General features: G+C 40.1%; 2 pseudogenes; one reads left to right on the plus strand and one right to left on the minus strand.

Moving 5' to 3' along the window:
• Positions 1-29,859: 29,859 nt before the first annotated feature.
• On the minus strand, positions 29,860-39,896 carry LOC115287080 (annotated as a pseudogene).
• Positions 39,897-40,261: 365 nt separating this feature from the next.
• On the plus strand, positions 40,262-46,227 carry LOC115287081 (annotated as a pseudogene).
• The last annotated feature ends 25,862 nt before the right edge of the window (positions 46,228-72,089 follow it).

Consider the following 72,089-nt stretch of genomic DNA (forward strand, 5'->3'; position numbering starts at 1 on the left):
AATTAACACCACATAGAGCAAAAGAATTACCCAAATAAGCCTTACCCAAATTCCTAGCACACAAATTTGAGGAATAATAAAATAATTGTTGTCTTAGGCTACCACAGTTTGGGGGTGTTTATTATGCAGCAAGAGATAAGCAGAACATGATGTGAAATAGAGGGTCAAGTTTTTCTTTTCAGTTGTATACTTAATGCATCCAGCACCATTCATGTAAAAGATCATCATTTTTTCATATCACTGTAGTACTACTCTTCCTAAATCAGATGACTGCATGAGAGTCTGTTTCTAGATCCTATATTCTATTCTATGTCTATTTATCTATTACTTAGTTACTATAGATTTATTAATAAGTCTTGATACCTAGCAGCTAACGTCCCCCAATTTTGGTCTTTATTAAGATTGGCTTAGCTCTTCTTGGCATTTTTGCATTTCCATGAGTTTTAGAATCAGGTTGTTAAAATTTATTTAAACTCTTACTAGGGGAGCCTGGGTGGCTCAGTTGGTTGAGCGTCCGACTTCGGCTCAGGTCATGATCTCGCAGTTCTTGAGTTTGAGCCCCACATTGGGCTCTGTGCTGACAGCTCGGAGCCTGGAGCCTGCTTTAGATTCTGTGTCTCCCTCTCTCTCTGCCCCTCCCCTCTTTGTGCTCTGTCCCTCTCTCTCTAAAAAATAAATAAACATTAATAAATAAATAACAAAATAAAATATAAAAAATTTGTTTCAATTGCATTGAATCTGTAAATCAATCTGGGAAGAACTGCTATTTTAACAATATTAAGTCCTCTAGTTCATGGCCATGGTATATTTTTTCACTTATTGCCTTACTTTAATTTCAATTATAAATGTTATTTCTAGGTATTTGTTATTGTTGCTTTTGTTCTTTGATGTCACTACAAATAGTATTTTTAAAGTTTTATGTGCTAATTTTTTGTTACCAGCATTCAAAATTTTAATTTACTTTTGTATACATAAAGTTTGCTAAATTTGTACATTTTTAATATATGAGTGGCAAGTTTTCCATAGGTTCTTTTGAGACAATGCAATTATATTTTCTGAGAAGAAGTTTCATTTCTTCCTTTCTAATCCTTATGCCTTTTAATATCCTTTTGTTACATTACTGAATTGCTAGGACCTCCAACCTCTCAAGGCTGCTCAAGCAAACCCCAGTGTAAAGAGAGGCTGTGGAGTAGTTAATATTACCTCTGAAATCACACTGTAGAGGGTTCCTACACAGCCTCCATCACATTCTAGCTGTGTGACTTTGGATAAGTTACTTAATTTTCCTGTTCCCCAGCTTTCTCAGTTTTTAAACAAAAATGACAATGGTGGGGTGCCTGGGTGGCTTAGTCAACTAAGTGTCTGACTCTTGATTTCAGCTCAGGTCATGGCCTCATTGTTGTGAGATCAAGCCCCACACCAGGCTCTACATTGAGCATGGAGCTTTCTTGGGGTTCCCTCTCTCTCCTATTTTTGTAAACAAACAAACAAACAAACAAACAAATATTTAAGAACATGACACTGATTCCTCCCTCATAAAAGTTGTCATGAGGGGCACCTGGGTGGCTCAGTCAAGTGCCTGACTCTTGATCTCAGCTCAGGTCTTGATCTCAGGGTCATGAGTGCAAGCCTGGAGTTGGGCTCTGCAGTGGGCATGAAGCCTACTTTTAAAAAGGAAAAAAAAGGGAGGGGGGCCTAGGTGGCTCAGTCAGTTAAGCGTCCAACTTCAGCTCAGGTCATGCTCTCTCATCTCATGAGTTCAAGCCCTACATCATGCTCTGTGCTGACAGTGCAGAGCCCAGAGCCCACTTCAGATTCTATGTCTCCCCCTCTCTCTGCCCCTCCATAGCTCAAGCTCTGTCTTTCTCTTCTTCAAAAATAAATAAACATTTAAAAAAATTTTAAGGATAGAAAAGTCCCAAAACTTAAATGAGTACACATAAATCACAGGGAACAATGTCTGCTTCACAGTAAACACGCATTAACTATTTTCATTGCTTTAAATCCTACACATAAATACTTTTTAAAGGTTTTTAAAATTTATTTATTTTGACACAGAAAGAGAGAAAGCATGACAGGGGAGGGGCAGAGAGAGAGAGAGGGAGAGAGAGAGAATACCAATCAGATGCCACACTGGCAACATGGAGCCCAACACAGGGCTTGAACTCACAAACTGTGAAATCACGACCTGAGCTGAAACCAAGAGTCAGATGCTTAACCAAATGAGCACCCAGGTGCCCCAATCTTACACATGAATACCTTTTTTTAATTTATATTTTAAATATAATTTTATTGTCAAGTTGGCTAACTTACAGTGTATACAGTGTGCTTTTGATTTGGGAGGTAGATTCCTGTGACTTATTGCTTACATACAACACCCAGTGCTCATCCCAACAAGTGCCCTCCTCAATGCCCATCACACATTTTCCCCTCTCCCTGCCCCCCATCAACCCTCAGTTTGTTCTCTGTACTTAAGAGTCTCTTATGGTTTGCCTCCCTCTCTGTTTGAAACTATTTTTTCCCTTCCCATACCCCATGGTGTTAAGTTTCTCAAGTTCCACATATGAGTGAAAACATATGATATCTATCTTTCTCTGACTGACTTATTTCACTTAGCATAACATCCTCCAGTTCCATCCATGTTGCTGCAAATGGCAGGATTTCATTCTTTCTCATTGCCAAGTAGTATTCCATTGTATATATAAGCCACATCTTCCTAATCCATTCATCAATTGATGGACATTTAGTCTCTTTCTATAATTTAGCTATTGTTGAAAGTGCTGCTATAAACATTGGGGTACATGTGCCCCTATGCCTTAGAACTCCTGTATCCTTTGGATAAATTCCTAATAGTGCCATTGCTGGGTTGCAGGGTACTTCTATATTTAATTTTTGAGGAACCTCCACACTGTTTTCCACAGTGGCTGTACCAGTTTGCATTCCCACCAATAGAGCAAGAGGGTTATCTTTTCTCCACATCCTCACCAGCATGTTTCCTGAGTTGTTCATTGTAGGCACTCTGACCAGTGTGAGGTGGTATCTCAGCATAGTTTTGATTTGTATTTCCCTGATGATGAGCGATGTTGAGCATCTTTTCATGTGCCTGTTGGCCATCTGGGTGTCTTCTTTGGAAAAGTGTCTATTCATGTCTTCTGCTTGGGATTCTTTCTCTTCTCTCTGCCTCTCCCCTGCTCTCTCACTTTATAAATAAATAAATATATAAATATATAAATAAATATATAAATAAATAGTTTTTAAAATGACAATGATGCCTCCCTCATAAATGTTGTCATGAGGGGCACCTGGGTGGCTCAGTTGGTTAAGTGCCCGACTCTTGATCTCAGCTCAGGTTTTGATCTCAGGGTCATGAGTTCAAGCCTGGAGTTGGGCTTTGCACTGGGCATGAAAGTCAAAAGAGTAAAAATTTTAAAAGAAAAAAGAGAATATTTTGAGGACTTTGTAGTCCTGAGGGCTTTTTAAAAAAATGTGAAAAGCAAATTTCAAAAAGAAGTAGACAAACTTGACTACATTCAGATTAAAAGTTACCAAAACAAAAAAAATTACAGACCAAAGATCCAGAGTATATAAGAACCATAATATATTAAGGAAAAGACAAATATACCAAGTGAAAAATGAGTCCAGGATATGAATAGGCAATTCATAGAAGAAGAAATACAAACAGTAAACAGGTAAAGATATTCAATTTTCACTGATAGCCAAAAATTGTAAGTAGACTAATTGAAACAACAATATGATTACTATGTCATCTACCAGATTAGCTACAATTGATAGGTTTGATACTCTTAAGTATTATCAGCGGTAAGAAGAAGTGAGTCATATACACGACTGGCTACTTTGGAGAGTGATTTGGCACTATGAATGTGCTTAAATGTACATTATGTGATCTAGTAAGACCCCTTCCAAGGATGTATCTATAGAAACCACTCTACCTGTGCCAAAGAGGGCTGTACATGAAGGCCCCTCGGAGTGTTTTAAAATAACAAGCCTTGGAAACAACTAACCTCTACAAACAGGAAAATGACAAAATAAATCACAATATAGCTGGTAAGTAGTTTAAAAGGATGAGGTAGTGTCTAAGTACTGGCATGGAAAAGTGTCTGAGGAAAATCATGGAGAAAAAGAGTAAGTGACTGTATGATACAGTATAGTGTATCTAAGCATAGCTTTTTGTTCAAAAGTGATTTTGTTTTATTTTTACAGTTGATTTACTGTGAGAGAGAGGGGGAGAGAATGAGTGGCGGAGGAGCAGAGAGAGAGGGAAGGAGAATCCCAAGCAGGCTCCATGCTGTCAGCAAAGAGCCCAGAGCTGGGCTCAATCTCACAAACTGCGAGATCCTCATGATGTGAGCTGAAACCAAGAGTCGGACACTTAACTGAGCCACCCAGGGGCTGAGCACAAGCAATTTTTTTAATGAAGGATCACAAATCACTGGGAAAGAAAAGGCTTACTCCAATACATGGTAGTTGGAGAATTGGTTGGCTATTTGTTAAATACATACATTTCAATTTTCAAGTCAGAAAAGTAAACCATATTACAGTGGTTTGAACAGTCATTCTAAAATGACTTAGTATCAACCACTAAGATTAGAAGTATAAATATGAGGTTGATTACTCATTTTAAAGCAATGGAAAGCCCTTCCTCTTCTTCTTCCCTTTCCTTTCCTCCCTGAACAATTCAGTCCTAAAGCCATTAGATCACTGTAGGCAGAGCAAAGTAGGCATTCTCAGGTTCAGAGAAGGAGGAGAGAATAGAAGATTCACAGATGGGGCACCTGGCTCAGTTGGTTGAGCATCTCACTCTTGATTTCAGCTCAGGTCATGATCCCAGGGTTGTGGGATCAAGCCCCCTCATCAGGCTCCACACTGAGCCTAGAGCCTCCTTAAGATTCTCTCTCTCTCTCTCTCTCTCTCTCTCTCTCTCTCTCCCCCTCACTTTCTCCCTCTTCCCCTGCTCTCTCTGAAAATAATAATAATAATAATAATAAATTAAAATGAAGGAAAAAGAAAATTCACTAACAAAATATATTTTTCACATTTCAGCCTCATCAGTATCTAAAAATATGTATATTAAATACTGAGATATATTTTGACATATCAAAAAGATTTAATGGGAATACCAATTCTGGGAAGCATAGGGAAACAAGAATATGTATACATAGCTTTTAAAATCTTTCAGAAACCAACTTGGCTATATGAACAAAGAGACTTAAAATATTTTGTGCCTTAAGTATCAAATATTAATATTTGTTAAATAGGTTTTATGCTCTTTGGCTTAGTATTTGCATATGTGGAAAACTATTTTTGAGGAAAGACTATGAAATACCAAAAAAATGCCTTAGATGTAAAGATGTTCACCATAACATTTTTTGTAGTATGAAAGTATTGGAAAACAACACAAGTGTCTTATTCCAGGTAAACAATTATATAAAGTATAGGCTATTTACTAAAAAAAACTATTATGCATCCTAAAATTATGCTTAAAAACTACAAAAAAGTGCTTATGCTTTAACAGTTTTAAAAAGCAGAGTGAAAATAGAGTATGATATGATCATAACAATGTTCAACATACAAAAACAATAGAAAAATGTTACAAGGTTAAATATAATTGTCTATTAGAGTAAACCTTTGGGAGTTTTCCCCCTTTCATATGACAAGTGAAAAATTTCACAGCTGTAGCAAATTTGATGTAATTTGAACAACTTGCTTAGTTCAACAAACAAATATTGGGACCAGTGTCAAGCAGAGCCCTAGGACCTATTATCTGGAAAGCAGCATTCTGTGTTTTCTAAAGGAAAGCATGTGTTTTCACAATGAGACATTTGTCTTGACAGAGAAAAGAAAGAAAGGGGTAGAGAGAGAGAGAAGGAGAGAGAAAGGAAGGAAAGAAAGAAAGAAGGAAAGGAGGGAAGGAAGGAAGGAAAGAAAGAGAGAGAAGAGAAAGAAAGAAAGAAAGAAAGAAAGAAAGAAAGAAAGAAAGAAAGAAAGAAAGAAAGAAAGGAAAGAGAGAGGGGGGAGAGAGGGTGGGAGGGGGAAAGGAGAAAGCAAGCAAGTTGGAACACTTTGCTGAACCATCCCAGGCTTACAAATTAGTTCTGTACTTCCTCAAAAATGCTGTCACCATGTATAATCCAAAAAGCTTCCCCAAAACGAGTGTAACCAGTGTTGCACACATTCTTTTCATCATCCTTGTAATGACATTTATTTCATATCTACAGATTAGCCTCTGTCCATTGGACTTGTTTAGGATATAGAAGAATAAGGGGCGCCTGGGTGGCTCAGTCGGCTAAGCCTCTGACTTCGGCTCAGGTCATGATCTCATGTTCGTGGGTTCGAGCCCTGCATCGGGCTATGTGCTGACAGCTCAGAGCCTGGAGCCTGCTTCAGATTCTGTGTCTCCCTCTCTCTCTGATCGTCCCCTGTTCGTGCTGTCTCTCTCTGTCTCTCAAAAATAAATAAAAAACATTTTTAAAAAATTTAAGAAGAATAAGACTAACATTTCCTAAAATTAAACTAGCAAAATAAAAATACAAAAGTAAATAAACCAAATTTGGAGAAAATTATGGAACCCCTGTAACACCAACCCACCTTGTTGATCAAGAATGTTTATAACTCTTCAAAACAAATGCAGCAATACCTAAAACTAATTATCAATTATAATATTAATTAATTATTAGTACTGATGTTAATTGTTCTTTCACATGATTTTCATTTTGTATCACATGATGCTAATATGTGATGTTTAATCAATGATTAACAATATCAATTGCATACTATTATATAATGTATACAATGTTATTAAAAATTATCAACATTAAATGCTAATCTAATACAAATTAAGCTTTAACACAATTTTTTTCATTTAGTCGTCACGAAAGTTGATATCAGTAATCAAAATACAAGAGTCGATATTATTACTTCATTTTACAAATGAGGAGGCTGAGGCTCAAAGAGGCTACCTAATTTACATAAGGTTAAACATCTAGAACAGGCCAAGGCATTTTCACACACATAGAAAAGGCAGATGGTGACAGACCTCTGAGCCTCACTCTGTGCCTCAGCCCAGTGCCTCCCTATAAAAGTCAAGCTCCTGGAAAAATGGCGGAGCTAAGTAAACCCCGACCGATCCTAATGATCACCGATTACAACATGCTTCCAACGTGGTGAGTTTAAAGTCTGGTACCTAAGCATAGTCTTGTATTTCAGAAGTGACGAATTGAACTAAAATCTTAAGTGTAGGTATACTTTTACCCCTATCTAGCAAATTCTAGCTCTTTCCTTTCACACCCCACTTTAAAAAGACTACACTTTCTCTTTTCAAAACACAGATGGCAAAATAATTAATAGAGTCTCAGAAACGGTTTGCCTTTCAGATGCTTATTTTAGCACTTCTAGTTTTCCGATCTAGTCTCAATAACTATAAGTGCAAACTTCTGTTCTGAAGGGCAGTATTGTGTTTTGGGTTTCCTGGAAACCACCACTGCCAAGGCTTCACACACATTGTAATCACGATGACGCATCTTCAAGAGGAAGTGAACAAGCTTTACTAGGACCTCACCTCTCCTCTTAAAAGGTTTGGAAGTTTTGGAAATCCTAGCTGTCAAAAATAAAACTAGCCACTTATGAAAGGAAATATAGCCGTCTTCCCTTTCAAAAGGGCAAATTGAAAGGTCATCAAATAAAATTAAGAAGCAGGTTCTGAAAACAGCAAAGTGGTTAATGGTATCCCTTTGTCAAAACTCATCATTTAATAAAAATTTTTGTGCTTAAGCTCAAAATTTACATCTCTTCCAGGATGGGGTCAATTTACTCTCTCCTTTAGCCACTCATTCTTACTAGTCTTTCGTATTTCCCTTGGAGATATACAAAAGAAAAACCTGTAAGCTTGAAGTCAGAAGATGTGAGTTCTATTTCTTTTCCTGCCACCAGGCAAGCTGTGTAAAATAGATAAAAGAAGCCTTCTGGGCGGCTCAGTCAGTTGAATGTCCAACGTCAGCCCAGTTCATGATCTCCAGGTTCATGAGTTTAAGCCCCGCATCGGGCTCTGTGCTGACAGCTCAGAGCCTGGAGCCTGCTTCAGATTCTGTGTCTCCCTCTCTCTCTGCCCCTCCCCAGCTTGTGCTGTCTCTCTCAAAAATAAATTGGAAAAAAAAAATTAAAAGATAGACAAAAGAACAAGCTCCTTCCTGATTCACAATGTGATGACACAGGTGAATCTTCTTTGTGAAAAAACAAAGCCCAAGATCAGTGATTCTCAAATGTTTTTGCTCCCCAGGGTACATTTATCTGGAGACATTTTTGATTGTCACAACCAAGGGTACAGGTGCTACCTGGCATCTAGCCGGTCAAGGCCAGAGATACTGCTAAACATCCTACAATATACAGGATTGCCCCTCACACCAAAGAATTATCTATCTGGCCCCAAAGCCAAGAGTGCTGAGATTGAGAAGCCCTGCTCCAGACAAATGCAAGCTCCCCTCAGCTTCCCCAGCCACTGCCTTGGATGCAGGCAAATCCCCTACATGTGCCAGAATGACTGGGACCTCAGTGGTGTCTCACATCCAGCTCTGCTCACCCAGCAAGAGTGAAGAAGCAAAGCTGCTCATGCCTTCCTGCTCTAGAGCACAGCCCCAGGCTGAGGACCTGCGCAGGGCCGAGCGAAGGGCAGAGATTCCCTTGTCAGTCTCAAGCTTACTAACAGTCCCTTCCCCAGCTGCTTTCCTAGGATCCAAGGAGTCTGAAAACATGTTCTCTACCTGGATTGAATGTCTCACTAAACAGTATTTACTGAGTGCCCACCTGTGTGCTTTTAAGAAAGATACAGAAGTTAGAATCCTGTTTAATAAATAAATCCTTTCCATAATAATGTAGAAGTTTAGAACCAAGTAGATGAAATGACTAAAATAACAAGTGAAGAATCCCAGACACTTTTGATCCTTTAAAATTACATGTGATAGGGGTGCCTGGGTAATTCAGTCGGTTAAACACCTGCTTTCAGCACAGGTCATGATCTCATGGTCTGTGAATTCGAGCCCTGCGTTGGGCTCTGTGCTGACAACTCAGAACCTGGAGCCTGGTTTGGATTCTGTGTTTCCCTCTCTCTCTCTTCCCCTTCCCTGCTCATGCTCTGTCTCTCAAAACTAAATAAACATTAAAAGAAAAATATTTTTTAATTATATGTGACATCATGGAGGATGATCAGAAGGAATGGAAAGGTCTTCAGGGCATAAAGGGTAACAGGATAAGGGGCAGCGATAGGTGTGATGGTTAATTTTATGTGTAGCCTGACTGGGCCACAGGTTGTCCACACAGTTAGTCATACATTCTTCTGGGTGTGTCTGTGAGGGTGTCTTGGATGAGATTAACATTTGAATTGGCAGACTAAGTAAAGCAAATTGTCCTCCCCTATGTGGGTGGGCTCCATTCAATCAGTTGAAGGCCTAAATAGAAGAAGGCTGATCTCCCCATAAGTAGTAGAGAATTCCTCTTCAAATTCCTGCCTTTAAGCTGAGACATGGGTCTTTTCTTGGCCTCAGACTTGAATGGAAACAGGGACTCTTCCTGGGTCTTGGGCTTGCTGGATTTGGGACTGGAACTATTCTGTTCATTCCCTGGCTCTCTGACTTACTGACAGTAATCATGGGAGCCAGTCCTTATAATAAATACGTATGTCCTATTGGTTTCATTTCTCCGCAGTACCCTGCCCTATGGAACAGAGTGCAGGAAGCAGCTCTAAGAGTTGCCTACTTGCGATGCTGAGCATGATCCTTCATAAGAAGGTTAAACAATTAAGTTGGGGAGGAATCTTGTTTTCAGAAGCCTATAAGCCCTCAGCAGATCCAGGAAAGGTCATTTCATAAGGGACACAGGGGAGATTGGGGTAGGGCTCAAGAAAACCATATTCTTAATTTAACAAATAAAGACACAGACACAGGAGAATGCTTTTGTTTCTCTGGAGGCCTTCCTCCCCAGCCATAGTCTGAGAGAGGGCATTTGAGTGAAAAGGGAGAAAAAAATAGATAAGTAGACTTTCCTTTTCTCCCCACTCACACTTCCTTCTGCCCCCCAGCTTTGCTGGCAGAGAGACACCAAGTGTGTTGGTGCTGCACAGCCTGGAAAACAGGAGAAAGACCATTCCTTTTTAGCTGGCATAAGGTGAAAGAGGGACCACAGTGGTGGGGAAAATCAACCATGGGCCAATCAACCATGGGCCATTGCTCTGTGAAAGAAGGCAGAAGGAGACACAGACTGATGTGTAGAATCCAGAAACTTCACAAAAGGCAGTAAATAGAGCTTTGTATTGATTCAGCAGCAGATATTTGACAAATGTGCATAGCACAGGCTCCTTGCCAGAATATGACTAAATTCTTGTCACAGCTCAACTGCCACAATCTCCTGCCCAAGTGGAAGAGATCTCAGTAAGGGCTCTGGATGTGGAGTCATGAGACTAATTTCTCCAATTTAAAAGTGGCCTCACAGTTCCCTGCCCCCTAATTCCTTAAGTCCTAGGTCCTATCAATCTTCCCTCACCCCTCCTGGAAGTCTCAGTACCCTAGGATTACCCCTGAAATTCTTGCTCCTCCCCTGACCTGATTTCTTATAATTCCTATTCCTCTTGTCTAAAATCTGATCATAGTACATTCGTGGGCATTCTGCTAAATCCAAGTTTCTGGTCTGAAAAATAAATCTCACTGTTGAAGTTTAGGGCAGTGTGATAAAGGTGGGAGCCAGGGCATTTGGTCTCCAGCAGCCTCTTCTACCACCAGAGGGAAGGGATCTACAAGTGTGGATGTCCCCCAGGAGGGCTTGCCTGGTCACTGGTAGGGCTCCCACAAGGAACCCTTGGTTAATCTCAACCTCAGTGTTAATCTCACCAGGATTAGGAAATAGCCTGCTTTCCAGAAGACCCAGGGTTCTTATCCTCTCCCCCATATATCTGCTGGATATCTGATCCTTTGATACTAATTATTGGCCTTCCTTGTAGGGTTTTACTACCTACAGTGGTTCCTATTGTTTGAGGACAACAGGATCCCCACAGACAAATCACAATACATTATTACTTCTTGCTTGTTAGTTTCCTAACAACAAGAATTTGTGTTCCTTCTTTCTTCTTAAGGAAACCACAACACTAATGATTTATTATGCAAAAAATCCACATCAAAATATTTCCCAACACTTTATTCTACTCAAGATCCCTGTTTTCTGTCATCAGCCACATTTCCCAATCCAATGGGTGGCGACTCTCCACTCTGTCTCCACCTTCTCTCACCAGATGGTCTATCCTCCTACACACCAAAGAAACAGAAGCCACTAATCAAAAACTTTAGCATTCCTTTCCTCCACCTCCTAATGCATATACTAGGGCAATGAACAGTAACCAGGAAATCCATAGCTCTATGGAAGAATCCCACATATTGGTCAAAGGGAAGTGACCCTTGGGTGGTGGTGAAAGCTCAAAATAACATTTTCTGGGAGAGAGAGGGAAAGTTAGCCATTACCATTAACCAAAATAAAATGTTTCCTTCCTTTAAGCAAAGTCAGTGCTCCTCAAGAGTCTAAAGAAGAAGATACCACACCACTGAACCCTCGACTCTAGCAGTTCAATCAGGGATCTCAGAATGAATTAGGCCAAATTAGAGTTTTGGCCTTTTCTTACAATTTCTTACAGCCTTGCTTTTATATTTCCTATTTTTCAGCCTTCTGTTTATTTATTTAATCCATATTTATTTATTAAGACTTTTCACTTAAAATCAATTCTACCTTCACTTCCAGCACTCATGGAGGTAGTGAAGACAGAATTGATTTTTAAAAGACTCAAGGGACCCTTAAGTGGCTCAGTGGATTAAGTGTCCAACTCTTGATTTTGGCTCCCACATCGGGCTCTGAGTCTGCTTGGGATTCTCTCTCTCTCTCTCTCTCTCTCTCTCTCTCTCTCACTCTCACTCTTGCTCTGGCTCTCTGTCCCTCCTCCTCTCAAAATAAATAAATAAACATTTTTAAAAAATAAAAGATTCAAATCAATTGTTTTCATAAAGCTTGTGTTCTTTCAGGAGTAAATGAAATAAATAATTGCATGAAATGATCAAAGGTGCTATTTTCTAGGCAAAAAAAGGGGAGGATGGAGAGTTCTAGTGAGGAGGTGAGTAGATATAATTACAAATAAGATAATCAGGGAAGCCCTGTGTAATGACAGGAAGTGAGGGAGTTAACCAAGCAAGCATCTGTGAGAAGACTGTTGCACACAGAGGGAAGAATGAGTGCCAAAGCTTGGAGGCAGAAGGCAGCCTGATGCATTCACGAAACAAAAAGGATCCCAGTGTGGCTGAGGATAAGAGTAAGGAGAAAAGTGGTCAGAGGGCTAACAGATGCCATACCACAGTAGTTTGGGCAGCCACTGTGATTAGTTTGGCTTCTTTTGGAGATGAGAGGAAAAGTCATTGGAGAATCATGAGAAGAGATATGGCAGGTAAACTACATAATATGCCAGATATTACAAACTTCTATGGAGAAAAATCAAAACAAGGGGAAAGAAATGGTGAGGGAAAAGGGGAGGGACCCTATGGTTGTTATTTTGCCCTTCCCCATTCCCTTCCCCTTTCTAATTCAATGGATTCTTCAAGGTTGAATTCAGATTGACACCTCCTTCAAGAAACTTTCTTTGAATTTTCCTCCCTGAATTGGGTAAGAATAACTCTTTTCTATGTTCTCATAGCACCACAAATAATCCTTTCTTGAGCATTTAGCACATTGTATTGGGATAATCTATTTATTGGGTCTTTGTAAGTACTCACAAGACATTTGTTGAAGAAATGAAAAAATGGATGTTGGATGGATGGATGGATGAAACAGAGTAAAATAGAGAGAGTGAATGGAAGTAAAGAAGATAGTTGGTGATGGCAATGGCAATACCAAGGAGGAAACAGGTGTTAGAGACAGTATAAAAGTAAAATAAAATATATGATAATTTTATGAATGTTAAAGTGGCCGAGGAAAAAGAGTTCCTCAAAGGATCTCATAGGTTCTAAAAACTGTAAGGCTTAAGAAAAATAGAAAAATTTTAAGTTTTATTTATTTAAGTAATCTCTTTACCACATGTGGAACTTGAACTCACAGCTCCCACATTAAGGGTTACACGTCCCTCCAATTGAGCCAGCTAGACTTAGCCCCAAGAAATGGAAATTCTTAAAAGAGGAGCTCTTTTGGAAAGGTTTTTATTTTTTTTTTTTAGGATGACCAGGTCTAATTCATTTGTCCATTTTATTTATTTACTTATTTATTTATTTATTTATTTATTTATTTATTTATTTATTTTTGAGAGAGTGTAAGAGAACATACATGTACACATGTGCATATGGGGGAGAGGCAGAGACAGAGGGAGAGAGAGAATCTTAAGCAGGTTCCATGCCCAGTGTGGAGTCTGACATTGGGCTCAATCTCGTGACTGTGAGATTATGACCTGAATCAAAATCAAGAGTTAGACCCCTAACCAACTGAGCCACCCACACACCCCTTCATTTATTATTTTAATAGCCTTATATTGAGCGTTTCCTAAATGTCATTCCCTATGTTCACAGCTGGTAAGAAAAGGCTAGATATGTCATGCTCCAAGGCATATTGGTAGGAAACCATAAAGAAGCAAGTCCCTAGTACTTTTGTCCTGAAGTAACATTGTAGGATACGACTGTATAGCTGACCATGCAGGGCTTACAGCTGTGGGGCAGTGCAAGGGGGCTTCTAAGTCAAATATTCTTGGATTCTAGCTTTGCACCTAAATATCTGCAAGCCTGAGAAAACTACCTAAAGTCTCTAAGCTTGACTCTCTTTATTTGCAAGAGAGAAAGAGAGAGTAGAGAAAATCTACTTGGCAAGGTTGTCAAGATAATGTAATAGGATAAAAATGTGGGAAAACATCTGTAGTCCCCCTTGGAATACTTGGTGCTTTAAGATCACTGGGCTTCCTTCTCTGTCAGTCCCAACTTCAACACAGGGCAGGGTTGCGTCAAGGGTCCCAGGAATTTAAATCTGCATCAGCCTCAGTTCAGGCATATATTAATATCTTCCCTATGTTGACACTGTTCTTTTCCATTAAAAAATATTTCATTTCAACATCTGGGGACCATATGTATTAGGAGAAGACAGGAAAGAAGAGAGTGAATATCGAATTACTTTATATTCCACTTACTCACACAAAATTAAAATAGTCTTGAAAGTTCTGTACAAATTTTCCACATTCACTTAGGACTTACCACAATCATGGGGTGTTTTTGTCAAATCATTGGCAAAGCCACATATAGAAGTAAAGATATCTGTTCAAAAAGTTGGGGTAATCTCTCTCATTGGAACATTTCTGCCTCTCTCACTGCAACTATATTTTCCAATATTGAATATTTATATGGCAACTGAAATTTCAACTGCATCCATTACAGAAGAAATTTGGGATCATAAAGAGAAAAACACTATTTTTTTAAGTTTTTGTTTATTTTGAGAAAAAGAGAGCAGAGGAGAAGGAGAAAGAGAGGAAGAGAGAATTCTAAGCAGGTTCCTCACCATCCACACAGAGCCCAATGCGGAGCTTGAACTCACAAACTGTGAAATCAGGACCTGAACTGAAACCAAGAGCAGGATAGTCAACCAACTGAGGCACCCAGGCACCCCAAGAGAGACACTATTTGAATATAGAGCTCTTTGATCCAAAAAGCTAGGCAGAAGCAATCTCAGTGAATCCAGGCACACTTTGTAATGAAAATTAGCTGAGAATAAAGAAAAATATGCCTATAATGTAACAAAACCAGGATCTGATTTGTTTTGTTTTGTTTTCATTAGAAGTAGGGTCTCATGAAGAACACATGTGCTTCACACCAAAGGGACCAAAAATTTTCTGGAAAAAATTACTCCAGCAGACAAGTGTGTTTGTCATCAAGTTCTTTGGGAGAAAAACTGGCTTTAGCATTCCCAAAAGAGAGAGAGAGAGAGAGAGAGAGAGAGAACTGAAGTTAAAGTAGCCACCTTTGCTGGTGACCCTTGCCCCAGGGAAATCATCAGGAGGCCCGGCAGTGGAAGATCCCAGTGTTAACTGACTGGTGCCTAAGGTGTCTGAGTTGTGAGGCCTAGGAAGGGTCTGAACATGCTGAAGGAAAGGCAAGAGTGACCCTGGGGGCAAGGGCAGAGACTTTGGGTGGGGAGGACCTGAAGGAGGACCCATGAGAGAAAATGAGTAGGACTGGAAGAAAAAGAGAATGAAGGAATGAGGAAGCCTTTAGGTGGTTCACCTTCTTGAAGACATAAGATGAAGCCATGCCCACCCTTCATGAGCTCCCGCCCCACTCTACTCCCCGCCAGCCAGAGTTAGCTAGTCAAAGACAAAACTTTTCACCTCCCTCTGACCTTCTCACCTCCACCTCAACTCTGTGCAGCTGTAGGGCCCTTACTCAAACCCTTCAGCAAGAGAGTTGCTTAAACATCTTAAATCAGATTATGTGTCCTATTTACAGAGGACACAGAAAGAAGCATATAGTAAAAAAAAAATACCGGCACACCCCACTGTGGATCACTGGACCAGTGTACCAACCATGATGACCACCTCCCTTAAGAAAATAAAAAATCCCGGGGCACCTGAGTGGCTCAGTTGGTTAAGCGTCCACCTTTGGCTCAGGTCATGATCTCACAGCTCATGGATCTCACAGCACTGTGCTGACAGCTCAGAGCCTAGAGCCTGCTTCAGATTCTGTGTATCCCTCTCTCTCTGTCCCCTCCCCTGCTTGTGCTCTGTGAGTGTCTCTCTCTTAAAAATAAATAAACATTAAAAAACTTTTTTAAAGAAAAGAAAAATCCCTCTGATTTCTGTCCCCACCCCACTAAGAAGCTATCTAAAACATATCTACTAGGAGGACTGAAAGAAGAGTCCATTTCTGTGTTAAACTGTTTCCTAACTTGAAACTGAGTTTGTATATACTCTCCAGACAATTATGAAAGCTCCTAGATAGTGTGGGAGAAAGGAACAGATGGAACACAATCTCCCTCGGATGCAGAAGCACTGGTGTGCCTGAGACAAGTGCCAAGGAAGAGAGAAAGGTGAGGGCAAGGGTGCTGATTTCCATAAGGATGAATGCAATGGAACAGCTTTTAAATCACAAACCCACCTCCCTGGCATAGCCAGAGACTAAGGGTCTCCTGCCAACTCAGAAAACCTAGCCACAAAAGTACCAGAGAAAGAAAACAGCCTTCTTATTGAATAAGCATTAAACCAGAAGGCGATGCACACGACAGATAATCCACTGAAGAGATCACAAGGCAGAAAAGAAATCTCTTCCTTCTCTAAAGTCAAGCAGATGCAACCCATTTCATCCATGTTCTCAATACAAACAATAACTAGTCTCAAGAGCATTTGACAGCACCATTTGCTGCACATAGTTCATTCCAAATTTACCTGATAAAATCACCATGTTTACTAATGTGCCTTTATCCAAAGGAAACATAAATGTCTTAGTTACTTAAGATAAGAAGGAAATTAACAACTTTACACAGTACCAAAGTTGTGCTCCTACCTTTTCCCAGAGACTGGGAAAGAGAGGTGCTATCTTCCTCAATTACTTTTCAAAACATGGCTCCCAAGTCTTGAAAAAAATTCCCAGGTACAAAACTGGCTAGAGGCAACTGGGTAGTTCAATCGGTTAAGCGGTTAAGTGTCTGATTCTTGGCTTCAACTCATCATGATTTCACAGTTTGAGCCCTGGTTCAGGATCTGTGCTGGCAGCATGGAGCCTGCTTGGGATTCTCTGTTTAATTTTTTTAATTAAATTTTTTAAAATTAAAATTAAATTTTTAATTAAAAATTTATTTAAAATGTTTAAAATTTAAAAAACTGTCTAAAGCCTTATTTAGATTTTTTTAAAGAATATTTTTGTCTTCCCTTGTGAATGCAAATTGTTTTTTTAATATAGTTTATTTATTTTTGAGTCAGAGAGACAGAGCATGAGCGGGGGAAGGGCAGAGAGAGAGAGGGAGACACAGAATCCGAAACAGGCTCTAGGCTCTGAGCTTCAGGACAGAACCTGATGCGGGGCTTGAACTTACTAACCGTGAGATTATGACCGGAGCTGAAGTCAGATGCTTAACTGACTGAGCCACCCAGGCGCCCCTTATTTAGCTTTTAAAAAGATTTATAGACATCTCAAATGAGCAGAGAAAGAACTCAAAATTAGTTTTCTTTAAGTAAATGCTCTAAGGAAAAGGGAAGGAGGAGTTTCCCTTCTTGCACCAGGAATAATTCAATATTTTCTCATTTACGTTTGTATTACCCCTAATGTGACATCTGCCTTATTTACCTCGAACTGGAAATGACACTCATTCGGATGCAACAATGCATCAGTCATGCAACAAATATTAACTCATTCAACCATTCAGCATTGTTCTAGATATTGGGAAAAGGACAGTAAACAAAACAGACAGGACCTTTCTGTTCAAACAGGGGAGGCAAGCAGAAAGAAATAAACATTACATATGTATGGCCATATATGGTATTTATAATACTTACACCATATGATAACCTACATAATGTGCTATGAGGGAAAATATAACAGTAGAGATCCAGAGCTACATGTATAGTGTGATTAGGGACAGCATCTTGGGAATCCCGAAAGAAGTAAATAAACAAACCATGTGGAGGGCATTATGGGGAAGGTACAATATGGATAATAAATAGGTCTAAGCCCACAGGGTTTCTCAACCTCAGCACTATTGACATTCCGAGCCACGTAATTCTTTGTTATGAGGAGTTGTCCTGTATATTGTAGAATTTATAGCAACAGCCCTTGCCTCTACTCACTAGACGCTGGTGGCTCCTCTCCCCTAGTTGTGACAACCAAAACTGTCTCCAGACACTGCCAAGTGTTCCTGAGGGCAGGGGGTGGGGGCATTAAAATCACCCCAACCACTTGTCACAGGTATAACCTTGATAGTGAGTCTAAGGCAATGATTCTTAAATTAAGGGGCGGGGGGTGGGCAGCCAAGGCAGTCCTTACATTGAAACATAGCTTCAAATGCTTAGAAAAGAAGAAAGACAAAAGATCAGTAATCTAAGTACCTATTTAAAAAAGCGAGAAAAACAAAGGCATACCAAACCTATTTCAAACTAAAGAATGAAATAGTGAAGATAAAAACAAAGATTGACAAATATAAATATACAATAAAGATAAATACACAATAGAGAAAAATCAACAAAGCCAAAAGCTAGTTCTTTGAAAATTTTAATAACATTTATATAACCCTATTAAGAATAAAGAAACAAGGCACAAATTATTAGTATCAAGCATGAAAAATAGACAGCACCACAAATCCTACAGACATTATCATAAGGAGATATTAGGAACAACCTTATGGAAATGAATTTGAAAATTTGGATGAAAATGGAAAGTCTCCCATAATACAGAGAACAAACCGCTGGTTGCCAGAGGGCAAGGGGTGGGAGTATGGGCAAAATGAGTGAAGGGGAGTGAGAGAAACAGGCTTTCAGTTATGGAATCAATAAATCGCAGGAATAAAAGACACAGCATAAGGAATATAGTCAATTCCTTATTGTATAGCATTGCATGGTAAGAGATGGCAGCTACACTTGTGGTATAGCATAAGGTATACACATGTCAAATCATTATTTATACACCTGAAACTAATGTAACATTGTATGTAACCATATACTCAAAACATTTTTTAAGGAAAAGGATAGGGGCACCTGGGTGGCTCAGTCAGTTAAGTGTTCAACTTTTGATTTAGGCTTAGGTCATGATCTCATAGTCATGAGATCAAGCCCCACACTGGGCTTTGTGCTGGGTGTGGAGCCTATTTAAGATTCTCTCTTCCTCTGCCCCTCCCCTACTCCCTCTTGCTCTGAAAAATAAATTAATTAATTGACTAATTAATTAATTGACTGTAGTCAACATCCGTTGGTGATAGTAAAAGTCATCCTGTACAATAACCCTCCTCTCCCTCACACAGACCACAAAGGTTTTCAAATGTAAGTGCAGGTTAATTGATTCATTTTTCTTTATATTTTGTATTTTCTTTATTATTTTATATGAAACAGTATTGTAATCATTTTCATATGAATATTTTTGGGTCATGAAACAAATTATCTGAGCTTCCATGATTTCTTTTTTTTTTTTTAATATTTATTTATTTTTGAGAGAGAGAGAGACAGAGTGCAAGCAGGGAAGGGGCAGAGAGAGAAAGGAACACATAATCTGGAGCAGGCTCCAGGCTCTGAGCTGTCAGCACAGAGCCTAATGCAGGGCTTGAACTCATGAGCCATGAGATCATGACCTGAGCCAAAGTCAGACATTTAACCTACTGAGCCACCCAGGCACCCTTCCAATATTTCTTATGGGGAAATCTGCTTTGATATGCAAGTGCTTTGGATTACAAGCATGTTTCCAGAACGAATTAATCAAGGTTTTACTGTATATATTTAAATAAATTAAATCTATAATTTAAAACCTCTTTGCAAGAAATCTTTAGGTCTACAAACCTACACCAATAAATTCTTCCAAACATTTAAGGAAGAAATAATGCTAATATATTCAAACCCTTACAGATAATAGGAAAAAATGAAAACACTACTCAAATGATTTTATTAAGTCAGCATAATCTTATTACCAATACCAAGTAAGGATATCACAAGGGGGAGGGGAGGTAATTACAATATTTTTGTGAATATCAATTCAAAAACTCTAAACAAAATATGACCAAATTGAATTAAGAGACATATGAAAAATAATGCATTATCAACAAGTTGAACTTATTCTTAGAATGCAATGTTTAATGTTCAATGTTTAATGTTTTGAACATTAAATGAATCCATATTCATTATAGATCTCAATGAATCCATAAAAGGTATGTGATAAAATTCAACACTCATTCATGATTTCTAAAAAAAAAAAAAAAGGTTTAAAACTAGAGAGAACTCCCTTAATGTAATTAAGAATACTTACCAAAAATCCTATAGCAAATATAACTTACTGAAATATTGAAAGCTTTGCCCCTAGGATTGGAAATGAGGCAAAGGCACCCATTCAGCATTTTAACTCAATACCGTGTTGGAGATACTAGTCAATGAAATAAACCACCAAAGAGAAATAAAAGGTATTTTTAAAACAGCCATTAGTCACAAATTATGTTTGGAAAAATCTGAAAGAAATTAGATGTCCAATTAAAATTCCTAATGAATTTAGAACAATATACAAAAACAAATGTATTTCTACAAACTAGAAAAAAATTTTTAAATGGTTTTAAAGTACCATTGGGATGGACTTGCAGCTATGACCCCATGAAGTAGTCAGCAAATCCTCAGTGCAAAACAACAAAGGATAAAATTGGACACATCATTCTCCATGACTTAATCTTTCATGGAGAGGGGCGTTACAATATTGAGGTTTTGCTGCCCATCTAAGGAGGCAGCTCTGTTCTCTGAAAAGCTTGCCTACAGGGAAGTTCCTCGCTGTCTGGTGAGTACTGATGAGGGGTCTTAAAAGAATCTTCACAGAGACTCTGTCTTCAAGTTCCTTCTTAGTTCCACATACACGAAATCACTCAATTCTCCTACAGGTGAGAAAGTGAAAGTATGAGATGGGTGAGATGCCTTCTCCTTGACCTACAAGTTAGAAGGAGCCAAAAATAAAACCTCTCATTTTATACACCAGTGAACACGTACTTGTTGAACATTTGTCATTGTGCATGCTGGCGGACCTGCGAGGTCTCCACTCTGTGGAGCTACAGGTCCCCCAGGAGACCCGCTGTATGGAAGCCACAGCTCCCACACTCTTTTGCCTTACCACATAAGGCAGAGAAATCAGATGTGTGAAGACGCAAGTGAGAGACAGGAAGGAGTGGTGATTATATTGAGCTGGAGAGTTTCTGCCTAAAAACATTTAGACTCAAAATTTGGTGTACATCCCCCTGTGGGCCAAAGAAATGAGCCTGCAACTTTAAAGATCAGCACCCCACTCATCCATCACACACAGGGGAGCTACCCCAAAGGGAAATGAAAAGATAAAACAATTTCAGCTATCAATAAATTGTATGTGGAGAATAAAGCAGGCTTATGTAAGGGCAAATACTGAATGTAAGGGGAGGGATGTGTTAATTCTTCAGGGAAGCTAGCCCATCCCAGAGCCCTGCCTCTCTGTCTGTGTCTCCACCAAGAATTTCCAGGGAGGAACTCAGGTCTCAAGAGGCTTCTTCTCTGACCTGTGCTTATGAAGTGAAATAATACAAAATTCCACTTTGATGAGGAGAGCTATTAGAATAAGCAGGAAGATTATGTCTTCTTTGGAAAATCATACCAAAAAGAGCATTGAAAGAGTTAGGTTTAAACAAGTCTGGGAAGATTCCAAAAAAGAACAACGGTTTTACTAGAAAATTGGCCTGTCACTTTTCATGAATTCCAGAAACCACATATTATAGACAATTTGATCATCTGAGTATTCTGAGGTTTTCCTCAACTGGACTTTGCTCCTGGTGAGCAACTTAAGTCTCACTGTGATGTTGTTGTTGCTTTGAGGTGTTTTGTTTTGCTTTTTTTTAACCTTATAGTCTTTCTAGTAGAAGGGAGTTCACTCCTTGTCTTGCAGCCTTTTCATGGTCCATGCTGTAAATCTTTAATGTATTGCACCTACTCTCAGTGAGATGTTTTACATGTGTCATTGCCAGTTGTTTTTGAGAGAACTCTTCCTGGCTTAGAAGTCTGGCAATAAACAGTATAGCTTGTTGTGGTGTTCTCTGTATACTAGGAAGGGCGCAACCCCTGTCTGGAAATCAGTGGGTAAAGCAAATAAAAAGGGCATGAGCTTTCAAGTGTAAGTATAGGGGTATGTGTCAGTATAGTTATAGACCTAGGTGTAGGTATAGGTGTAAGTGTCAGTACAAATTATCAGCACAAGTACAGTCTGGCCTGCCTGGGGTCTTTGCTGTGGCAACAGAACTTCTGTGTAAGCAGCTTTCATTTATACCCACTTGACACACCACATGGGAGACCTTTCAGGTCTTCTATGTCCCTTTTTGCCCCTGACTGCTCACTTCAAAGGAAAAGCATGGAAATAGGAAATACTAACTAGCAAAGTTAATAGGTCTAGGAAAAATTGGGGGGGAGGGGAAAAGAAAGGGAATCAATTAACTTTGGGGATCCAATGACCCATGATGATGCTAGTTGAGTTTAGCTGTGTATGTTTTTACAGCTTAGGCCACAGGCCTTCGAGATGATCTTGTTCAGGGAGAGGAAATAGATCTCATCTCAGTGTCACTTCCGACCACCTGGCAGTGGCTATGTGAAGACATCAGCCCTGTTAAAGGTGTAGGAGGAAGGATTGACAGTATACTGCTCACCAGGTATTTCCTTCCATGATGCAGTCTGAAAACCTCATTTCATAAATTAAAAAGCAAAAGCCAAGAGAGTTTAAGTGATTTGTCCAAGGCCTCACAGCTACTGAGAAGCAGCTCCAGGACTCAGGTGTGGCAACTCCAAAGCAGTTCCTTCCATCACACTGTTCTGCGTAGCACCTGGCACATGTAAGAATCATTCACACTGTAAATAAAGTGGAGCTAAAGCATAAGGAGGCCAAATAAGGACTTTCCAAAAGATGTCCATGTCCTGATCCCAGAAATTTGATTGTTCCAACAAACATTAATTCAATAGGCACTATTGTTAGGTGTTTGGGATAAAAAGATTTATTAAAACGCAGAACCAATTCTCAAGAAGTTCATACTCTAAGAAAACATATAAATGTAAACAAATTCCATTCAGAGTCTCAGAGTTATTTTTAATTTTTTTAACGTTTGTTTAGTTTTTAAGAGATAGAGAGAAAGTGTGTGAGTGGGGGAGGAGCAGAGAGAGAGGGAGAAACAGAATCCAAAGCAGGCTCCAGTCTTTGAGCTGTCAGCACAAAGCCCGATGCGAGGCTCGAACCCACAAACCATGAGATCATGACCTGAGCTAAAGTTGGATTGATCCACCCAAAGTTTTTTTAAATTTTTTTTCTGTTTTTTATTTATTTGAGAGACAGAGTGAGACAGCGCAGGCAGGGGAAGGTCAGAGAGAGAGGGAGATACAGAATCCGAAGCAGGCTCCAGGCTCTGAGCTAGCTGTCAGCACAGAGCCCGACGTGGGGCTTGAACCCACAAACTGTGAGATCATGACCTGAGCTGAAGCCGAACGCTTAACTGACTGAGCCACCCAGGTGCCCCTGAGCCACCCAAAGTTGTACACTTAACCAACTAAGCCACCCAGATGCTCCTCAGAGTTATTTTTAAAAAGGAAAATTCAAGGATTTTCTTTTTCCCTCTTACAAAGCTCAAATCACTGCCTCTGCTTTCTTCCTTAATCATCTGAGGACCTTGTCCTCTCTCCTCACTATTATCCTTATAATGTAATAAATTAACCTTATAATTCATTTTCTGTACATGAGTATCCATAGCACATTGGATGGGAAGCTTGTTGATCTGGAAACTTGGGTCAGACCATTTAACCACAGAATTAATGATTCATTTATCATACTGTCCCCTCCATTCTGGCTACAATGACCACACAGGCCAGTTGTCATAGTTACTAACTACGTACACACTAAACTTGGCTTCTCCCCAATCCTACTAGCCTGGCTGATAACACATATTCAGTTCTATAAAGACCCAAACCCATCAACAGTCATGAAATAAACACCTTTTCTCTAAAGTCTTTCCCAATTTCTCATTTCAAAGCCTGTGCCTTAACAAATGAGGGCTGTCAAGATCAAGCCTGCACCTCAAAAGTTGTTTGCCTGACTTTGGCAGAAAAGCCTTTCAAGTGCTTGAACATTCCCTCCCACCACACTGCAATAACTAAACAGGATGATAAAACAAATATGTTAATTTTGAAGATCAAAGGTTGCCTTCCAAAATAGTGTGGTTAATTCCACTTACCATGTTTGATTTGTATTTATGGGAAAAAAAGCTGGAAATGCTGAAGCTGACAAGAAAGGTCCTACTATATTGTGGCTTGGAATGTCACTGTTGCATCACAAAAGATGGATAGCTGGAAACAGTAGATCCAGCTGTGGTATGCCAAAACTGGAAGATATCCAAAGAAACAAGAAAGAATTTAAACAAGGAGCTAGACTGAGGCACCGCTTGTGGAAAAGAAACTTCAGAACAGAACTCGCTGGTGGGCCAGGAACCCAGTTGTGAGAAATTAGAGCATGGAGAAAATTATATGCATTAGAACGCATCTCAGAGAGGTTCCTGGATGCAGTCACAAGGAATCATTTAATAACTTCTTGCAAAGGAAGAAATGGGAAGTGACGTCCTCTCAGACTTTACTTTGAAAGACACTAAAGGTGTATTCAACTGCCTTCTGAGATGGGTGGGTCCAGTTAACTGGGGGGGTTTTTGATCTGCTCCCAGAACAGAATTGCCCCAGATGGTGGTAAAGAAACAGAGCTCTCCTACGGGGTCCCTGCCTCTCTGCCCTTTCCCCACACGTCGCTGAATCCCTACCCTCCACCCCCATCCACGTGACTGGAGCCGAAGCCTCCATGCCCAGCCTGCTGGGAACAACCACATACCACAGCCTGGCCCAATTCCTAAGAGTTTGTAACTGTGCGAAAGCCAACCCTCTGAAAGAATTTGGTAACAAATAACAGAGATATTCAGGTCCATAGCCTTTAATTCATAAATTTAATTTCTTGGAATCCACCCCCAGACACACTCATAAATGTGTACAAAGATATTTGTTTCAATTTTATTACAGTATTATTTATACTAAGGAAAGAATAAGAGTAACCTAAATGCCCATCTGTAGGGGACTCATTAAATTATATTAGATCTATATTTTACATCTAAGAATAAGACAGAGATATACTGATATGGAAAGAGGTGCATACCATCTTGCTCAGAGAAATAAAAAGATAGGAAAAAACATAAATTTTATCATGTCATTTTTATGATACATTTTTTCATTTTAAATAGATTTATAAGTGTACATAAATGCTGAGGTAGGCAGAGAGCAAGACATATATATACACATACATATGTCTGTACATTCAAATATGTACATATGTTATTTATGCGTACATGCATAGAAAACCTGTGGAAAAAACCACAATAAACAATAAACAGCAATTTTTGTTGTTTTTTAATGTTTCTTTATTTATTTTGAGAGAGAGAAAGTATAAGCAGGGGAGGGGCAGGGAGAGGAAGAGAGAGAGAATCCCAGGCAGGCTCAGCACTGTCAGCACAGAGTCCAATGCGGGGCTTGAACCCACAAACCATGAGATCATACCCTGAGCCTGAGTCAAGTACTCAACAAACTGAGCCACCCAGGGATCCCAGCAATTAACTCTAGGGAACTGGGGTGTGAGGGGAAAGGGACTTTTATTTATCTATTTTTGCTCTGAATTTTTTAAATAGTTTGAGTTACTTTTTTCTGATTTTAAAAACCAATAAAGATACTTTTTAAAGAAGTTAAAACCGTGTTACTTTTATGCTGGTTTCAATCAGGACTGCATTACAATCAGACTAATTACAGCACTTTACGGTACAGTAAGAGTATAACGCCTTCTGCGTTCTCTCCTACCCTACAACAATTATAGGGAAACGGAAACTGCGTCACTCCGGATACCACACACTTCTCAAAGGGGTCCACATGCCGTCTCAGACAAGCAGGGCTCGAACCAGGCTTTGCAGGGCCCAAAGCTGACACAAGGGAGGCCTCTTTTAAGAAAAAAAGAATACAGTAATACCTTGGTTTGTGAACATAATTTGTTCCAAAGCATGCTTGTAATCCAAAGCACTTGTATATCAAAGCGAGTTTCCCCATAAGAAATCATGGAAACTCAGATGATTCGTTCCACGGTCCAAAAATATTCACAGAAAAATGATTATACTGTCATCTAATATAATAAAGAAAATACAAAATATAAAGAAAAATAAACAAATTAACCTACACTTACCTTTGAAAATCTTCACGGCTGGCCGGCGTGAGGGAGATGAGAGAGGAGGGTTATTGCGTTGAATGAATTTCACTATCAATAACAGATCACTGCTATTCAGTGGTTCAGTGGAATCTTTCGTTCATGCAATTTAACAAGGAACCTATCCAATGACACTTGCTTTTGTCTCTTTTTGAGGAATTGCATTGTCATTAAACAGATTCATCACTTGCACTTCTACAGCCTTATTTGGGTGGTGTTTTTCTACAAAATTTTGCTGTTCCCCACATTTTATACATCTCCCTAATCTCATTTGAAGTGAGGGATTCCTCTGCTTTTTCCTCCTCCTCCTCTGCAGATGAAATGAGATTTAGACTTCTTATAAAATCTTGCATGCCTCATTTGTACTTTTCAATGATTTCCTTTACTTCCACCATAATCATCCTTCTTAACCGCCTTTCTTTTTCACCTTTTTCTGCATGTGGGCCATTGTATACACTTGCACAGGTGTTGACTACAGTACAGTATTATTAAATTTTGTCATGACCTGTATGTAATGTAACTGGCAATAAGGCAGCAGAGGAAAGGATCTATATCTGCAGGCAGCCTGGACTAGAATGAAGCAAAGCATTCCTAAGCTTACTCTTGTACAGAAAAGCAAGGGACTGTCCACAGGGGCTTTGAAGTGACAAAAACTACACTAGTACCAGTTGTGAGCACCTTCCAAAGTTCTGAAAAATCACTGTTTTCTGTCAAACACTGCAGCCTGAGACCAGGCTTGGGAAATGATCACCCACAATCTTGCAGAGAGAGAGCGAAAGAGAGTGAGAAGAACCATTGGCTCTCTTGTGATCATGTGAAATTTGGTATCACGTACTACTCGTATAGCAAGACATTGTTTAAAGTTAAAATTTATTAGAAATGTTTGCTGGTCTTGTGGAACACTTGCAGAACTAGTTACTCATAATTCAAGGTTTTACTATTGAAAAATATGAATATAAAATCAGGTAAAAGAATGAATATTTATTTAGAAAAGAAATCACCAAAAAATAAAGAAAGCTGACAAATACAATCACATAATCCAGAAAAATAACATAACTTTTAATTTACTAGCATATTTCTATAATACTATTTTTCTACAACTTAACATATTTTCCTATGTTTTCTAACTGATTACTCTTTTTATTTAGAATTTTCTTTTTTATTTATTTTTTAATTGAGATATAATTGACATATGACTTTATATTTGTTTCAGGTGTCCAACATAATAATTTGATATATTTATACATTGCAAAATGATCACAATAAGTCAGTTAACAGCCATCACCACACATAGTTCATTTTTTTCCTTGTGATGAGAACTGTTTTTAAAAGTTCTTATTAAAATTCCAGTTGGTTAACATACGTTTAATATTAGTTTCAGGAGTACAGTATAGTGATTCAACACTTCCATACAACACTTGGTGCTCATCACACCAAGTGTACTCCTTAATCTACATCCCCCACTCCTCCCCTCTGGTAACCATCAATTTGTTCTCCATAGTTAAGGGTCTCTTTCTTGTTTTGCCCCCTCTTTCTTTTTTTCCTCCTTTGCTCATTTGTTTTATTTCTTAAATTCTACTTATGAATGAAATCATATGGTATTTGTCTCTGATTTCCTTACTTTGTGATGAGAACTTTTAAGATCTTTTCTCTTTGCAACTTTCAAACATACAATGTAGCATTATTAACTATAGTCACCATACTGTATCTCATGTCCCCAGACTTATTTATCTTATAACTGGAAGTTTATACATTTTGACCACCTTCACCCATTTCATCCAAACCCCAACCACTATCTCTGGCAACCATCAATCTGTTCTCTGTATTTATGAATTCAGACAGGTTTTTGTTTGTCTTTGTTTTTGTTTTTTATTCTACATATAAGTAAGATCATACAGTATGTCTCTTTCTCTGCCTGACTTACTTTACTTGGCATAATGCCCTCAAGGTCCATCCATGTTGTTGCAAATGGCAGGATTTCATTCCTTTTTTATGCCTGAATAATATTCCATTATATATGTGTGTGTTTGTATGCATGTGTGTCACTCATATATATATATAACATTTTCTTTATCCATTCATCCACCATTGGATACTTAGGGTACATCCATGTCTTGGCTACTGTACAGAATGCTGCGCCACAGAACATGAGGGTGTAGATATCTTGTCAAATTAGGGTTTGTGTTTCCTTTGAAAAGATAACCAGAAGTGAAATAGCTGGATCATATGGTAGTTCTATTTTTCATCTTTTGATGAGCCTCCATATTGTTTTCTATAGTGGTTGTACCAATTTACATTCCACCAACAGTGTCCAAGGGTTTCCTTTTCTCCATAGCCTCACCAACACTTGTTACTTCTTGTCTTTTTGGTAACACCAATTCTAACAGATGTGAAGTGATATCTCATTGTGATCTTGATTTGCATTTTCTTAATAATTTGTGATGTTGAGTCCCTGTTCATGTACCTGTTGACCAATTGTATGTCTTCTTTAGAAAAATGTCTATTCAACAACTTGTTGTCTGCCCAATAACTCTATTGAGTTGAATTATTTCTTTCTATATTTTGGACATTAACTCCTTATTGGATATATGATTTGCAAATATTTTCTCCTATTAGGTAGGTTTACCTTTTCATTTTGTTAGTTATTTTCTTTGCTTTGCCTTTTTTCCCCCATCGAAGTTAGTTAGCATCTAGTGCAATAATGATTTCAGGACTAAAATCCAGTGATTCACTCTCTACTTATAACACCCAGTGCTCAATCCAACAAGTGTCCTCCTTAATGCCCCCTGCCCCTTTAGCCCATCCCTCTACCCACAACCCCTCCAGCAACCCTCAGTTTGTTCTCTATATTTAAGAGTCTCTTATGTTTTGTCCTCCTCTGCCAGTTTTTTATATTATTTTTCTTCCCTTCTCTTTTGTTTATCTGTTTTGTATCTTAAATTCCACATATGAATGAAATCATGATATTTGTTTTTCTCTGACTAACTTAGCATATACACTCTAGTTCAAATGGAGTTGCAAATGGCAAGATTTCCTTCTTTTTGATTGCTGAGTAATACTCCATTGTATATATATATATACAATGGTGTGGTGTGTGTATATATATGTATATACACACACCACACCTTCTTCATCCATTCATCCATCCATCAGTCGATGAACATGCGAGCTCTTTCCATACTTTGGCTGTTGTCGATAGAACTGTTATAAACATCGGGATTCATGTGCCCCTTAGAAACAGCACACCTGTGTCCTTTGGATAAATACCTAGTAGTGCAATTGCTGGATCATAGGGTAGTTCTATTTTTAATTTTTGAGGAACCTCCATGCTGTTTTCCAGAGTGGCTGCACAGTTTGCATTCCCACCCGCAGTACAAAAGGGTTCCTCTCTCCTCCTTTGCTGTGCCTTTTAGTTTGAAGCAGCCCCTCTTGTTGATTTTTGTTTCTGTCGCTTTGCTTTTGGTGTCAGATTAAAAAAAAATCAAGTGCCAAGACCAACACTTGTTATCTCTTATTATGCAACTCTAAAAAATGTGAAATGATATCTCATTGTGGTATTTTTTCCTTAATAAACCTTTGTTTTCATGAGTCTCAAATTCTGTGACAGATTTTTGGTCAAGCTGTTTACATTAAAAAGTACTGATTTTAAGAACTGATAACTTAAAACCGCCACACACACAAAAACCCAAATGGGCCATCAAACATTTTCCTTTCCTTCTGAAGGTTTTATGATGCATTGTTATCAGTAACCAGTCTTTTAGTATTAAACTTCAAAGCACAGTTGACACAAACAGTTCTGAGACTGTTCTTCCACCACTGATTAAGATGGGGTGCCAGGGATTGGGGGTAAGATTCATTTAGCCTTCTGAGCTTTCTGGGCAGACCTGGTGACTTTGCCACATCCAGCTGCCTTATTGCCCCCCGCTTTGATGACACATGCAGCGACCATCTATCTCGTGCCACGAACACCAAAAAGGCTCTCAGTACAGAAAAGCTTGCCAGTGACCATATCAACAATGGCAGCATCACCAGATTTCAAGAACTTGAGGCCATCTTCCAGCTTTTTTCCAGAATGACGATACACCTTCTCCTTTAGCTCAGCAAACTTGCTAATAATGTGAGCTGTGTGACAACCCGACACAGGTGCATATCTGGCACTAATTTGGCCTGGAGAGACCAGGAGAATCACCTGAGACATGAAGCCACCTGCTTCCATGGGTAAGTCCTTTTTGCTGCCATCAGTCACATTGTCACAATGAACATCTTTGACATATACATTCTTGACATTGAAGCATACATTGTCCCCAGGAATAACCTCGCTCAAAGCTCCATGGTATATTTCAACAGACTTTACTACAGTTGTAAAATGGACTGGAGCAAAGGTGACCACCATGCTGGGTGTAAGCACCAGTCTTGGGGCACCTGGCTGGCTCAGCATCCGACTTCAGCTCAGGTCATGATCTGATGGTCCATAGGTTCGAGCCTCACATCAGGCTTGTGCTGACAGCTCAGAGCCCAGAGCCTGCTTCAAATTCTGTGTCCCCCTCTCTCTCTGCCCCTCCCCAATTCACACTTTATCTCGCTCTCTCAAAAATAAAAATAGACACTAAAATAATAATAATAATAAAGAACACCAGTCTCCACCTGGCCCACAGGGACAGTACCAATACCATCAATTTTGTAGACATCCTGGAAGTGCAGACTGGATGAGCTGAGCAGAATGCAGACCCAGAACTTCAAGCAATGTGGTCCCACTGGCATTGCCATTTTTACAGTGACTTTCCATCCCTTGAATCAAGGCATGTTAGCACTTGGCTCTGGCAGATTGTCACCATTCCAACTAGAAATTGGCACAAATGCTACTGTGCCAGGGTTGTACCCAATTTTCTTAACGTAGGTGCTGACTTCCTTAACAATTCCCTCAGTGCTCTTCAGGCTGTAGATAGGGTGGCTCAATGGAATGCATTTTGTTAACACCAACAATTAGCTGTTTCTCCTTGTGGTTTTGATTTGCATTTTCCTGATGGTTAGAGACATTGAGCATCTTTTCATATTATCTTTTGGCAATTTGTAGGTCTTTGTTAGAAATGCCTAGCTAGTTATTCTGCCCATTTTTAAATAGAACTGTTCTTTTTTTTTTTTTTTTTCCTGTTGCATTGTAGGAGTTCTTCATAGTTTGGGGATAGCAACTCCTTATCAGATATATGATATGCAAATACTTCCTACTATTTCATAGGTGGCCTTTTCATTTTGCTGATTGTTTCTTTTGCTGTGCAGAAGCTTTTTAGTTTGATGTGGTCCCACTCATTTATTTTGTGTTTGTTGTTTGTGCTTTTGATATCAAATTTTAAAAAGCTGTTGCCAAGATCAATATCAAAGAGATTTTTTTTCATGTTTTCTTCTAGGAGTTTATGGTTTCAAGTTATGCTTAAGTTCTTAGTCCATTTCGAGTTTATTTTTGTGGATGGTGTGTGATAAGGGTCCCATTTCATTCTTCTATGTAAGGTTTTCCACTTCTCCGAGCACCATTTATTAAAGAGACTGTTCTGTTCCCACTGCATATTCTTGCCTCATTTCTTGTAAATTAATTGACTGTATATGTGTGGGTTTATTTCTGGGCCCTCTGTTTTGTTCCACTAAATAGAACCTATGTGTCTGTTTTTATGCCAATACCATACTATTTGGATCACTGTCACTTTGTAGTACAGCTTGAAATCAGGAAGTGTGATGTCCCCAGCTTTGTTCTTCTTTCTCAGAATTACTTTGGTTAATTGGGGTCTTGTGACTTCATGCACATTTAGAATGGCTATCACTAAAAAGATAAGAGATAACAACTCTTGGTGAGGATGTGTGCACTGTTGGAGGGAATGTAAATTGGTGCAACCACTATGCAAAATAGTATGGAGACTATGGAAAAAAATCAAAAAAAGAACTACCATATGATCCAGAAATCCCGCTTCTGGGAATTTATCCAAAAGAAATGAAAACACTAACTCAAAAAGGCATCTGTACTCCCAGGTTCTTTGCTGAAATTTTTACAATGGCCACAGGAAAACAACCTAAGTATTCATCAGTGGATGAATGGATTAAGAATATGTGGTACAGTGGAATACTATTTGGCCATTAAAAAAGAAGGAAATCCTGATATTTGTGACAACATGGATAGAAATTGAAAGCATTATGCTAAGTGAAATAAGTTAGAAAAGACAAATGCTTTATGATCTCATTTATATGTAGAATCTAGAAACATCAAACTCAAGGAAACGGAGTAGGATAGTGATTACTAGGAGGTGGGTGTGGGGAAAGTGGGTTGACATGGTCAAAGGGAGCAACGTTTCAATTATAAGATGGTAAGTTTGGGGGAATCAAATGTAAACATGAGGATTATAGCTAACAATGCTGTGTTATATACTTGAAAGTTATTAAGGGAATAAATCTTAAATATTCTCACCACAAAAAAAGAAATTATAATTAGATGATGTGACAGAAGTACCAGCTAACACTAAGGTGGTAATCATTTTGCAAAATATTAGTGTATCAAATCAACACACCATATACCTTAACCTTGAATAATGTTATATGTCATTTGTATTTCAATAAAGTTAAAAAAAATAAAGTCAATTGTCAGGTTGCCATGCCTGTGTGACTCTAAGACAGTATGCCAAAGAATATGGCCAAATAGCTATACAGGGATTAAAACTGAACCATGATTTTGTGTTTAAATAACATGAATTGTTTAACATGCAAATATATGTGAAAAGCTGTTGTAATTCTCAAATTTTAAGTCATGAAATAACGTTTTTTATGGCAAGTAAAGAGAAGAGGTTCTTAATGACTAACAGGAAATAGACAAAAATAGCAATATATGCTTATACTGAAGTAGAAAGAGATTACATATGAGAAGAATCTTCCTGAAGGTATATTTATCATTGGTCAAGTACTAAAAGTTTGTAATTCACTATTTAAAGATACCTTTCTTTTAAAATAATTTGCAATTTACAGAAACATTATAAGAATGTACACAGAATTCCTTCATCAGGGAACTCTCTTGCCCCACTATTAACATATCTATGGCCCATTTGTCAAAATTAAGTACATAGGTACAAAAATATTAACTACACTAAAGGCTTTATTCAGATTTCACTCAAAAAAACCTTGAAAGCAGTGTCTCAAAGCAGTATTTGTACACCTCGGTTCACACCAGCATTATTGACCACAGCTAAAATGCAGAAACATGTTTATCTGGATAAAGTGATAAGCAAAATGTGATAGATGCCTGCAACATATTATTATTCAGTTTTTAAAAATGAAGTAATTTTGTGCTCGCTTCAGCAGCACATATACAAAAATAAAAAAGGAGAAATTCTGATATAAGCTACAACATGGATGAATCTTCAAGACAACTTGCTATGTGAAAAAGACTAATACTATGTCATTCCATTTATATGAGATACTTAGAGTAGTCAAAATTATACAGACAGAAAGTAGAATGGTGGTTGCCAGGGTATGGAGGTAGGGTGGAAAGAACAGTTATCTTTTAATGGGTATAGAGTTTCAGTTTTACAAGATGAAAAGAATTAACGGAAATGGACAGTAGTGATAGTTGCACATTATTAAAGTATCTAATACTATTGAACAGTACACTCAAAAGGGGTTACGATGGTAAATTTTATGTTACACATATTTGCCACAATTTTAAACACTAAAAGAAGACAAAAGACAACCAGTTTAGACGCCAATTTGCCAGAGTGATATGCTTTGGAGTTGGATGTAACAAAATTCTAATGGCTGCATAATCTCAGACACATGATTGAACTTCTCTAAGTCCCAGTCTCTCTTTAATAAAGTAAAGGGAAAATAATAGCCCTTTCTCATATGGTTCAGGAAAAGATTAGGTTAGATAAGGCAAGTAAAATTCTTGGCACACTGCCCAGTACATAATAAGCACCCAATAAATACTAGATATAATAATTAGCTATATATTTGCATTTTCTTTCTAAAAACATTATCAAAACTGTGACACAGTTGTTTCAAAGAAACCTCCAGTTACCTTTCTTTTTGCCTTTCAGAAAGATCAGAAAAGAGAGCCTTGAAAGGTATATATTTATATATGCATACACATGTATGGATATTTGTATGTATGTAAGTTTGGATGGATTGTGACTTGCTGATCCATGCGCATGGTATAGAATTCAAACATTTTATAGAGAAGCAATTCTCAAAGTGCAATCCAGGGACCTCTCAGGTTCTTGAGATCCTTTGCATAGGTCTGTGAGATGAAAACTATTTTCATAATAGTATTAAGATATTGTTTCCCTTTCTCATTCTGATTCTTTCTCAAGTGTACAGTGGTGTTCTCCAGATTCTCCAGGATTGTGAGATTGCAAAGACTGAATGCAGCAAATATAAGAATCCAGCTGGGTCTTAAGCCAGACGCTAAAAAGATTTGCAGTAAAAAAAAGTCAATGCCATTCTTCTTATTAAATTTTGTTCAAGAAAATATAGTTACTTTTATTTAACAAGACATTATTTATGTTAACAAATAGTGGGTTTATTATTATTTTTAACTGAATTATTAAATAGGTCTTTTAAGATTTATGTTTTAATTGATGGACATATTACTCATATAAACAAAAACACTTGGAGAACTTCAATAATATTTAAGACTGAAAGGTGTCCTGGGGCACCTGGGTGGCTCAGTCAGTTAAGCTTCCAACTCAAGTCATTATTTCACAGTCCTTGAGTTCGAGCACCGTGTCAGGCTCTGTCTGACAGCTCAGAGCCTGGAGGCTGCTTTGGATTCTGTGTCTCCCTCTCTCTCTGGCCCTCCTTTGCTTATTCTCTCTCAAAAATAAATAAACATTAAAAAAATTTTAAGTAAACAGATAAGCATTAAAAAAAAAAATTCAAAGACCAAAAGAAGTCCCAACACTAGAAAAGTTTGAGAACTGATATATGTCCCATACCTATCTCTCCCCCTAGGCACACAATTCCCCGTACCAGAAGCAGACTCCATTACCACTTCCCTGTGTATTGCATGCATATATGTAAAATAAATATTATGTAAGACATATTATTTTTATTTTTACAAATGATAGTATATTATGTACATTGAGAATTTTGAAATAAGAAAAAGTGACATTATTTCATCACACTCTCCAACTCTTCCTTCTAGAAGAGCCCTTGAAACATGCTGTGTTTTCTCTCCCAGCTGTTACTGAGGCAATCAAGAACACTCACTTTTTTTGGTTGTTCACCTGCCAATGACAAGGTAAGAGAAATCTGTATCATGTTTATGACTAAAAAAATTTCCATTTTTAATTTTTTGACATCACCTTCTCTTTAAGCTAGTAAGATAGTTATAACAACGTTAGAGTGCTAACTCATTTTCTTCTCTTGGTGAGTATTGTAACTGCGCCTAAACCAACACAACTATAATTATAATGTAACCCAAAGAGATGTATGAATCTAACCAAAGAAAGAATCCCTCTTTATCTTTGGTGCATTCATGATTATTTCTGCATTTCTTACTTACTGATTCTCACTTGAACTGCTTCTAATCTACAAGTAGCCCTTCAAGTTTCTAATGTCAATTCCTATAATTGTTCCAGAAGTTCTTTCTTGTTCTTTTATCAAATACCTGCTATAGTAAAACCTCAGCTTGAGAGCATAATTCATTCCAGAAACATGCTTACAATCCAAAACACTTGTATATCCAAGCGAATTTCAAGAACCTTTGGCTCAGTTGTGATCATGTGACGTTCAGCACCACATACTACTCGTAGTGTAAGCCATCTCTCGTCTTGCAGAACACTCACGGAACAAGTTACTCACGATTCAAGATTTTACAGTATCTTCTATTTGTAGGGTTTTGCTTCTCTATTATGACTGTCATTCCCTCATTTATTTATTTATTCACTTTCACATACCTAAAGTCATGGATAATTCCAATATCTGAAGACTCTGGGGATTAATTCTGTGGTTTGTTTTGCAAGGGCCTGGACTGAAAGCATGCTCTGGCAGATATGGTACTTGCTTCTGGAAGGTGTCCAAGGGATGCACTTTTGTGTTAAATTGTTTATTTGAATCTTATTCAAGCATGTGGACAATATAAATTTGAAATGCCTAAATCATGTGAGAATAGTCCTGTAGTTACCATTTGTCAGGAAATGCTTTTTTCAGTCATTGACTAGCTGAAAATAGTTGTTTTCTAGTCTAGCTCATTCACTGTTGCTGCTGCCACTGTAGATCTCATCAATTTTATCTCCAATGGACTTCAAACCTGTCTTCCATCCTGTGGGGCCATTAAAATCCAAGTATATTGGTTATTGAGACCTACAAACCCTTCCAACTTTTCATTTGACTCTCAAGTTTTGGCCCTGGAGTTTCCCCTTCTTTCTTATAAATTCAGCTATGCACTGAAAAGGATGCCCGTTGTTAGTTTGTCTGGCATTTTTAAGTGTTTTTGGATTGAAAGAGGTAACAGATAATCTAGTCTGCCATACCGCTAGAAACAGAAGTCCTCGTTATTCTTTATGGTTCAAGTTTAGGTCACCTAAAGGCAAAACTAAATTTATCCTCTAAATTGCTTCTCTTCTCAAACCTAAATCACTGCATCTCTCCAACTTCATCAGAGAAAGGAAAGGCAAAAAATCCTTTGTCAACACTATTATTACCAATATAATTTTGATATTCTTCTGTTATGAGAAACTGTAAATTGTAGAACTGGTTGTGTTTTCCAGTTGGTTTGACTTCTAAAGAGTACATGAACACAGCAGACATGTTAAAAATCTACATTTGATATTTCTATTATCAGCCTTCCAGGCAGTTTTGCTATCAGAGGACTCTTGCTCTGGCCCTTCCTGATGCAGTACCTAGCCTCATGGGCTCCTTTTCCACATTCCCTGTTGATGCATCCCCATCCTCAGCTTTAGATTTCTCTCCCTCACTCTCTAGCACACACCAGATTGGCTCTCTCTGGTTCCTTTCTCAAATGAACATATACCAACTCATCAAATGCTTGACAAATCTAAGGCTTTCCTACTAGCATAGTCCATCTTCCTTAGAAAGAAAAGAAAAAAGAAAAAAAATTACTCCTATATCATCTCAATCTTATTTACCCAGAAATGCTGTTTAAACAAGAGTTGAAACAAGCCTCTAAAAAACAATGGGGATGATTAGCAATTATTGTGAAATATTTATAGTAATTGGAGATCTCTAACTCTGGTTTGTAGAGCATGGAGCCTCCAAGGACAAAAATTGAGAGGTTTTGAGGGCCTTTTATTACAAAAACAAAATAAAAGCAGGACTTTATAAACAACTATTTTACATAAAACAGAATGTTCAAACTGTGAAATTTCATAACTTTGCCCAAATGGGCCTGTAGCCATTTACCTAAAAAATACCCATCAACTCCTTGGGAGATGTTGGCCACAAACCCTGAGTTTAATCCTAATTCTTAGGGCTTGTAATACCACTCTAAAATAGGCTAGTCTGAGCAAGGGCAGATGGGAGTCAGGCGATAAATGTAATCCAATGTCACCTCACAACAGTCCCCAGGAAGTTCACATATACTTAACTATTACTCGAATTTTTTAAACATTTATTGAACACCTTTATTTTATTATTTTTATTTCAGAGAGAGAAAGAGAGAGTGCTAGTGAGGGAGAAGGGCAGAGGGAGGAGGGAGAGAGAGAGAGAGAGAGAGAGAGAGAGAGAGAGAGAGAGAGAGAGAATCTTAAGCAGGTTCTATGCCCAGCATGGACCAGGACATGGTGCTCAATACCATAACCTTGGGATCATGCCCTGAGGCAAAATCAAGAGTTGGATGCTCAGTTGACTGAACCACCCACGCATTCCAAGAATTTGCATTTCTGACAAGCATCAAGCATTGTGTGATGCTAATGCTGCTGGTCCATTAACCACACTTTGAGAACCACCTTGGACTAAGACAAAGGATAACAAAGTGTTTGTCCTGCATCATCTGCCCATTTCTTTTGCCCTGGAAATGCCATCTCTTATCTAGCAGCCTGACACTACTGCTGGCCTTGTAGAGCTCATCAAAGCCCAAAGCTCATGAATACATTTTTAAAAGTTTTTTTATTTATTTTTGAGAGACAAAGAGAGACAGTGCGAGCAGGGGAGGGTCAGAGAGAGAGGGAGACACAGAATCTGAAGACAGGTTCCAGGTTCTGAACTGTCAGCACAGAGCCCGATGCGGGGCTCGAACCCACGAACCATGAGATCAGGACCTGAGCCAAAGTCAGATGCTTAACTCACTGAGCCATCCAGGCGCCCCATGAATGCATTTTTATGCTCCTGGATCTTCCTATGATATTTAGTGACAATAAAAGTTTAGCAAACTTTCAAAAGTTTGAAAATGTAAATGTCTGGTAACTCTTCTCAGAGTTCCTTGATTTGCAGGACAGTTTATCTCCGCATGCTTTATACAAACACAGGAAACAAGGGACAGTCGGTCCCACGTTGGCCTCATCTGACAGACTTACACATGTAGTGGTTTATGATTCGAAATGGTACCAAACAAGTTCAAGTATTGTCTGTTCTTGCAACGGTTTTGGTTTTTTGTTTGTTTAGTGTCTGATTCTGAAGGGGAAAACAAAGATGAGTAAGATATGGTCCCTAGCGCAAAGACACCTGAAAGTTTAGGGGAAGAAATAAGCTGGGTAAAAATAGGCTTATTGCAGGACGAGGAGCGCAGAGTAGGAACAGAACACTAGACCTGGAAGCAAAACACCCCGTGCTTATCGAAGCTTTGCTGCTGACTAATTGTGTGAAGGCGGGGCAAGTCCCTGTGCCTGTGTGTGCTGGCAGTCTCTGGGATCAGTATCTGATAAATACGTGGCCCACAGGTGTGAAACTTCTGGAGGACATGATTCTCCAGGATGGCTCTGCCCCTGAACGCAAAGCCCCGGGGATGACAGCTAATCCTGGGATGGATAAAGCTGTCAAGACCCCGTGTAGCAGAGCCTTTCTCTGCTATAGTGAGTGCCTCCCAAGAGGCACTCAGTGCATCCACCCACTGCCGAGAGGAAAGTGGCCTCTACGGCTAGCTGGTTCTAAAAAAGGTATTTTTTTTATTGAGAATTCACCATTTGCCAGGCACTATTTTTAGTTAAATACATAACTCACTTAATCTACATGACAACCGTATGAGTAGCTGACAGTCTTCCTTCTGCCTGAAATGCTTTTCCCCAGACACCCTTGTGGCTCACTTCCTCGCCCCAGGTCTTTGATCAGGTGGCACCTTCTTAACGAGGTCTGCCCTGATTGCTGTCTTCGAAAGTGTAACATCCTCCCCCACCAAAAAAAATAAATCCTTATTCCCTTTACCCTCCTCTACTTCTTTTCTTCTCATCACATTGATCACATTCTAATACTATATATAATGCACTGTTTACTGTTTCCTGTCTTCCCGTATTTAAATGTATTCTAAGTACATTTAATACATTTAAATACACAGAATCCGAAGCAGGCTCCAGGCTCTGAGCTGTCAGCACAGAGCCCCATGCAGGGCTCGAACACACAAACGACAAGATCATGACCTAAGCTGAAGTTGGATGCTTAACAGACTAAGCCGCCCAGGCGCCCCGATTTTACGATTGTTTAGAAAGCAACAGACAGCACTAAAACTACAGCAGTTATGACTATATGTACGCTTTTGACAGTGACTCATACTGAGAAAAGATGAAGTTGGCTATGTCAAAGGTATAGAAAAGGCTGCACAAGCGGGGATGTGTAGAGCTGGAACTGGAAGACTAACTCAGCGCGTTTCTGACCTGCGGGCCGCAGATTAGAGCTCTGTGCCAGGGAGGTTCGTGCAGGCCTTCTTCTTACAGACACTCCCTGCTCTCCGAAGACCAAGGTAGACATTCCCCAACCCCATACTGACCCACAAAATTATAGTAGGGAGTCAATAAATATTTGAATTAATGGTTGAATATATAGATAGCTTTGAACTACTAGGAGCAAGAAAACACTCATTCTAGTAAACAGACCATCAACCAATATGATTTTTTTCCTTCTCTATTCTTTTCTGCCATGGGAAAAACAAGAAATACAAGCCCAAATGCTTGCGCTTATTCATTCATTTATTTCACGTCTATCTAGTACATGCTATGTTCCAGAAACTCTACAAAGGAACTGGACTTACAAAACTAATCAAGGCAGCAGGACTGCCCTGCAACTTTCATGGACACTTTCCTTCCCTCCCTAAAAATCAATTAAACATGTGAGTCATGGTGGGCAGTGAGATGGCATTGCCAGCAGGGTTGTTCAGGCAGTCAGGCCACATACTCCATTAATAAGGTTTCCTGACAAGGGGGCCTGGGTGGCTCTGTCAGTTGAGCATCCGACTCTTGATTTTGGCTCAGCTCAAGATCCCAGGGTCATGAGGTGGAGCCCCGCATCTGGCTCCACACTAAGCATCGTGCCTGCTTGGGGTTCTCTCTCTCTACCGCTCTCCTCTGCTCGCACGTGCTCTCTCTCTAAAAAAATTAATTTAATTTAATTTAAAAAAATAAGGTTCCCTGACAAAAGAGACAATACTAAACCCAAAGTGTCAGAGGTTTTGAAGCCAGCAGGACTACCGTCTCGCTTTTCTTTAATTTCACAACGTTCTGAGGGAAATAAATCACTAGATTGGCTAATGTACCACGGTCCACTACATACTGCAGAAATTATTTAAAAATTACCTCAGAAATTCAGAAAGACACTTCTGTCTCAAGAAGAAATCAAATTTATCCAGACATGGAGGTCTGGAGTAAGCAAGTAGACAAAAGAATAGTCTTTAATATAAATAAAGGACTCCCAAAATGGCACATGAGAATTTATACATTAAGTAACTTGAATAAATATTCTGTAAAAAAAAATGAAATGTAGAAAATATAGATGAACACTTATATCACTTAATATATGTATCCTGGTCAGCTTCCCCTAGTAATAATTATTCATATACTTATCAAAGTATACATTTTTAAATGTTAGCCTATTAATATATAATTATTAAGTTTTTTATTTTTTTAATATTTGTTTATTTTTAAGAGAGAGAGAGCGTGTGGGTAGGGGAAGAGCAGAGAGAGAGGGAAACACAGAATCTGAAGCAGGCTCCAGGCTCTGAGCTGTCAGCACAGAGCCCGATGCAGGGCTCGAACCCACCAACCGTGAGATCATGACCTGAGGTGAAGTCAGACGCTAAACCGACTGAGCCACTCAGGCACCCCTGCAATTCTCAAGTATTACCAGTGTTGAGCTATTAGAAGTACACAATAGCAGGTAAACTATAGGTTTTCCATAATTTCACTTTTCTCTCAGCTTCTGTTTAGACATGGAAAGATTTATCAGACAGAATTGCTACTTTTGAAAAGTGGTTTTTCCTGAAATTGGATAAAGATTGGTGAAAGAATTTGCATTTTCTTCATTCACAAAGTTACTGGAGCAGAACTAGCTTAAAAAGCATATCCTACACTAAGTGATAAAAATATAGCCACAGTAATACAGGCGATTTGTGGTATTAAAACTTGGAGATAACACAAAAGACTATTTATAACCTATATTCAAAAGAAAATACCATGGCGTAAAACAGAAAATAAGAGGTAGAATGAATATAACATAGGAATAGATGTTTGACTAGAAAATACAACTTACTATGTTATTAGGGGTGGTAAGTCTTTTTTTAATTATTTTTTGACATTTATTTTTTTGAGACACAGAGAATGAGCAGGGGAGAGGCAGAGAGATAGGAAGACACAGAATCCAAAGCAGGCTTCAGGCTCTGAACTGTCAGCACAGAGCCTGACACAAGGCTTAAACCCAAGAACTGAGAGATCATGACTTGAGCCGAAGTTGGACGCTTAACAGACTGAGCCCCCAGGTGCCCCATGGGTGGTAAATATTGTTCTTTGATTTCATTTACTGTTTTGATTGTCATCATGTGTGCAAATTCTGGTAACCACCAAAACTTTCTCAAACTTAATGTCTGAAAGCCTCATAAAATAGACCTAAATATTTACCTTATTAGGGCAATTTATGAAACTTTAATAGGGTCTGACAGTGCCATGGGTATGTATTATTGTGAAAATAAAGTTTCACAAAGCCAAATAAATTGCCTTCCATACTTAAAAAATTACGTATTTTATTTTGCATTGATATAAAAATAAATATAATTCAGGCTAGGTTTATTAATTATGTTCATTACTTCTTCTGAATTTAAAATAGATTAAAATTATATTGTGATGTGCCCCTAAAAGTGTCACAGGGCCTGGACACTGTGTCTATGATGCCTAATAGAGAAGTTGGCTCTGTGACAGTCTCTGCCTTCCTGCCTTCCAACCTTCATAATTCAAAAATGTGCTTTTTTAAATGGTTATTTAGTTTGAGAGAGAGAGAGAGAGAGAGAGAGAGAGAGAGAAAGTGTGTGCATGTGCACACACACATGAGCAGAGGAGGAAGAGAGAGAGGAGACAGAGAATTCCAAGCATGCTCCATGGTGTGAGTGCAGAACCGATGCGAGGCTCCATCTCACAAACCATGAGATCATGACCTAAGCTGAAATCAAAAGTCAGACACTTAGCTGACTGAACCACCCAGGTGTGCCAATCGTGCATAATTCAAAAGTTACTCTCAGGGGCTGAGCATGATAGGTGGGGATGACGGGTGGAATTCAGGGTGTGGGAGTCTTGAAGGTTAATTATGAAGAATTTCCAAACTGGGGAAGAGAGGGCGGTGGCAATGGGGTAAGGAGGATGAGTGTGTGGAGAGACACCGACAGCAGCTTAAGGAGGGATTTTAGGTTCTGAGCAGGTGAGGAGAGGATCTAGCTGTGGGCTGGGCAGGTGGTAAGGGGGGTAAGGTGAGATCACAGAGCAAGAGCAGATGAGGAGAGTGACCTCACAGCTTAGTCCAGGCTGTCAGAAGCCGAAGTGGAATGTGTGTGTGTGTGTGTGTGTGTGTGTGTGTGTGTGTGTGTGTGTGTGTTTCTTAGCTCTAGCCATTGAGAAAAGCTGGGAGCAGTGACATTCCAATAATAAGAAATATACCTAGCTCCACATTTTGATTTCTAAACACCTTCTCCTTTAGAAGGAAGCAGGACTGGGGCACCTGGGTGGATCAGTCAATTGGGCATCTCGTTCTTGGTTTGGGCTCAAGTCCCACAGCAGGCTCCTTGCAGACAGTGCAGAGCCTGCTGGGAATTCTCTCTCTCTCCCTCCCTATCTACCCCTCCCCCTGCAAAATAAATAAATAAACTTTTTAAGAGTAAAAATAAAATGAAGTAAGATCAGAAGAAATGGCAGGAAAATTACAAGATGAGCTTAGAATATCTTGTTTCAGAAAGTAAGGAAGTACTAAAAAAATGATAGGGACACTGCCAAATTGGGAACAATTTGATAAAAGATTTCATAAATAATGATGATAAGAGATTAGAATCCAGTGAATAAAATAAGTATCCATGAGTCTGTACTGCTATAAATGAATTAATTAATGAATAAATAAGGAGAAGAGAAAGTTTTTCCTTATAGCAGAATGCCAACTAATAAATATAGAATTAATGATTAGATTAAAAATCATTATCTGGCAACATCATAATAATATTGATTCAAACAAGAATAATCAACGGATTGCACAAAAGACAAGAATAGATATTCTTTTAAAGAAGACTTCTAAATGGCCACCAGACAGATGAAAAGATGCTCAACATCACTCATCATCAGGGAAATGAAAATCAAAACTATAATGAGATACCACCTCATACCTGTCAGAATGGTTAAGTCAAAAACACAAGAAATAACAAATGTTGACAAGAATGTGGCGGAAACAGAGCCCTCGTCACTGTTGGTGGGAATGCAAGCTGGTACAGCCACTGTAGGAAAGAGTATGAAGGTTCCTCAAAAAATTAAAAATAGAATTACCATATGATCCAGTATTTCCACTACTGCATATTCACCCAAAATCAATAAAAAAATTCAATTGAAAAGATATATCCCATACTACGTTTATTGCAGCACTGCTTACAATGGTCAAGATATGGAAGCAGCCCAAATGTCCATCCAGAGATGAATGGATAAAAATGATGTGGCACATATACAGTGGAATGTTACTCACCCATAAAAAAGAATGAAATCTTGCCATTTGCAATAACATGGATGGATCTAGAGCATGTAACACTAACTGAAGTATGTCAGTCAGAGAAAGACAAAAACCATGTGATTTCACTCATATGTGGAGTTTAGGAAACAAAACAAAGATAAAAAGACACACACACACACACACACACACACACACACACACAACCCACCAGACTCTTAAGTATAGAGAACAAACTTGTGGTTGCCAGAGGGGCAGTGGATGGGGGATGGGAGAAGTAGATGAAGGGGATTAAGAGTACGCTTATCATGATGGGCCCTGAGTAATGTATAGAATTATCAAATCACTATATCATACACCTGAAACTAATATAACACTGTATGTCCATTATACTTGAATAAAAAATAATAATCAGGATGTCTGGATGGCTCAGTTGGTTAAGTGTCCAACTTTGGCTCAGGTCATGATCTCACGTTGAGCCCTGTGTTGGGCTTTGTGCTGACAGCTCAGAGCCTGGATCCTGCTTCAGATTCTGTGTCTCCCTCTCTCTCCTCCCCTCCCCCATCCCTGCTGTTTCTGTCTCAATAATAAATAAACATAAAACAATTTAAAAAAATAATCAATGGATGCTAAAACCCATGGCTGAGTATGTTTGATATAGAATGGCATATTTAAATAGTCTCAAAACACCTCCCTCAAAATACTAATTAAAAGGGAAGAAAGAATACTTTTACATAAAGGAGATTGGCAGATACTCCTAATTAAGTGGTCAAAGTGAGTATTACCATTAATAAGACAAATTAAAATTGTCTACCACCTGTTGGAGGCAATGAGAAGACCAATCAACTCTTCTGTGATATACCTATCAAAAGTAAAAAATAAAAAAGCATTATCTAAATATAGTTATGAAGAAATATAAGGTAAACTCCAATTGAGGTACCTTTCACAAAATAACTGCCCTGTAATTTTATAAAGTGTGAAGTTTCTAGAAGTCCAAGGGAGAGTAAAGAATTTTCCTGCTTTAAAGAAGACTAGTAAATGTGGTATGTGATTCTGGACTTGTTGCCAAAACTTGAGCGGTGTCTTCAGACTAGATGGTAATGATGTATCCATGTTATTTTGCTGATTTTGATGGTTGTATTTTCATTATGTAGAAGGACATCCTGTGTGAGAGAACAGCACACTAAGACATTTGGGGGGGGCAGTGGTGACAAGGCATCAGTGCCAGCAAATTGCCCTCAGATGTTTCGAGAGAAAAATTATTACACTCTTCTTGCAAGTTCTCTTCATGTTTGAAATCATTTCAATAGAAGAAGACGAAATTGAAAATCTTCCAACTTTTACAAGACTTTTAGTCAAGGACTACAGAAATTGTTACTGAAGTGTTGTGTGTTCCCCGAAGAACATGTGCTTCTAGAGATTTTAAATGAAGTGGGGTTTTTGTTGTTGTTGTTGTTTGTTTGTTTTTTGTTTTGCTGACCTAAATGTATGGCTGCCACATGCAAAACGAATCTGTGGTTTGAGGAGAAAGAGGAAGCAGTGACTGCGAGAGAGCTGTGAGGAACTTCTGCTGTTTTAGCATTCTGTTTCCTGACCTAGGTGCTGGGTGCATGAGAGCTCATCCTGATGTATTCCTTCGAGCCGCACACTTGAGCTTTGTGCTCTTTTCTGTCCACATGTTGAATCAAGAAAATTTCCATGTAAGTTTAAAAAAAAGACATAGTCCTTCATCTTAAAAACTCCACAGACCACCATAAACACCAGACGACAATTTTGTCAGAGTTACGTCTGTCACACTCACAAGTCGACAGCGAAGCATGAACGTAACCTACAATGAAGCTCTCAGTTTTGTGGTTCAACAGAAATTCAAAGGAGAAGACCACTGGAGAAGGCCACAGTCGAAAAACCACACTCGCTCATCAGTTCTCTGCGTCATCTCTCTCGCAGGTGTGCCAGATGGCTGTCAGAATCCAATTTTACTACCACCGTGTTCCTGCCCTCCTCTAATAACGCAAGGAAAGATTCTAACATTCACACACATTCAAAGATGTTACCTGCACAGGGACTTGGTCAATCTGAGGACTCGAAGGATGCCTGCACAGTTAGGAGAGTGTCTGAGTGAGGCCCCGTGATACTGCTGTCTAAATAATACATGTGGCAAGATTCCCAAAGATGTGAGTAAAGATAAGAAGGAATGTGCCTGCTGGGAATGCATCTACTGTGTGATGTGCTGCATGTGCAAAGTGTCGTCCTCAACAAGGGTGTCATTTTCTCCTAGAAATCCCAGCTCCTGGAACCAGGCCAGTACTGCCCTGTACAAGCACTTGGACCCCTTACTCCACACAGTGGTCCTTCTTCCTCTTACTGCTTCTCAGACTTCAACCTGGTGACCTCGTTAGAATGTGGGTTCACATGTGGGGCAGTGACTCCATTTCTAACCTGCTTGTGCCGGTGATGCTGTTCGGTGGCCTCATCTGGTCAGCCAGGCGTTAAAGACCAATCTTCATTTTATCTGTTTGCTTTCCCTTTGTGGGAAAGAGTTGATCTATTAAAACCAAGTGGACGATGAATTCATTGAGCTTCTTTACAATGATGCGAACACTCAAAACATAGAACAGGAAGCCTGAGAGAAGGGTGTGAAGAGACAGTGGTCCCTCTTGCTGCTCTATTTCTGTCAATATCACCCTTCTTGGGTGTAGAACCCACAGTCCTGTGTTTACGCCTCAGCCCTGGCACTTACAGGTTGCATGATTTGGGGAAGATCATGTAACTTCTCTGTCCTCTTTTCTCACCTACAAAATCAAAATGATAATATGCTCTTCTGTTTGTGTTAAGTAAAATTTACTGTGGGTGGTTTCGTATAACTAAGGAATGTTAATATATCATTTGGGCATAAAAATAAACCATGACTGTGGAGCGAGGAGGTGAAAGAGATGTATCCAGACTAGTAAGAAATAATAAGGATAGTCGCACATAGTATTATGACTCAATGAGCAACAAGCCCTGTGCTTCAGCTTGACGTGCTTCACATTAACTTGACACTTGGTCTGTATGACAACATTATGAGGTGCATAGTATGGTTAGCCCCCATTTTGCAGACAAAACTGAGGGCTCACAAGGCTTTTTGTGTGCAAGAAAATGCAATTGTGAAGGAGTAGAGCAGAGGCAGAATTGAAAGCCTGGGCTGTCAAAGTCCAAGCTCTAAGTAGCAAAATGGTTTTCAGAATCATCGGTTGATCATAATCACCTGGACCACTTTAAAAACAATCCAAGGTTCCCAGGCCCAAGCCACGACCCACAAAGGCAATTCTTAAACAGCCTGGCATCAGTCCACTCTGAAAGGTTCTGCCTTTCTCTAATTGTGTGAGGGGACCTTCAGAACATGTCTCTGGTCAGTATAGAGACCCCAGTGACACTTTGACAGTCACGAGCATGTCTCAGTGAATTCTTGTGGTGCTGGTTGTTACCGTCATGGGCTGAAAGTTGGGAGCTGGGGAGAGGAGGGCCTCACAGAGTCACTGTCTCACCATGACACTGATCTCCAGTTTGTCGTTGAACACCAAGGCATCCAAATGTCTATCACTTCCCTCTTCTGCCAATAAGACCCTGCTGCTCTTTGGACCTGAGTCTTGGCCGAGGACTTGCTTGAGGCATCCAGATTTCAATCCCAGATGCCTGGAACTGACCACAGTGGGATGGAGCCCAGAGTCCTGGGATAAAACCCAATGAGTAGCAGTCTCATTAGGGAGCCACTTACCCAGTCTGGAATAGTCCTCGAGGTGTTTTTCTCTTCACAAAGATCTCTGACGCTTCTTTCTTTGACAGGAAGGACCTGGGGGAAGTCCCTCTGATTTCTGCCTGTTGACACTGATCTACTTTGGCCTTCTGACTTGTGTGGGCTTCCTGACGTCTCTGTCACTACAGACTATAAGGGATCTCACTTTCTATTTTTCCAAGGTCAAAGGAAGAGAGGAAAACCTCCACCTACCTCAGTCTACCATCATCATTCACCACCATCCCTCACACCTTTCTTTGACAGACTAGCTGGGGGTGGGGGGGGGTCAATATAGGAGACTGGGTTTTAGCTGTGGTTTGGGTTTACCAGTGGTTCTGCTCCAGCTATCATGACAAGAAAATTGTTTACCATATTCTAACTTTCATTTTTGAATATGGAATATAAGAAACTGATCTCAAATAATTTCTGAAATCCTGTAGTATATAAATTCCATGAGAGTGTCAGGATGAAGAATAAGCACTCAGTAAATACTTTATGAAAGACTAGATGACTCTTCTCAGAGATCTAGTGCCCGCTTAGACTGCCTTGTGATTTCAGCCAAAGCCACAGTGGACATTTCCTAGGAGGCTCCAACTGGCCATGTTCTGACAAGGCCTCCCCTGTAAACCCCTCAAGACCGCCTGTAAGTCCTGCTGCACTTCTAGCTCAGCCTTGCCTTCTCACAACTTCAAATTCAACAAAACGGAGCCATTTACCTCTATCTCCCTCAAAGTTGCTAACTAGTTCATGATCTGAGTGAGCAAAGATTCCTTAAACAGAACAAGTTAAAAAGAGGTAACGATAGAACATGTTAAAACATTGAACTTATGCCCCTAAAAAGACATCACTAAGGGACTAAGAGTGCAAACCATGAGGTAGGTGAACATGTTTACAATTTATGTTATGAAGCAAATATCTGTATCTGGACTTGGAGAACACATGTATCGGGAATACATGAAGAATTGCTGCAAGTCAAGAAAAAGAAAAAAAGACCAACAACCCAGTGTTCTTCAGAAGTGGGCAAAAGCTTGAACAACCACTTGACAAAACAGTATGTCCAAATGGCCAATATGCATAGGGAAGTCTTCAGCACCATTAGTCATCATGAAAATACAAATTAAAACTACAGCATGATACTAGGATCCCCAGTCAAAATGGCCACAATTTAGAAGCTCACCAATAAGGATGGGCAAACACGGAGAGCACCTGTAGGTCCCATATATTGCTAGCAAATGTGTAAAGTGGTACAATCATTTGGGAAATTATTTGGTAATACCTTACCATATTTTTTCTATGGCCTAGAAACTCCACTCTTGATATATACTCAAAGAAATTAGCACTCGTATCCACCAAGATATATACAATAAAGTACATAGCAACATTATTTAATAGCCCCAAAACAGCCCAAGTGGTAAAATGGATAAACTGTGGTAAAATTCATGCAATGGAATACCATATAGGTGTGAAAATGAATAAACCAACACTATATAAAACAACTTGGGATGAATCTCACAGACATAATGTTTAGCAAAAAAACCAGACACCAAAGGTTATGTATACCATCTGACTTCATTTAAATGGAATTCAAAAAAAGGCAAGATTTCTATCAATGGTAACAAAATTCAGAATAGTGATTATCTTTGGAAAGAGTATTGACAGAGTGACTGTAAGGGGGCCTTCTGCGCTGCTGGAGATGTCCTATAGTTCCATCCTGGTGGTGATTCGACAGGTGTAGAAATATGTAAAATTCATTGAGCCATATAAAATGTGTATACTTTATAACATGCAATTTATACTCCAATATTTTAAAGTGCCCAGCTGTCTTAGGTCACATATCCATCCTTGGATTGATCACTGTGGCCAGGAATACAATGATTGGCTTGGACTTGGATCCAAGAGCTGGTGATGGAGCCCACCCAGACCATAAATGGAAAGAAGAGGGGGCCCCCAAAAGGAAATAGGGAGGTGTTTCTGGAAGAAGAGGACACAGACATCCTAGGACAGACAGACAACTAATTTCCAAGAGTCAAGAAGGAGGTGGCTCTCACCATGAGCAAGTGGGTCGGGAACCCAGTCCTCAGGAAGACAAAGAGAAAGAAAGAGAGACACAGAGTAACCAAGCTCCTGGCTTTCTAAGCTTCTGGTTCTTAGTCCTATGAGCGAAGTTACACTCCATATTTGGGGCTCCGTAAGATTCTCCATCTGTGAGGAAACTTCTCATTCCTGTTGGCCATCCAGCATCTTGAACCTCCTTTGATCGTTTGGGAAAGCTCCCCACCTTGCAAATCTCAACGAGAGGCACTTCCCACTATCAATGCTGAAAATGCCAAATGCTCACTTTTCCAGACTTCCTTGCAGCTAGAATGTAGCAGATGGTAATGTAGTTTTGGCCAGGGAGCCAGCACTGCTCCTGAACTAGAGGGACTGTGGGCACATTCACTCTGCAAGATGGCCCACTAGTGCTGGTGCAGTCAGGTGCTGGAGGTGTCAGAGCAGCAGGCAGGGACAGCCAGCGCCCAGTAGTGTGGCTTGGTGGCCCTCACTCACCCTTCTACACCCTGTGCCTAATGAGGCCCCACACCTGGGCCTCCTGTCTTCCAGACTGGAGTCAGTATCCCTTTAGTAGTTCCTCTTCAGCCTATGTCAACCAGACTAAGTTTGTGCTACTTGAAACCAGAAACTCTAACTGATAACAGCACACTTCCAGAAAATCCCCCTTTTGGTTTATACGAGTTTGCGACAGTTCTGTTACTTGCTTGCAAGATGGGGAAACAAAGCCTGATGCAAGGAAGTGATTCTGCTATATGAATTTCCCATGCCATCATTCAGTCACAAGAAGGATGGATGGTGGCAAACAGGCCTTTACCACCCCACAACAGGAAGACAAGCGAGTGAGTGAGCTATATGTATGGATTGCTATAAGGCCCTCAACTTGTATTACATTTAGTTCCCAAAATGAATCCCACGAGATAAACCTGCATTATCTCTGCTTGGGCTCCCATAACAAAATACCACGCAGTGGGTGGCTTAAAGAAGAGACATTTATTTTCTCACAGTTCTAGAGGCAAGAGGGCATTGAAGGTGCTGTAAACACCTGGCTGGTGAGCCTCTCTTCCTGGCTTCCAGCTGGCCCCTTCCCACTGTGTTCTCATGGCCTTTCCTCTGTGGTCTCTCTTCCTCTTCTTGGAGGGACACTAATCCTATCAGATTATTGCTCTACCCTTATGACTCCATTCAACCTTACTTACCTAATCCTTAGAGGCCCTATTTCCAAATAGAGTCACATTGGGAATTAGGGCTTCAATATATGAATTTCAGGGGCACAAGTCAGTTGATAACAGATATTGTCCCAATATTGACGAAGAGAAACATTAGGTTAAAACCTTGTCCAAGGTTGAAATAAAATCTTTGTGCTTTCCAGCTTGATCGAAGCAGAAAGTATGAAATCCTAGAAATGAAAGCTTGCAAAGCCCTAGACAAAAGTATGTGGATGTAGTAAGATATTTTTAAAAAACGTGGGAGGAAGCCAGTGTGACTGTCCAAAGGTCAGCCCTGCAGCCAGTGTCTGGAAGAGCCCAGATACACCCACTGGGGCCACACTGAGCCCCCGCTGTGTCTGTGGCTAACATGCTTCCTGACTCTCATCATCTGGGTCCTATGTCTGGGTCTGACTCTTGCACTGCTTCAGGAGTACTGACAAAAACTCCCTCCTGGAACAAACTTTAGTCAAGCTCTGAATCCTCCTCTCCATCAGGACTTCCCTGGCTGACTGAGCCCAGTTTTAGCAAAGAATCCTACTCAGTTAGTCAATATTGACCAAGCTTGACTTGATATCCAATAGGTTTCCTCCTCCTTCACCCCTGATACTCAACCAAGTTCCTCTTAGTAATTTTCTATCCACTCCTCAACCCTGCTCCTTGGCTACAAATCTCCCCATTGTAAAAAAGTGGAGTTCAATAATCTTCCTCACCAATTTTTACAACTGTCAGAATACTTTTTCTTTGACAGTTAAGGACAAGACCCACATCTCACATTTCCCTGCACATCTCTCCACAACACTTAGCACATGGCTCCACTGGCACTCTGTTAGAAGGTGGGTGACCAGCTGGGCAGGTGAGTGACCGTGAAGACCCCCATGGTTTGGCTACTGAGTAAAGCCCAAGAAGTAACCTGATGCTCGTGGAGGGTGGCATGTGGGGTCAACCCTGGAATAGAAGGCTGGAGAGGGCAAGGGGAAGAAAATGGAGGGAACCTGGCGCTCATGTCAAAATGAATTAAAACCACTATGGGCCACTGCAGGAGAAAAGGGCCCCGATGTCAATGGGCCTCTGGGCCAAGGGGCGGTGTCCGGCAGAGGGACAAATTCCAGATAACTGTTCCGACCCTAGCTTCGTTCCCTGTAGTTGTAGGAGGTTGAACCTATCCGATCCTCTGTCTCTCTGTGTGTGAAATGAGATCAACAAAAGTCCAGAAGAAAGAACTCTGTGGATTTTTTTTTCCTTTTCAGTAGTGTTTGATATCTATCAAAAAGAATGCAAATACTTTTTCCAGGTAGAATTAAAGAGCTGGGGCTGAGGGCCTGGTTGTGTTCCTTTGTCTGTTTTACTTCTAGTGTGCTTTAGTGCACCCTGAAATGTGGGACAGCTAAAATTTTAAAAGAAAAGGAACAGCTGCAGAAAACGAGCGCACAGGAGAGAAGGAAGGTTGGGATTTGGCCGCCAGGCGTACCCATCTAGAACAGTCTGACGGGGCAGGCGGGGATCCTGGGAGCAGGTAGGGCACTAACCAGGCTGAAAGACTGGCCCCACTGTGGGGTGGGTGAGCTGCCCAGAGCAATGCCCAGGAGCTGCAGCCAAGTCCCGCATCTCCTGGGTTGGTTCTTATCTCCGAAGGTGGCAGTCCAGTCACTGGAGTGTGGTAGGTGGTGATGAGGTGGCCTCATATTCTCCGGGCAGACACAGGCCGGGCAGTCCTCCTGGTGGTAGCAGTAGGGCCGGGGGTAGTCTGACCAGTTAGTAACAGGGGCCTGGCCTACAGCTGGCACTCCAGACACAGAAATCCAGAGGAAGGTTCTGGGGCTGACCTAAGTGGGAGGCAGCCTCCAGAGCAAGGCCCCGCAGCAGCAGTAGATAACTGAGTCACTGTTCATAGAACAGAGGCAAGCATTGTAGTGGGAGAAGGGGTAAGGAACAGAGGGTAAAAGGAAGGAAGAGGACCTGAGGGACCAAGGAGATGGGGGCAGCATGCAGAGCCCTGCCCTCCAGGGCCAGGGGGTCTCTAGGCCTAGGAGCCGTCATCCCAGTGAAAACACTGCTCCATTTCATCAAGGGCATTACAAGGGTTCTTTTTCAAACACACGCATTCCTGTGGAAGGGAAGCACTCCCCGCACCCACTTTCTGAAACATCTTGTAGCCATCACAGCACTGAGATGTGTAACTATCTCTATCTTACGGGTATCTCCCTGGGAACAAAACGCTTCTGTGGCCAAATATGCTTGAGAAAGAATGCAGAGCAGGGTCACGTTCACGAGCGTAGACTTAGAAGTCACACAGACCTGGGTTTGAGACCACGCTCTACCAACTATTAGCCGTGTGGTCTCAGCAAGCAATGGCCTTCACTGGCTCACCTGTGAAATGGGAATAGTGAAACACCTGCTTCAGAAGGTTGTGAGAAGTAATGTTACAAAGTCATAAATTTCTCAGCACAGAAAGTCCTTGATAAATGCGAGCTTCTGCTGGCATTGTTGCAGGCTAAATAGGAACTTCTTAAACCGGGTCTTCTAATTCTTTTTAAGGGGAGATCCAGTTTACCTAGAAACACCATGATGAACTGTTTGGAGATGGGGCAGAGATGAGATTCTGAAGCCATAGGACAGGGAGCCAAGACCCAAACATGGAAAATCAGGCTGAAAAAACCAAAGTCCCATAGTGGGTGGGGACCCAGTAAGTGGCTGACCGATTTCTCACTCAGGCTAGTCATTGTCACAGAGAGGCTGTGGCCACAGGGACAAGGCCTTCCCTAGAATCTTCACTTCCTCTGTTGGGCACTACTCCACCTTGCACACGCACACCTGTGCACACTCACACACACACTTTTTTTTCTTTTTAGAAAGAAGGGCAGAGAGAGAGAGAGAGAGAGAATCTCAAACAGGCTCCACACTGTCAACAAAGACCCCAACGTGAGGCTCAAAGTCACAAACCCTGAGATCATGACCTGAGCCAAAATCAAAAGCAGACACTTACCGACTGAGCCACCCAGGCGACCCCCGCCCCCGCCCCAACACACATAACTTTTCAGGAAGAAAGCCACATCGCCAATTGTGTAGAAATCCTACTAATCAAGTTTCCTTTCTTCTTCTTCATTCTGTAAGCTTTCTAAAGGAACATCTTTCTACAAAGTTTAAAGTATTTTCAAGGGGATGTATTACCTTTGTAACAAGATTTTCTTATTTTTAAGAAAAAGGACTTTTAAAAATATCTTTTCAAGACTCATCCCTTTCATTACAAACTCCAGGAAGGCTTTCTTGTCCACCACGAAGTTAGGTGCCACTCTAGTGAGCTCCCAGAATGCCTCCTTTTTACCCATGTTACAGATTGAAATTACCAGAGCGTTTGTGTCTCTTGCCTTAGCCAAGCACCAAGCTCCAGATGTACAGGGGCCCTGACGCCTCCATTCAGGTATTCCAAGCCCCTCAACACTTGGCAGACACACAGTGTCCTTCCACCAGCAAGCCTGTGACGGGACTACACAGCTCCCCAAAAGAGCCGACTGGGATCTTAAATGCTACCCTCCTTCCCTGCAGGACAAGCACTCAGACAGTGCACCTTCCAAGGCCCAGAACGGCGTTCTTATTACATCCCGGAAATCCCCTGGTCGGGGGGCTTTTGGGGTGACATCCAGTATGTAAATACATGGGGTCAGGTCCTGGCAAGCAGTGCCCTATGTGAAAGTTCCACCAGCAGCAAAAGGTGCTTTCATTAGTCATTTCAACGGCACACAGCTGTAAGGAATCTGGCGGAGTTTGATTTGGCTGGGGGGAGTACATTTTCCATTCGTGGGCGTCTTGAAAACTTTCACACTAAAAAAAAAAAGCAAAAAAAATGATCGTAGTCCAAAACGGAAAGCCAGAAAAAGACGCAGAGATGCTAGGGCAGTAAATATAATGGAGAGAGCCCTAGACTTGAAGTCTCACTCTGGCCCTGCCAGTTACAGGTATGTGATGGCCTTGGGCATGTCAGCCTCTGCTCTTGGGGGCCCTCCCCATGCAAACAGAGATAAAATGTCTCCCTGGGAAGCAGGAAAGATTCATTGAGCCAATGGGTGTGAACACAGGGGCAGACTGCCAGGCCATATTCAAAGGTTGGCATTATTTGGAGAAACAGAGGCAGAAGACAGAGGGTTCTTAGAAAAGAAAGAAAGGTGAAGTCTGGGGAAGAAGCACGGATCCAACCAGCCTCCATGCCTGCAAAAGACCCGTGGAGGAGAGGAAGAGAGATCCAAAAGAAACAGCTCTTCTTCCATGATTGAGTCAGGGTCAGGACTAGACTCTGCTCCTGCTCCGGCTATAATGGACTTGAGAATTTTTTCAGACTTTGTTGTTTTTTTAATGGATTTACTATGAATCCTGGAGCAGGCTCTACTTATAGCTTTACCCTGGGCTCATGTCTCCCCTGATTTTGCCTTGGTTTGTTCATGAGTGAGATGAGAAGCCAGAATCCACATGTAATTTGGTTTGCCTGTTCTTTGGCAGAATCACTGTGCTTCCTTTCCCCCTGATTTGTTTCCCTTACAATACATTTATGCATTTGAAACTTGTCTACTGAATGAGCTCTACACAACAGGATACAAGTGAAACCCACAAATTTTTCTTTCTTCTTTGTCCCTTCAATGTCACCATCTGGATTTGCACTTTTCCTGCCCTTCCAATGAAAGCTGTGGATTTTTCTAGCCACTTTTAGCCATGAAATAAAGAGGCTCTTTGTCTTGGCCTTTAAAAGACCAGTCCAGTGTAATAACTACTATGCCACTCAACACAAAACTTCCTTCTCTCTCTGGCTTTTCACTTCAGGCTTGGAAATTCTCCGTAGCAAGAGGGAGGGTATGGACTTCAGCATTTCACTCTGCCTCTCTTGGCAAGCTGCTAATTCTCAACCTCAAGCCTTGGGAAAGAGGGGGTTGAGGAAAAGAGTACAGTTGTTCGTGTCTCTTGTTGTCATGACACATCTTTAGTGCCCTCAGGATTTGGCCAAGTTCAAATGCTGACTTTCCTGAGGCTGCTCTTGGGAATATTGCAGTAAGAAGACATGGCCACCAGGTGTCACTAAAAGCCTTTTTCCTTGAAAGAAGAGCCTGCCAGCTATTTTAACATGACCACATAATTTCCATAAGAAGAAGCTAAATATACTTTCCCTCTGTTTAAAATCAAAACAACGAAAATAAATATCTAAACCACAAACAGATCAACTTGACTAGCATAAACTAAATATAATTTTTAAATGGTACCGACAAAGAGTCTTTTGACCAAACTTTAGTCAGGCTCCTGAGCCTTCTCTGAGGCCTGTCTGTATATCTTGTAAAATCTAGTTTTAGCAAGAACTCTGCTAAGTCAGTTTAGCCAGAGCCGCCCACCCCTTCTCAATATCTGATCACCATCAATATCTGATCAGGGTACTCCAGCACCCGCAAGGTTATGTCTGCTCACCCTGCCTGCCTTCAGCAAGAACACTGTTCGGTCCATTCAGCCAGAACCCCTCTCATCCATGATGTGTCCTCTTGTTAATTCTCCATCCACGAAACCCACTCAGTTCCTAGGCTCTAAAGTCCTCCCTGCTCATGCTATATTTGGAAATGATCCCCATCTCTCTTCCCCTGTAAAACCCCATCACAATAGTCTCTGTACCTATTGCAATGGTCCTGAATATAGTCTGTCTTACCATCTTTACCAAGTGTCATTGGATATATATGTATATTTGAGTGACGTTCAGTGACACTGAATATATATATATGTATATATATCCAATGACACTTGGTAAAGATGGTAAGACATTATATTCTAATATATATTCTTTAATAGATATATATCTCTAATTTACATATTAGATATATATATTATATGTATATTCAATGACACTTGGTAAAGATGGTAAGACACTATATTCTGTCTAATATATATATTCTCTAATATATATAATATATAATATATCTCTAATATATATATTAGAGATAGATTTAAGGAAAATCTCCCAAGCAGTAAATGTCATAATTTACTAATTCTCTTCCCTCCTCCCAATTATCATTATGTTATTCTAAATCCTTGATTATAATTCACCATTCCCTAAATTACAGTAGGAAACTTTTCACCAAGGACTCTCTGTAGGGAAAATGCCATTTAATTTTTTTTTAATGTTTTATTTATTTTGATACAGAGGGAGACGGAGCACGAGAGGGGGAGGGGCAGCGAGAGAAGGAGACACAGAATCTGAAGCAGGCTCCAGGCTCTGAGCTAGCTGTCAGCACAGAGCCTGACGCGGGGCTCGAACCCACAAACGTGAGATCTGACCTGAGCCGAAGCCAGAGGCTTAACCGACTGAGCCACCCAGGTGCCCCAGGAAAATGCCATTTAAAGGCCTTTAGGGGTGCTGGTGTGCCTTGCTGGACTACACCTCTGCTGACGGGGCAAATCTTTCCGAAGCACCTTAACTTTGAAAGCAGTGTACGCAACCCAATAGAATAAACTTAAGGTGCACGATGCACCAAGACTTTGCTGCCAAGATCTGGGGCACTCAGGAAAGGCTTTCATGGAGGAGCTGGAATGAGAGAAGGATCTTTAAGGAGTTCTGGTCCAAGATAGTGACACAGGAGTTTCCTGAACTCACCTTCTTCCACGGGCACACCAAATCTACAGCTACACTTGGAGCAATTCCCTCTGGAAGAAATCTAGAAACTAGCTGAGTGGCTCCTACACACTGGGTGAAGGAGAAAATCACATGATGGGCACACCTTCAACTACTGGAACCCACTAAAAACAAAGAAGGGGCTCAGACAATCACAAAGGTTTGAGAGACAACCAAGAGCCTGAATCAGGATGAATGATAAAGTTCATCTTCTATGAGGGGCACCTGGGTGGCTCAGTTGGTTGAGCATCTGACTCGATTCAGCTCAGTTCATGATCTCAGGGTTGTGGGATTGAGCCCTGCGTTGGGCTTCACACTGGGCATGGAGCCTGCTTAAGAATCTCTCTTCTGCTCCCTCTGCCCCTCTCCACTCTGCTCATGCACTCTCTCTCTCTAAAATAAAACATAATAATAATTTTTTAAAATTTCATCTTCTACAGAAGACCACTCCATCAACACTGGAGGGGTGGCTGTTTTATCTAACGCACAGAAAACAACACAGAGAGTGAAAAAAAAATTAAGAAACAGAGGACTATGTTCCAATAAAAGAACAAGAAAACAATTAAGAAATAGACCTTAATGAAACAAAGATAAGTGATTTACTGGATAAAGAGTTCAAAATAATAGTCATAAAAGTTCTCATCAAGGTCACGAGAACATGAACCAAGTGAGAATTTCAACAAAGAGATAGATTATATACTTTTAAAGTATAAACAGAAATCCCAGAGTTGAGGGGCACCTCGTGGTTCAGTCAGTTAAGCATCTGACTCTTGATTTCAGCTTAGGTCTGATCTCATGGTTCATGAGAACTCATGAACTCATGGTTCTCAGAGTTCAAGCCCCACATCTGGCTTTGCTAACAGTGTGGATCCTGCTTGGGATTCTCTCTCTCTCTCCCTTTCCCTCTCTCAAAATAAGCAAATAAAACTTTAAAACTAAAAAAATAAAAGAAATCACAGAGCTGATAAATATAATAACTGAATTGAAATATTCAATAGTGGGGTTCAACAGCAGACTAGATCAGGTGGAAAGAAGGATTAGTGAACTCAAGAACAGGGCAGTGGAACTCATCCAAAAGCGCAGAAAGAAAAAATAATTTAAAAGAATTAAGATAGCTTAAGGACTTATGGGACATTGTAAAACAGACCAGTTTACACATTATAGGGGACCCAGAAGGAAAAATACAGGGGTTGAGGAGGATATTAAGGATACGGGGCAGGGTAGAAGACTTATTCAAATAAATAATGGCTGAAGACTTCCCTATGGGTTTCCTGCATCTGGATGTCTCTTTCCCTAACCTGGGGAGAGGGACATTCAGATCCAGAAAACACAAAAAGTTCCAAATAAGATGAATCCAAATAGACCCACATTTTGAGACACGTTATACTTAAATTGTCAAAAGTTAACGAAAAGGAGAGAATCTTAAAAGCAGCAAGAGAAAAACAACTTGTTATGTACCAGGGAAACCCCATAAGATGACTAGCAGATTCTTCAGCAGAAATCTGGCAGGCCAGAAGGGACTAGCATAATACATTCAAAGTGCTGATCGACAAAAACTGCCGACCAAGCGTACTCTATTCAGCAAAGTTGTGCTTCAGAATTGAAGGAGAGAGAAAGAATTTTTCAGATTAAGCAAAAGCTGAAGGAGTTCATCACCACTAGACTGGATTTACAAGAAATGTTCAGGGGACTTCCTCAGGCTGAAACAAAAGGATGCTAATTAGTAACAGGAAAACATATGAAAGTATAAATCTCACTGTTAAGGGTAAATATACAGTTAAATTCAGAATATTCTAGTACTGTAATGGTAATGAGTAGATCACTTATAACTTTAATATGAAGATTAGCAGACAAAAACAGTAAAAATGGCTATAACTACAATAATTTATTAATTGATAAACAAGATTAAAAGATAAACATTGAGATCAAAAACATAAAATGTGTGACAGAAAGTAAAAATGTAGATTTTGGGGGGTTCCTGGGTGGCTTAGTAGTTAAGCTTCTGATTTTGGCTCAGGTCATGATCTCATGGTTCGTGAGTTTGAGCCCCTCATTGGACTCTGTGCTCACAACTCAGAGCCTGGAGCCTACTTCAGATTCTGTGTCTCCCTCTTTCTCTCTGCCCCTCCCCCACTCATGCTCTGTCTGTCTCCTTCTCAAAAATAAACACTTAAAAAAATTTTTTTTAACTTGGATTTTTTTTAAGGAGGCTCCACACCCAGTGTGGAGCCCATTGCATGGCTTGAATTCACAACCCTGAGATCAAGAGCTGGACAATCAACTGACTAAGCCACCCAGGTGCCCCAAAATGTAGATTTTTAGCATGCATTTGAAGTTAAGTTGTTATCAGCTTCAAATAGACTGTTATAAATATAAGCTATTTTATGTAGGCCTCATGGTACCACAAAGCAAATTCTATAGTAGATATATATGAGATATGGAGAAAGTAATTGAAGCATTCCACTCGAAAAAATCACCAAATCACAAAAAAGAGCACAAGAAGAAGAAGGAAACAAAGGAACTGCAAAGCCAGAAAACAATTATAAATTTGTTGGTGTGTAATTGACTTACAATAGTAATTCGTACTTATCAATAATTACTTTAAATGTAAATGAACTAAAGCTACCAAGAAAGGACTCTGGCTTTAAGAATACACACAGAGACTGAAGATGAAAAGAATGGGAAAAGATATTCTATGCAAATGGACATGACAAGAAAGCAGGGGCGGCTATACTTCTATCAGACAAAATAGACTTTAAGACAAAGACTTTAATAAGAGAAAACAAAGTCATTATATAAAGATAAAGGAATCAATCCCAAGAGGATGTAACATTTGTAAATATTTATATACCCAACCGAGAAGTACCTAAATATTTAAAGCAAATACTGAAAGCCCTGAAGGTAGAAATAGACAGCAACACAATAATAGTAGTGACTCTAATATCCCCACTTCCAACAATGGACAGATCATATTCAATACTGAAAAGCTGAAAGATTTTTCTGTAAAATCAGGAACAAAGCAAGGTTACCCACTCTCACCACTTTTATTCAACATAGCACTGGGAGTCCTAACCAGAGCAATCAGGCAAGAAAAAAATAAAAGGCACTCAAATTGGAAGGGAAGAATTAAAACTCTACTATTTGCAAAGTACATGAAATTATATATAGAAACCCCTAAAGAATCCACCAAAAATCTGTAAGAAATCATAAATGAATCCAGCAAAGTTGCAGAATACAAAATCAATATATAAAATTAGTTGTGTTTCTCTACATTATTAACAAACTATAAGAAGCAAAAAGTAAGAAAACAATGGCATTTACAATTGCATAAAAAGGAAACATCTAATAATACATTTAACCAAGGTGGTAAAAGATCTGTACACTGAAAACTATGAAATTGATGAAAAAAAAATTGAAAAAGATACAAATAAGTGGGGAAAAAAATGTTCTGTGCTCATGGATTGGAAAGATTAACATTGTTAAAATGTCCACACTACCCAAAGTGATCTACAGATCTAATACAATGCATATCAAAACTCCAATGACATTTTTCACAGAAAAAAAATCCTAAAGTGTGTATGAAATCACAAATGACCCAGAATAGCCACAGCAATCTTGAGAAAGAACAAAGCTTAAGACATTACATTTCTGAGTTTCAAAATACACTACAAAGCTAAAGTAATCAAAAGAGTATAGTATGGCATAAAATAGGCAGAGAGATCAATGGGTCAGAATAGGGAGCTCAGAAATATACCCATGCATCTGTCTGTTCTGACAGCAGAGCTAAGAATATGCAGTGAAGACAGGACAGTCTCTTCAGTAAATGGTGACGGGAAAACTGGACAACTACATGCAAAACTAAGGAACCTGGAACACTTTCTTACATCACACACAAAAACTAACTCAAATGGATTACAGACTTGAATGTAAGACCTGACACGATAAAACTCCTAGGAACAAAGCTTAAGGGTAAACTCCTCGGCTTTGGTCTTGGCAATGATTTTTGGATTTGACACCAGAAGCAAACGCAACAAAAGCAAAATCAAACAAGTGGAACTACATCGAGCTAGAAGCTTCTAAACAGCAAAGGAAACCAACCTATGAAATGGGAGAACATTTTTGCAAATCATGCATCTGATAAGAGATTCATATCCAAAATACATAAAGAAATCATACAACTCAGTAGAAAAAATTTCCAATTTTAAAATGGCAGATGACCTAAGTAGGCATTTTCCCAAGGAAAGACATACAAAATAGCCAAAGGTTCAAGAAAAGGTGCTCAACATCACTAATCACTTAGGAAATGCAAATTAAAACCGCAGTGAGATATTACCTCCTCGCACGTATTGAAATGGTTATCATCAAAAAAAAAAAAAAAAGAAATAACAAGTGTTGGTGAGGATGTGGAGAAAGGAAACCCTTGTGCACTGTTGGTGGGAATGTAAATTGGTACAGGCGCTAGGGAAACAATATGGAAGTTGCTCTGAAAATGAAAACCAGAACTATCATATGATCCAGCAATCCCACTTCTGGGATCTATCCAAAGGAAATGGAAATGGGAGACCAAAATATTTGCACTCCCATGATATGGCAGCATAATTCAGAATAACGAAAATAATGGAAACAAAGTAAGTGTCCATCAATGGATGGATGCATAAATAAGAGGTGGTGTATACAATGGGATGTTATCTAGCTATAAAAAAGAACCATTTGCAATGACATGGATGGATCTTGATGGCAAATAAATGCTCAGTGAAAGAAGCCAGACAGACAAGGACAAATACTGCCAATATCACTAATATGCAGAATTTTAAAAACAAACAAAATCAAATCATAGAAGCAGAGAGTAGAAAGTGGTTGTCAGGGGCTAGGGGTCAGGGAAATAGGGAGGGGTTGGTAAGTGGTACAAACTTTCAGTTATAGGATGAATAAGGTCTGAGGAGTTATTGTAAAACATGGCGACTATAGTTGACAACACTGTGTTGTATAACTGAAATTTCCTAAGAAAGTAGAACTGAAATGTTCTCAAAGAAAGAAAAAAATAAATAAATATGTGAGGTGATGGACATGTTAATTAACTAGACCAGGGGGTCCTTTCACAATGCACACATATATCAACTCACCAGGGTGTGCATTTTAAAGATTTTATCATTTTATTTATGTTATACCTGAAGAAAGCTAAAATTTAAAAATAAAGACCTTTATTAAGTACCTTACTAATAACATCCATTTGTTCAGCGTTTGACTATGTACCAGTTACTGTTGTAAGACTTAAATATGGCATTATTTTATCCTTACAACCCCCCTACAAGATAATCGTTTGTATCACACCCCACTGAAAGTGTGATATAGGTTGGCAGATAAAATATAGGATATCCAGTGGTGATATTGTGATTTCTATTAAGCAACATATACTGGGTCTTTAGTTCCTGGCTCACAGTTCCCAAAACCTTTGGAATTTCCTAAGTGTGGAGAGTGAGAAAGGTGTCTTTTGTTATGTTAACGAGGCGACTGCTCCTAAGGATGGAAGGGCTAGCTCCCTGTGATTGGAGGGCTAGCGCTGGAAAGAGGGTGAGAGGTTGAATTGATTGCCCATGGCCCAGGATTTGATCAGTTTTGTCTAAGTCAGGGAGCCTCCAAAAACCCCAGAAGGACTGGGTATGGAGAACCTCCAGGTCAGTGAGCACACTGAGGTGCTGTGGAGAGAGGCATGCCTGGGGAGGGCAGGGAAGGTCAGCACCTTTTTCTCGTGCCTCCTCCTATGTATCTTTCACCTGGATGTTCATCTGTATCCTCTTCCATTTTCTTTTGTGATAAACTGGTAATCCAGTAAGTAAACTGTTTCTCTGAGTTCTATGAGCTGCTCTAGCAAATTAATCAAACTCCAGGAAGGGTTCATGGGAACTTTTCTGATTTATAGCCAGTCAGAAGCACTTGAGACTGGTATCTGGGAACAATCTTGTGGGACTGAGCCTTCAACCTGTAAAATCTGATGCTATCTCTGTGTAGTGTCAGAACTGAGTTGAATTATAGAATACCCAGCTGGTGTCCAGAGACTTGCTTGGAGGTACCCCCAGGCCCCCCACGTACGTCTCGGGATGGAGTCCAGGAACCGAAGACCACTTAAATTTGAATCTGATAAACAATGAATAATATTTTAATGTAGATATGTCCTATGCAATACTAAATACATACTGCACGGGACCCAAATATTTCATGGGACACATTTTATACCAATAATTGCTGTTTATCTGAAATTCAAATTCAACTAGGCAGCCTATATTTCTATTTGGTAAAATTGGTCAGCTGACCCTTATCTTATGGATAAGAAAACTGAGCCCTTGGGAAGATAAGTAACTTGACAGAAGCTAACACCTGGTAGGCGGTGTCGCCAAGCTCTGAACTCACTGAAACCCATCTCTTCCATATGACATTGCCCCCTATTTGTCCAGGGAGTTCTCTTCATTTGCCAGCTGCTTCCTTCTGCTAAAATAACCCCACCACCCTTCCTAGCCCACGAGAAGAAAAGCTTTTCTTCCCAGCCAAGAAGGATTCACTGAAAGGTGAATTCTCATGACTAATTTTCCCATATCTATCTTCCTTGCTAGTTTACCTCTTCTGAAAACAGAATGAAAATCTCCTGCATGTTTTTCATGTTGATACTCGCATTTCTGTAACGCCCTCAACCTACGTCTGTAAACTGAAATTCAAATACAACAGTCCATCCCAACTGTCCTTCTGGCTTACATTACTTGAAACATAATATTGTAATTTAAAGCCAAATATAAAGAGGAAAAAAACCTGCAGCATCACTGCACTATAAGGATAGCTTTTTGTTATTGTTGCTTGTAGTCATATCTTCCAGCATTTTAATGATAGTAGATCTAGCCACCTTGTCACATTGCAGCATTTATTGTGGTATGGTAGGACTGTAGTGGTACAGTATGACTCCATCCACAAGGTCAAGGTTAACCTCTGCTAGAAGAATGCAGCAACAAACAATGCTTAAAGGAGTATATCCACGTAAATTTCTTGAAACAGTGCCAGGCAAAGACTAAGTGCTCAGTAGATGTGAGCTAATGTTACCACTAATTTTAAAACCTGGGGACAGTATTGACAGCCAGGTCAGGAGGCAGTTTTATAACTAATAAGCCAGAAACAATGCAAAAAAATAGAAAAGAAATGGTGGGGCCCGGAGTCGGGGAAAAAGGTAGGACTGGGAAAGAACAGAGGAAGTCCACTCATTCATTTAACAGTCATGTAATAAATGAGTGCTATGTGCCGGGGAGTCTGGGGAGAGAGGCCGGTCTTAACAGCACTGTGTGATGACTATGCAATGAGAGAGTGATGCCCAGAGGCAAGGGACACCTGGGACACTCAAGATGGTCAAAAAGGGGTCAAGGTGACTTCCTAAAGTAACACCTCCAGAGCTGCCCTTTACTGGAGCAGTGAGAGCTGGCCAGGGTAAGCTTGGAATGAGTGCATATTCTGGGTAGAAGAGGCAACGCTAAGTAATGGCACAGACTTAAAACAGTGAAATGTATGCAGGGAAGGTGGAAACAATTCAGCTCCCCTCTCCCTTGGGAAGCCAGCCAGTTACCAAGCAGTCCGTAGCGACCAGCATGACAGCCGGCCAATTGCGGTTCCCTGCAGAATGAAGCCCAAATGGAAGACTTCTTCCGTCTTCAGCCAGCATCAGCAAAGTAGATGCCACAAGATGAGAGATTTGGTGACATGGAGAAAAGACTGTGTCCGCATCATAAACTGACAGGTTTTCAGTGCCACATGCCAACCACGGAAAATGTCATTACATGCCACATCTTAATTAACTGCATTACTATCACCTGTACCCGAAAGAGCCCTGACCAATCCCTGGGGCTTCCACATTAATTCTCATAACCATCCTCACATTAATTTTATTAACTGCATCTTACATAAGAGGAAACTGATCCCTGATGAGATTAAATGGCTTTTCTCAAGATTGTCACTAACAGGAAGAGTAGGAATTGAATATCACACTCAATTTTATTTCTCCTTCCTTTCTACCTCTTCAACTAAAAGACAGCCTTCGAGACCCTGCCTGGATCCGACTCCCTGCAGAGCTACCTGTGACCTCGCAGCACAGGGCCCAGCAATTCATTTACCAAGTACTCAGTAACCGTTTGATGACTGACAGCGATGATCAACAATTTGATTGCCTGGCAATTAGAAATCTGTGTGGGTAAAAAGCAACGACAGTGGCTTGGACTCAGGAGAGAACTCCTGTAGGATGGGCTAGGCTCTGAGTCAGATCTTGAAGAAAGAAGGCATTGACAAAAGCCATATAATACAGGAAGGAGAGAAGACACCATTTGTACAAAGGCACAGAATCGAAGTAAAACAAAGCTACAGCCACCTTCCACGTCTCTGGCTTCAATATTATGTCTTGCCAAATCCTTGATAATTAGAGAGAAATAGACAATTCCCGTTGAAGCATCTCTGTACTTGCTGCGTTAGGCTGTACATACTTCGTGAGTGCCTCCAATGGGCAAGGCTCTGTGGGAGACACCAAGAAGAACTGTGCACAGACCTGCCCTCACAGACAGCATGTTCACTGACAGGATGACCTGTACGCCATTACCTGTAATAAAATGGACAGAGTAGAAACAGCCATAAACAAGGTATGGGCTGCTGTGGGTCCTCGGAAAAAACCATCACTTGCAGGTGGGAGTCTTTGTCATGGTTTCCTGGAGGCAACGGCATTGATGCTGGCTTGTGAGGTGCATAGGCTTTGCAAAGATGAAGGTGGGTTCTAGGCCATTCTGGGAGGCAAAGGAAACCACATACCAAAAGACATAAAGGACATGGAATTTTGGAGTCTGAAGATAAAATTCCAACCCTGTATTTGCAGTCTATGTGAACTTGGGCAGATTACTTAAATCTTATGAACCTCAGTTGCCTTATCTGTAAAATGGGACCAGACAGGTGGGTCTTCAGGCGTGCAATAATGTATTGTCCCTTCTATCAGAGATTCCTTATTGATTCAACTTTTTTTTTAAGAGAGGCTGAGCACTTATTCAGGCAGAGACCCTCTGCCTTTCCTCTACTGTCCCAAGCAATTTCACTGTTCTACCCAGCCAAACATTACTCTGTAGTTGAGCTGAGTCTTCTTTCTTTAAAGTGGCTACCGACCCTCCACCAGGAGTTTCTGCTCAATTCCATTTCTAATGATGTCTTGCCACACCTTATTGGTTGCAACTTTGAACTTCTTCCCCTCTGGCCTGTCCCTTGGCTCAACTCTGCTCACGGAAGTGCTGTAAGGATTAATGAGAGAGAGAGCATGCTCCATAAGAATGGCCATTATTATCTTTGATGGACAAATCAGGAGGAGGAGAAACTGGATTCATGGAGGCTGGTTAGCAGGTAATTTAGGAAGACTATTTCATAACCTAAGAAAAGAATCTGAAGGCCTGAAATAAGAGAATGGTGGTGAGAACAGGGAAGAAAGGATAAATTTTAGAACTCTCATGGAAATGGAATCCCTCAGACTTAGCAAACAATGGATGTGTGAGATGAGATAAAGGAAGAGGTTGAAATCTGGGCTCTAGGAGGACATAGTGTCATTAATACAACTAGTGAAGAGGGAAAAGTGAGCAGGTTTGGAAGGAGAAGTCAGTGACTCTGTTTGAGATACATTTCAGTTTGAAGGGCCTGTGGTCGTGCATGAGACCTGGCAGAAAAGGGTGTGGGGCAGGGACAGACTCTCCTTGACAGAACTCTGGTCAGGTGCACCTGAACTCCTTTCTCAACCAGGCCCTTCTTTTGAGCTTCTATGTTCATCTCTTCATTGTTCCACTTTAGCAAGAGTCCTACTAAGTCCATTTAGCCAGAATCCCAACTCCCTCACCCCTAATGTTTCCTCCTCGTAACTTTCCATCCACTAACCCCCCAACTCTGTCCCTTAGCTGTTAACTTCCACTCACCTTGTTGTGGTCAGGTCAGCCTTTCTCCTGCTGAAATGGTTTTTCTAAATGAAATATTTTTACCCCTCTATGTCCAGCTCTGGTTTCCTCCAGCAGTAGAAATCCAGTTCTGTTTAAGGGAGAAATGAGAGGTGGTAAATGGTACCTATATGCACAGCCTTTCATGTGTCAATGGAGGCATGTATGAATTAGCAACATGGAGGCCAAGCCTGGAGACTATGACCAAATCATGACTGGTCCTATTTTCTACATACTTTTGTTCTCTTTTCAGTTCACTCTTTAAATCTTTTGATAAATTTTCCACTCTTTTGGATATGGGTGTGAAAGGCAGAATAATGGCTCTCAAAGGATGTCCAGTCCTAACCTTCAGAGCCTGTGGCTATGTCACCTTACGTGACAAAGGGAACTTTACAACTGTAATTAAGAATTTTTAAATGGAGGCCTTTTCTGGATTATTCTAGTGGGTTATCACAAGGATTCTTATAAAGGGAATGAGAGAGACAGAATTGATTCTACTACCTTGCTGGCTTTGAAGATGGAGGAAGGGGCAGGAGCCAAGGAATGATGGCAGTTTCTAAAAGCTAGAAGAACAAGGGAATAGATTCTGTCCTAGAGCCTCTAGAAGGAATCCAGCCCTGCTGACAGTTTGATTTTAGCCAAGTAAAGCCCAATTCAGATTTCTGGCCTTGAGAACTATAAGATAGTGAACTTGCACTGTTTTAAACACTACCATGGTAATCTGTCATCAACACAATAGGAAATTATTACAACAGGTATAGTGAATGGCCAAGGCCTTAGGGTCAATATACTGACTAACACTTGAACATAAGTCAGGCGGAGAAGGACAGATACCATATGTTTGCACTCATAGGTCTAACAGGAGAACAGGAGAAACCTAATGGAAGACCAGGGGGAGGGGAAGAGGGAAAGAGAGTTGGGGAGAGAGAGGGACACAAAACCTGAGAGACTATTGAATACTGAAAACGAACCAAGGGTTGAAGGGGGAGGGGGAGGGGGAGGGGTGGTGGCAATAGAGGAGGGCATTTGTGGGGAAGAGCACTGGGTGTTACATGGAAACCAATTTGACAATAAACTATTAAAAAATTTTTTTTCAATTAAAAAGGTTGAGTAACATTGTCTTCTAGGCTGCAACCAAGTTCAGAAACCAATAGCATTATTTTAAAAAATACCATTTTTAAAGAGATAACTTAGGGGCACCTGGGTGGCTCAGTCACCTAAGCATCTGACTTCAGTTCAGGTCATGATCTCACGGTTCATGGGTTCGAGCCCTGCATCAGGCTCTGTGGTGACAACTAGCTCAGAGCCTGGAGTCTGTCTTCTGATTCTGTATCTCCCTCTCTCTCTGACCCTCCCCTGCTCATGCTGTCTCTCTCTGTCTCTCAAAAATAAATAAAAAACATTAAAAAATTTTTAAAAATAAAGAGAGAACTTATTCTATCATGTACGAAGACATGTTGACATAAAAACGGAATCCGAATCTGACCCACGCTCTAGATCCAACTACTCATTTACAAGAAACAGAGGATAAAAGATCTTGTAAAATAGTGCCACAGGAACTCAATCAGCAAAATCTATGGGATGAATTTCTCAATTTTTCAACACATTACAAATGTCATAAAAGACAAGAAAGATTGGAAATCTATGGAATAAAAGAGACCTCAGAGATTTACTGAGTACAATAAGTAGGGATGATTTGGGTCCTAATTCAAACAAATAAACTGTAAAATATGCACATTTACACTTATAAGTCAGTTAGAAATTTAAGTTACTGACTATATGGTTCACCATATTAAAAAATTATTGCTAATTTAGGTGAATTATTATCTCATAATTACTATTTCTAAAGGAGTCTTTATTAGACTCCTATGTTTACAGATGAAATAATATATCAAATTTGATTCAAAATAATACAGGGGAGAAGCTGTGCATGAAACCAGATCAGGACACAAGTTGGTAATTGTTGAAGCTAGGAAGAACGTTCATGGGTCTTTATTCTATTCTCTCTATACTTTGCTGCACGGTTAAATTTTTCCATTCTAAGACTTCTTTTTGTTTATTTATTTTGAGAGAAAAAGTGTGCACAAGCAGGGGAGAAGCAGAAAAAGTGGGGGGGGGGGGCAGGGTGGTGGAGAGACAGAGAGAAAGTCTTAAGCAGGCTCCACACTCAGCACAGAGCCTGACACCGGGCTCAAGGTTCAGTCTCATGAACCGTGAAATCATGACCTAAGCTGAGACCAAAAATCAGATGCTTAACTGACTCAGCCACCCAGGCACCCCTCCATTCTAAAACATTTTTAAAGAAAATTATGAAACTTGTTTCTACGAAAAATTTCTATTCTTCGTCCATAGAGAAAATGGTCATCTCCACCTATCCTGTATTTCCTCTTCTCTCCTGATGATCTGCTTAGCTTTGAATTGTGCTCCCAACCAAAACAGAAAAGAAAAAATATGCAGAATTCTCATACCATTTGTTAGGTGCTAAAGAAATAAGAGAGCATTCCAATCTAAAATGTGTGGCATTCACTTGCGAAGGAAGAGAAACTCTTGGAAACAAGAACCAAAGGTGGAATTGATCCTGAAAAGGCTCATACCACCCTGGGCACAGGCTAAGTCACAGTGCCTGCCGGAAAAAAGAGCACGCGGCTGGGTCACCTGCGAATCGCCAGCACCTGGCAGGTGCCTGGCATCTGGCGGGTACCCTACAAATGTTTCCCAAGGGAGAGATGGGGGAAGTCAGTTCGGTGGGTTTAGTTCTTAAGTGAGAATGAATTAAATGTCTTAGGGAGCTTTACCAGTACCTTCCCCCCTTCACCAACAGCTGTGTTGCAGAACCTCCACAACCATAAAGTGATGTCACCACAGCAGCCGCCGGGGCTCTAAGTCTTAGCTAGGACTGTCAGGGCTGTCCTGAGGGGGTCAGCTGCAGCTTTGTCAAATAGGTCCCACAATTAAACAGGTACTGCTCAGGAAGTCCACTAAAGTGTTGCATGTTGTTGTTGTTTTTATTAGTATTATTACTAATTTTACCTTTACCATAGTCCTCAAGGTGCAGTGGGAACGGCCTGGCCCACAGCCGTGGAGTCAACCCCAGCCAGCTCTGCCCCTCCTGCTAGGGCCTAGAGGCCTGCCGCCCTGGAGTTCACACCACATCATGATAAACTTACAAACCCGCTGAGAGGGGAGATCTTAAGCCAAGTGTTCTTACCACAAAAATAATAAAAACAGACAGACAGAAAGGAGAGAGGGAGGGAGAGAAGGAAGGAAGGATGGAAAGATGGCAGGAAGGAAGGGAGAAAGGAAGGAAGGAAGTCTGGAAGGCTGGGAGGAAGAAATTCTGAAAGACTAGAAGGAAGGAAGGAAGGAATGAGGGAAGAGGAAACTTTTGGAAGAGATGGCTATCTTTATGGCATATACCATGGTGATGGCTTCACAGGTGTGTACTTATCCCCAAACTCATTAAGTTGTACACATTGTGTATAGCTTTTTGTAGGTCAATCTCATCTCAATAAAGTGTTCCCTTTTTTTTTTTTAAAAAAAAAAGGGAGAAAAAATACATTAAAAAAAATTAGAAAAGTGAATCACGAACCTCGCTACTCAAAGGGTCACAGACCTCAAAAGGGGCAGCCGGTACTCGGGCAGCGCTGAGGAAGAGCCGTGAGGTCAGTTTGCTGCCTTTATTTACACAGCGCGGTATCTGTCTATTGTGTGCAAGTACATTTCATTTCATACCCAGGGAGCAGAATTCACAATTGCTTTCTTAACACATGCCTATTGGTCACGGACTTTGTTTACACTTATGTTTAATGTTAACAACAACTTGTATAAAGACTTCCACTTTCTCTGTGTCAAGAGCAGAGGTTATGAAACTGGTAGCATAGTTGAGAAAAACACTTAATGACCTTGTGGATTCCAAGAGGGAACATACTTTTGGCAAAGAAAGGGAAAAGTGCTATGGGGGAGGGGATGCAACAGGGGTTTCATTACTTCCTTAATGCTGTCTGTCGTAAGAATGATTAACTTGACATTCCCATATCCTACAGATTCTTTCAAAAAGTTTGTGCATGGGAAATAGGATTCCATTTAAACGGTAGTATATTCTGATGAAGACACTATGAAGGTGTTCACTGTAGGCACTAATTTCATATTATACAAATTATGAAATATATACAAATAGTTGTATTATATCATATGCGATCCCAACATTTATAGAATTTGTTAACTAGGTCAGATGTAACTCAGAGGCTATATACCTAATCCCAGAAAAACTCAAGACTAGACATTCTTCCCCCCTCAGGCCCAAAGATCCCACAAACCCCTATCATTCTCAGGCTC

The sequence above is a fragment of the Suricata suricatta genome, chromosome 3 (genome assembly GCF_006229205.1).
Source record: "Suricata suricatta isolate VVHF042 chromosome 3, meerkat_22Aug2017_6uvM2_HiC, whole genome shotgun sequence".
Classification (NCBI taxonomy): domain Eukaryota; kingdom Metazoa; phylum Chordata; class Mammalia; order Carnivora; family Herpestidae; genus Suricata; species Suricata suricatta.